The sequence below is a fragment of the Mustela erminea genome, chromosome 2 (assembly GCF_009829155.1).
Source record: "Mustela erminea isolate mMusErm1 chromosome 2, mMusErm1.Pri, whole genome shotgun sequence".
NCBI classification, from domain to species: Eukaryota; Metazoa; Chordata; class Mammalia; order Carnivora; family Mustelidae; genus Mustela; species Mustela erminea.
In genome coordinates, this window is record NC_045615.1 from 43,330,392 (window position 1) to 43,402,480 (window position 72,089).

General features: G+C 37.5%; 1 long non-coding RNA gene across 1 annotated transcript; it reads left to right on the forward strand.

Annotated features, from left to right (window-relative positions):
* The first annotated feature begins 17,017 nt into the window (after window positions 1-17,017).
* Window positions 17,018-36,933, forward strand: LOC116583192. The gene is made up of 3 exons (XR_004282644.1): window positions 17,018-17,028; window positions 20,545-20,549; window positions 36,851-36,933. It is a non-coding gene; the product is annotated as an uncharacterized LOC116583192 (long non-coding RNA).
* Window positions 36,934-72,089: the final 35,156 nt, after the last annotated feature.

Sequence of the window (72,089 nt, forward strand, 5' to 3'; positions counted from 1 at the left end):
AGGTTCTGTAGGAAAGGAGTAGACCGTGGTATGCTGGAAATGGATTTGCTCTAAGTTGTCAACCTCCTCAACAGGGGTGGGGGTGAGGGGCAGAACTGTGGGTCTTCAGACTTTTACTTCTTCTTCAGATCAATTCTAGTTCATCTTGATGTCCTCAAAGTTGACTTCAGTATGTACGTAACTTATGACAGGCTGTCTCTTTGAGAGGTAGGTCTGTGGCTTACTCTTGGAGAGTAACTAGAGCCAACTTCCTCAAAAGAATATTCAGTCATTAACAGAAAATAGCTTTTACTTCCATGATGCACACATATGCTGACACATATCCACATTTATACATGCATTTGTCCTTATACTTAATATCTACACACGTACATGTGCACATATTTCCATGAATTTTAGGAAAGATGTTATATGAATGTTACATTTTAGGAATAATACATCATTATTTGTCATGCTTTTTCTCTGGATGAATAATGCTTTATTTTCCTAATGTGATAATTACAGCTTTAGTTCAGTAATGGGCTGAAGACAGAAGCCAGGTTTCCTTTTAAGACTTAAGTCACATGTTTGATACAAAAAAGAAGTCTTACACTAATACAAAGCAGACTTCTGAGGTAAAGTCTGGTTAGAAAGAAAACCAAGATGGGAAGAAATGGGAAGCTTTCATTTTATCAAGGCACTTTACTATTCTTAAGTATCCTGAGCGACCTAGAGTCATTCTACAATGGTTCAGTCTTCTAATTTTACTACTAATAGTTTCAGTGTCAAATTTAAGACCATAAAGCCCTTATTAAATGACATCAGGGTGAAGACAGGTAAGCCAGCCTAAGTATCTGATTAGTTTCCTGGGGCTGCCATCACAAATTGCCACAGATTATATGGCTTAAAACAACAAAAATTCATTGTCTCTGGAGGATAGAAGAAAAAAATTGAGGTGTCATCAGGGCCACACTCTTCCTGAAGGCTCTATGGGAGAATATGTTCCATGCCTTTCTCTCAGCTTTGGTATTGCCCACAATCTTTGGTGTTCCTTGGCTTATAGACCCGTCATTCCAATCTCAGTCTCAGTCATTACATGGTGCTCACTCTTTGTCTTTTTATGTTTTCTCCTCTTCTTTTAAGGACACCAGTAAGATTGAATTGAGGGCTCTTGCCATTCCAGTATAACCTCATCTTAATTAAATCTTCCAGAAATTATTTTTAAATAAGGTCACAATCTCAGGTTATAAGAAAGGCATAAATTTGGAGGATAATGCCACCTAACCCAGTACAGTACCTAGGAGGGTGTTATGGTCCTTCATTGAAACACTCCTTAATACATCAAGTTAATATATTAACTTGTTGCTATATAGAAGAAAATGGACAAGGTGAGTATTGGCAGGGAGAACAGAGATGGGAAAATAAAAAATGTCCAGAGCAGTGAAGTTCAATGCAGTAGCCACTAGCCCCCTGTAACTATTTAAATTTGAATGAATTAAAATGAAATAAAATTAAAAATTCAGTGTTTCAGTACCACTTGATAGTCACATGTGCGTAATGGATAGTCTATCGGATAGTGCAGAAATAGAACATTTCCAACCTTTCACAAAGCCCTTTTAGACAGTGCTGGTCTAGAACACATCAAGAGTAGAAGCTGTGATAGAGGTTCTCAGGAAAGGTAAAGATGAAAGAGAGTGAAGTGGAGTAATGTTGCAGCAGACAAGGGGAGAAAAAGGAAGCAGAAGGTGAAGGCAAATAATATTATTATATGTCACTATTTCATATTATTATAATATTACTATGGTGCTTTCCAGCACAGGCCAACTACAGGATGTGGCTCTCATCTCTTGACCCCTACATTTTGTCTTGGAGAGAGGAGGTACTCACTAAATAGTTTTTGAACCATTGAAGGAAAAGATGAATACTTCATCCAGGAAGGAATGTCATTCAGACTGGCAGTGCTGCTGACAGAAAGGTAGGATTTCCATGAAGGCTTCTAGGAGACAGTGCTGGGAGTATTAATGAATCTCCACACACTGACCTTCACTTAAAGCCAGAAGACACTTGCTTCTCATGCCTTACTCCTTTACCAACACCATCTGGACTCTGCCTCAAGTTATTGGGTTCCCCAGGAGCATAAACAGCTGCTTTCTTTCTCAAGGAAGCATGGAGTGGCATTGTATTACTTGCGCTCTTTGCACTTGTGCTGGTTCAGCAATTTCCCTGTCGACTGCCATTACAGTGCCCTCATACAAAGCCACCAGCTACTACTGTGCATGTCCAAAGCCCTGTGGCAAATCCCTTCCTGACAACTTTTCCTCTCCCTACAAGATGGGAAGAACAAATTGCAATTGGGTTTGAAAGGGATGGGTAAGGTACCTGGTCTCAGGGGCTTTGAGAGCCTCCTGTTGCCGTGCCCACTGACTGGAGGGCTGACACAGCTCATTTCCCAGGGCTGGATTTACTGTGATCCCCTGTCACAGCTCTGTGATGAGGGAGGAGGAAAGGGAATTTTTATCAGTGCAATGAATCCTTGTCGTAGCTCCTTGAAGTGACCCTCCAAACACACACACACACACACACACACACACACACACGCATGCGCATGCACACACACACAGTCACATGTGTTAATCCATCCCTAACTATTGTTAGCAATATAGACAACAGCTTTTCTATATGTCCCAAAGAAAATTTGGAAGATCTCCACATAAGTTCCCCTATTTATTTCTCTTAGCTCAGTTTTGATTGTTTTAGACACATAGAAGAAGGAATACTTCTATTCAATACCATGACAGAAGCATGTGATAGGATAAGCCAATGAGCATATTCTAAAATAAATAAATCCCTAGAATGTTGCCTTCTGAAAATGTGTTGGGCTGTACTTTTTAAATTATTTGAATCCGAGGGACTGCTATGGAATGATATGGTGGATACACTAAATAATGAGTAGCATTGCATATTTATCGAATAACCTATCTGAATTCCAAAAGGTAACATAAGACTTCTGATTTTCTCTTTTGGATAGTAAAACAAATTAAATCCAAAGCATTCCAAATTACATTGACTAAAAAGAGATTAATGGTTACCTGTTGTCAGAGGTAACAGAGGGGTTAGGATTGACTGCACAGGAGTAGCATGAAGGGTAAAGGAACTGTTCTGTGCCTTGGTTGTGGTAGTGTCTGCATGAGTATATATAGCTACTAAAAATCATCAAACTGTAATACTTAAAATATGAATGATTTTATTATAAGTTAATATCTTAATTAAAAAGTTAATATTGATATTCAAAATTTGAATTGCAGTATCTAGGATGAGTTAAAAAATGAAGACTTTGGAAAACTGATTACCATAGAGGACATTTTAAAAACACCTATAAGTAGATAAGAGTTTTCCTTATGAAGTCTTGTTTAGGTAAATTCAATACCGTATATGGATGGCGGAATTATTAGTCTTTTCTAGGCACTCAGAAATATACTCCTCTTAGGTCCTTTGCAATTAGCTGGGACCTTATAACAGGTTCACTCCAGGGAACTGATAGTAGAATTGACATGCTCACAGCAAAAAGTCCCTGCACGACCCTCTAGCTTTCTTTGTTTCTGCCTCAGCAATACAGGGAGCCACATGTCAAGATGGCAGTGTCACAAGAAGGTGGAGCTGCTCTCAGTCGGGGATACTCTGTGACTACTTAGCATGGAACCCCTGTGCCAAACTGCTTTAGACATGTACACAAGCAAAAACTGAACTTTTGTTGTGTTAAGCTACTGAGGTTGGGGGCTTATTTGTTACTACAGTATAACATAGCTTGGGCTGACTAATACAATATATTGCCATCGTTTCAAAACCCTCAGAGTTTAATGGCCATCGATCCATTGAAATGTTGCCTCACTGGAGAGTATGGATTTTGATAAACACACTATTCCAGTAGGCATGGTTGATAAAAGAGGAACTCAGGTGATGAATTTCTGCTTGGTAATTCACACTGGAGAAGAGAGAGACTGGGCAATAGAAACCTGAATGTTATGAATGAATTCCTATTATATTCTTACTATCTGGGTCCTCTGGGACATGGTGAGATTACCTACTGACAGCTTCATCAGAGACATAATTCACTTGAGAATCCTTGAATTCCAGATTAAAATATAAAACTAAGAGTGCTCCCTTAATAACACAGAATATAATACAGCTGAGAATTTATCTACTGACCTAGGATTCAAGTTGACACCTGATTGTTTATCCTTTCTTTTTTTTTTTTTTTGCACTCTGTGTGTTCTACAAATTGTACATTTACCACTACTTTGTTACCTTTTGTCATTTTACATTATATCTTTAATAGACAGGGTCCAGTTTCTTTTTTAAAAAAATATTTTATTTATTTATTTGACAGAGAGATATCACAAGTAGACAGAAAGCTAGGCAGAGAGAGAGAAAGCAGGGGAAGCGGGCTCCCTGCTGAGAGAGAGCCTGATGCGGGACTCGATCCCAGGACCCTGAGATCATGACCTGAGCCGAAGGCAGAGGCTTAACCCACTGAGCCACCCAGGTGCCCCAGGGTCCAGTTTCTTATTAAGAAAATGAATTCTTGGTCCTGTTGAATCAGCTCCTATTTACTCCAGAATTTCTGTGTCAACTAGTGAAATATCTTTCGTGCTGTTAAAACCTACATTGCTGTCAGAAAATATTCATATGTTTTAAAATAATTTATTTTGAAAGAGGCACTGGACTTGGGGGGAATGTACTAAAGAACCAGTTTGGCAAATTACTCATAGTAGTAACTCTCAGTAGACCCAGTAAAAGAATATATTTATCAGAGGGCCATGGAGAAGTATGTAGTGGATTTCCCTGCAACAGAAGAATGGAAAAGGATAAAAACAGAGGCAATCAAGTAGAGAAAAATACTTTTCTAGTGAGAAGGTAGGTTTATAGGTTCATGATCATAAGGAAACACACTATGTGGCAGTAATCATTCTGTTTTTGTCTCACAAAGAGAAGCAGGACAGGATGGAGGAGAACTTTTTTTTTTTTTCTCTTTCCAAGAATCCCTTTTCTCTATGAGTGAGACACTGAATACTATATGATTAAGAGACCCATGGCAATTAAGACTTCCTCTTGTTGAAAAGTTGAAGCCATTGTCTGGAACAGGAGAAAGCAAGCAGGAAGCAGTGCAGTTGTCTTCCCTTCTACCCCCTCCCCATGACAGGGACCCTGGACACTGCAGTATATGTGCATTTGTTTCTATATTCCTTCTGCTCATGCAGGATCTTGAAATAAGGGATTGAGATGCACTAGAGTTCATAGACTTCTGGGACTCTTGCTTTAACTCGTTCTTCTGGTGTTGCTCCCTATTCAAGAAGTCACCTTGTGCCAAGTCTCACTGAAACATATTTACTATAATCTCTGAGTTAGAGTTTCTCTCTTGGTGCTTTAACATCATATTACTAATACTAAATACCACCTCAGAAAAACAAACTGTAAATACTTATAAATTAGGCTAAAGTTGTATGGATCTTAAGTACAGTATACTCTAGGGTGAGAGTGAATTGTGCTTTGGTTGGGAGAATAAGGAGTGTGGTCATTGTAGCATCTTCCTCAAAGTTGAACCAGAAGGATTTTTTTAAAGATTTTTTAAAAATTTATTTGGGAGGAAGAGAGAGTGAGAAAGAGAGCAAGAGTAGGGAAGGGGGAGCAGCAATGGGAGAGGGAGAAGCAGACACCTGGATGAACAGGGAGCCAGATGTGGGGCTCGATTCTAGGACCTCAGGATCATGACCTGAGCCAAAGGCAGATGCTTAACCGACTGAGCCACCCAGGTGCCCCGGGAATTTGTAATTTGTTAATAAATCTACAATTCGCAGGACAAAGAAAAAAATGAGAAAATTATTAGGGCCTGTGTTGTGAAAAGTAGATAAAGATCTACAGTGTTTGACAGGTAGGAGTGGGAGGAGTGGGGGGGTGTGGGAGAGAATATAAGAAGGCCTCCCTCCAGCACTATAAGAATACAGGCTGCAGAAAACAAAATCGAAAGCTAATTTTCAATATTTTATTGTAATTGGGAAAGAGATCCTGGAAAGCTTCAAGCTAGGAGAAAACAGGTTTGGGATAAATATAAACAATTAACCACCTAGGCTTGAAAAAAAAGAAATCAATGTGTTTAAAGTATACTGTCTTTACCATTTTAGTTAGGTACATTTAGCAAAAGTTATGGAGGGGTGTCTAGGTTTTCCCTGTTGAATTAATTAAACAGAGTGGCCATTAGACTGAGGTGGTTTTAATGCCTTAGCAGCCTATATAACCAAACCAAAACCAAAACCTCCAAATGCTTCAAAGCTAAGAAATTGAAACCTAAGAACAACCCATCACAAATGGCCAGTCATCCTTTCCCAAAGAATGCAGTTTCTTCAATCAAATAATTGCTTTGCTTTGCTTCCACTTCTTCCCTGTAAAAGTCTTATTCCCAGCTCTTATTGGTGGAACACTCCTAACTAGTTTCCGTCTGGTGCTGCCTGATTCAAACTGATTTTTGCTCAAATAAACTCTTCAATTTCTAAAAGCGCTTCAGTTTATATTCTAACAACATAGAGCCTCAGTTCCTTAGTCTGATTTTTCTAAGAAGTCTTAATTTGATCAGCTGAATTCTTCCAACAAGAGCTTCTCCTCACCTCTGTGTTGGGAGAGAGACACTCATTTTCCCTAAATCCATGGAGTGAAGTGAATATTTTGAGTTTAAGGATATTTTGGGAAGGCTTACTTGCAGAGTTTTAGATCTATCGTTTGGGATCAGAAAATCGTGAAACCTCCTTCGGTCCACTAGTTCTCAGGCAGTTTCTTACCCACTTGCAGCTTTTTACCTGTGGCCACAGGTTTTAATACACATTCTTTCCCTGTGACAAGCTGTTCCCACCCTTATTTCAGGTTGACCACAAAATGGGAGAAATCTTTTTCTCTCCTTGTCATACTTCACAGTAAGTATTGTAGACTTTTTCATTTTAGTGTTTGACTTTTAATCACGATGAAGAAATAGACAGACAAACAGGGGCAAAACACAGGATTATGAAAGCTTCTCAAGTCTTTGTAGTGCTTGTTCCTGGTCTGCAGTCCAACCCTTGATTTCTTTGCTGCAATTGCAGAAGCCTCTGGTGTGGGAAACTTGATGGTCTTCTAAATCTGTTCATCTATGTGGAATGTCCATTGGAGCCCTGGCAAGCTGTGGGTTGGTACCACTGTAGAGCCACGTTGGTCCTTTCCAGAACCTGCATCCCACTTTTCCCACCCATTCAGTTCCTGTGCTCTGCTCTGTGACAAAGGCTTTGTGGGGTTGGCTTCTAATGATGTCAGCCATTCTTGCAGCCCTTGTCAGTGCCTCCCTGCCCCTCTGGGGGATTCCCCTAGCTGAGAGCTGATGAAAGCCCTTGTTCTTTTGCATGCCTCTCCTACCTTTAGAAATTATTCTCCTATGTTTCAGATCATACTGCACTGGTCTGGAAAAATATTTTACTAAGATTTCATAGCAACCTTTTCTTTTGCCTGACCACCTGGCCATCACCACAGCATTATTCATTGGCCAGGTAGTGTAAACCAAACATTGGGCTAGGCACTTTACATCAGCTAGAATGTCCTTTTGATTTTGCTTGCTGTAGATCCAGCTGCTCGTTGATAAGGTTGATGGTACTCTTAGTATAAACAGACTTGCCCCATCTTTTATTCCAAACAAACATGTGAGTATCATCTTTGGATTGCCTATGTGATCCTAAAGTCAGTTTTATGGCCTTTGCCCTTGCTTCATATTTTTTCATTTTCATAATGCTAGCAGCTTTGTCCCTTTCCTCACTCAAAGAGCTCGCACATTTTTTTAGACTTTCAATGAGTTTTGGTTCCTAATTCAAGTGAAACCAGTTCATATGGTCCTCAGAGAAATGCCCTGAACCCATTGAATGATTTGGCTCAGTGGTTCTCAAACTTCTTTGTGCATGGGAATAATATGGAGAGTTTTTGTTAAACTGAATGGGTAGAAGTCAGAGAGGGAGAAAAACCATGAGAAACTCTGGACTCCGGGAAACAATCTGAGAGTTCCAGAAGGGAGGGGCTGAGGGAATGGGAATGACTAGGTGATGGGTATTAAGGAGGGCACATGCTGGGATGAGCACTGGATGTTATACAAAACTAATGAAATTTTGGAGACCACAAAAAAAATAAAAGGATGTAAACAAATGAATAACTAATTCCTACCCACACACAAAAAAAGTGCAGATCCTTGGGCTCCACCAGAGTTTTACTATTTTATTAAATATTATTAAATATTATTTATTTTATTATTAAATATATCCGGGGTTAAGCCCAAGAATTTTTTCACCATCATCCCATGTGATTTCCATGTAGGTGGTATGGACTATATTCTTTTTTTTTTTTTTAAGATTTTTTAAAAATTTATTTTCAGCATAACAGTATTCATTATTTTTTCACCACACTCAGTGCTCCATGCAGTCCATGTCCTCTATAATACCCACCATCTGGTACCCCAACCTCCACCTCCCACCTCTTCAAACCCCTCATATTGTTTTTCAGAGTCCATAGTCTCTCATGGTTCACCTCCCCTTCCAATTTCCCCCAACTCCCTTCTCATCTCTAACTCCCCATGTCCTCCATACTATTTGTTTTGCTCCACAAATAAGTGAAATCATATGATAATTGACTCTCTCTGCTTGACTTATTTCACTCAGCATAATCTCTTCCAGTCCCGTCCATGTTGCTACAAAAGTTGGGTATTCATCCTTTCTGATGGAGGCATAACACTCCATAGTGTATATGGACCACATGTTCCTTATCCATTCATCCACTGAAGGGCATCTTGGTTCTTTCCACAGTTTGACGACCGTGGCCATTGCTGCTATAAACATTGGTGTACAGATGGCCCTTCTTTTCACTACATCTATATCTTTGGGGTAAATACTCAGAAGTGCAATTGCAGGGTCATTGCAGGGAAGCTCTATTTTTAATTTCTTGAGGAATCTCCACACTGTTCTCCAAAGAGGCTGCACCAACTTGCATTCCCACCAACAGTGGAAGAGGGTTCCCCTTTCTCCACATCCCCGCCAACACATGTTGTTTTTCCTATCTTGCTAATTTTGGCCATTCTAACTGGTGTAAGGTGATATCTCAATGTGGTTTTAATTTGAATCTCCCTGAGGGCTAGTGATGATGAACATTTTTTCATATGTCTGATAGCCATTTGTATGTCTTCATTGGAGAAGTGTCTGTCCATATCTTCTGCCCATTTTTTGATATGATTGTCTGTTTTGTGTGTGTTGAGTTTGAGGAGTTCTTTATAGATCCTGGATATCAACCTTTCGTCCGTACTGTCATTTGTAAATGTCTTCTCCCATTCCGTGGGTTGCCTCTTTGTTTTGTTGACTGTTTCCTTTGCTGTGCAGAAGCTTTTGATTTTGATGAAGTCCCAAAAGTTTATTTTCGCTTTTGTTTGCCTTTGGAGGCATATCTTGAAAGAGGTTGCTGTGGCTAATATCGAAGAGATTACTGCCTATGTTCTCTAGGATTCTGATGGATTCCTGTCTCACATTGAGGTCTTTTATCCATTTTGAGTTTATCTTTGTGTACGGTGTAAGAGAATGGTCGAGTTTCATTCTTCTACATATAGCTGTCCAGTTTTCCCAGCACCATTTATTGAAGAGACTGTCTTTTTTCCACTGTATATTTTTTCCTGTTTTGTCGAAGATTAATTGACCATAGAGTTGAGGGTCCATATCTGGGCTCTCTACTCTGTTCCACTGGTCTATGTGCCTGTTTTTATGCCAGTACCATGCTGTCTTGGTAAATAGCTTTTTTGTAATAAAGCTTGAAATCAGGTAACATGATGTCCCCAGTTTTATTTTTGTTTTTCAATATTTCCTTAGTGATTCGGGGTCTCTTCTGATTCTATACAAATTTTTGGATTATTTGCTCCAGCTCTTTGAAGAACACCAGTGAAATTTTGATCAGAATGGTATTAAAAGTAGATTGCTCTAGGTAGTATAGACATTTTAACAATGTTTATTCTTCCGATTCAAGAGCATGGAATGGTCTTCCATCTTTTTGTGTTTTCTTCAATTTCTTTCATGAGTGTTCTGTAGTTCCTCAGGTACAGATCCTTTACCTCTTTGGTAGGGTTTATTCCCAGGTATCTTATGGTTCTTGGTGCTATAGTAAATGGAATGAATTCTCTAATTTCCCTTTCTGTATTTTCATTGTTAGTGTATAAGAAAGTCACTGATTTCTGTACATTGACTTTGTATCCTGCCATGTTGGTGAATTGCTGTATGAGTTCTAGTAGTTTTGAGGTGGAGTCTTTTGGGTTTTCCATATAAAGAATCATGTCATCTGTGAAAAGAGAGAGTTTACTTCTTCATTGCCAATTTGGATATCTTTTATTTCTCTTTGTTGTCTGATTGCTGTTGCTAGGACTTCTAATACTATGTTGAATAAGAGTGGTGAAAGTGGGCATCCTTGTCTTGTTCCTGATCTCAATGGGAAGGCTGCAAGCTTTTTCCCATTGAGGATGATATTTGCTGTGGGTCTTTCATAGATAGATTTGATGAAGTTCAGGAATGTTCCCTCTATCCCTATACTTTGAAGCGTTTTAATCAGGTACGGATGCTGAATTTTGTCAAATGCTTTTTCTGCATCAATTGAGAGGACCATGTGGTTCTTCTCTCTTCTCATATTAATTTGTTCTATCACATTGATTGATTTACGAATGTTGAACCATCCTTGTAGCCCAGGGATGAATCCCACCTGGTCATGGTAGATAATCTTTTTAATGTGCTGTTGGATCCTGTTTGCTAGGATCTAGTTGAGAATCTTAGCATCCATACTCGTCAGTGATATTGGTCTGAAATTCTCCTTTTTGGTAGGGTCTTTGCCTGGTTTGGGGATCAGGGTATTGCTGGCTTCATAGAAAGAGTCAGGAAGTTTTCCTTCTGCTTCAGTTTTTTGAAACAGCTTCAGGAGAATAGGTGTTAGTTCTTCTTTGAAAGTTTGGTAGAATTCCCCAGGGAATCCATCAGGTCCTGGGCTCTTGTTTTTTGGGAGGTTTTTGATCACTGCTTCAATCTCGTTACTAGATATCAGTCTATTCAGGTTGTCGATTTCTTTCTGGTTCAATTTTGGGAGTTTATAGTTTTCCAGGAATGCATCCATTTCATCTAGGTTGCTAAGCTTATTGGCATAAAACTGTTGATAATAACTTCTGATGATTGTTTCTACTTCCTTGGTGTTAGTTGTGATCTCTCCCTTTTCATTCATAATTTTATTAATTTGGGCTTTCTCTCTTTTCTTTTGGATTAGTGTTGCCAATGGTTTATTGATCTTATTGATTCTTTCAAAAAACCAGCTTCTAGTTTCATTGATACATTCTACTGTATCTCTGGTTTCTACCTCATTGAGCTCAGCTCTAATCTTGATTATTTCCCTTCTTATGTGTGGAGTTGGTTTGATTTGTTGTTGATTCTCCTGTTCTTTAAGGTGTAGAGACAGCTGCTGTGTTCTGGATTTTTCAATTTTTTTGAGGGAGGCTTGGATTGGCTATGTATTTCCCCCTTAGGATCGCTGTATCCCATAGGTTTTGGACCGAAGTGTATTCATTCTCATTGGTTTCCATGAATTGTTTCAGTTCTTCTTTGATCTCCTTTGATCCAAGCATTCTTAAGCAAGGTGGTCTTTAGCTTCCAGGTGTTTGAGTTCCTTTGGAACTTTTCCTTGTGATTGAGCTCCAGTCTCAAAGCATTGTGATTTGAGAATATGCAGGGAATAATCTCAGTCTTTTGGTTTCAGTTGAGTCCTGATTTGTGACTCAGTATGTGGTCTATTCTGGAGAAGGTTCCATGTGCACTTGAGAAGAATGAGTATTCTGTTGTTTTAGGGTGAAATGTTCTGTATATATCTATGAGGTCCATCTGGTCCAATGTGTCATTCAATGCTCTTGTTTCTTTATTGATTTTCTGTTTCGATGATCTGCCTTTTTCTGAGAGAGGCATGTTAAGATCTCCTACTATTAGTGTATTCATATCAATATGACTCTTTATCTTGATTAACAGTTTTCTTATGTAATTGACTGCTCCCATATTGGGGGCATAGATATTTACAATTCTTAGATCATCTTGTTAGTTAGTCCTTTTAAGGATTATGTAGTGTCCTCCTGTATCTCTGACTACAGTCTTTAGTTTAAAATCTAATTTATCTGATATGAGAATAGCACGCTACCCTGGCCTTCTTTTGAGGACCATTGGCATGAAAAATGCTTCTCCATCCCTTCACTTTCAATCTGGGTGTATCTTTAGGTTCAAAATGGGTCTCTTGTAGACAACATATGGATGGGTCCTGTCGTTTTATCCAATCCGCAACCCTGTGCCGTTTTATGAGCGCATTTAGGCTATTCACATTGAGAGTGATTATTGATAGATACGTTTTTATTGACATCGTGTTACCTTTGAAGTTTTTCTTTTTGTGGATTGTCTCTATATTTCTGTTCAATGTTATTCTTAGGATTTTTTTTCTTTTATAGAACCCCCCTTCATATTTCCTGCAGTGTCGGCTTGGTGGTTGCATAGTCTTTTAAGCTTTGCCGGTCTTGGAAACTCTTTATCTCTCCATCCATTTTGAATGTCAGTCTTGCTGGATAAAGTATTCTTGGCTGCATGTTCTTCTCATTCAGTGCCCTGAATATATCTTGCCAGCCCTTTCTGGCTTGCCAGGTCTCTGTGGACAGGTCTGACGTTATTCTGGTGGGCTTTCCTCTGTAGCAACTTTCAAGAGGTTATACCTACAATTATAATTCCTCAATTTGACTATCAGATGTCGTGATGTTTTTTTGGAATGTATAATCTTGGGTGGAGACCGTTCAGCCTCTAGTACATGAACGCTGGTTCCATTCACAAGATTGGGAAAATTTTCATGAAGAACTTGTTCCACTATATCTTCTAGACTTCTTTCTTTCTCCTCCCCTTCAGGGATTCCAATAATTCTGACATTGGAACATTTGTGGCATCATTTATTTCCCTGATTCTGTTTTCGTGGCTTCTAAGCTGTTTGTTCCAGGCTTCCTCCTGATCCTTTCTCTCTATATGTTTGTCCTCCAGATCACTAATTCTATCTTCTGTCTCAGTTACCCTAGCTTTGAGAGAATTTAGATTAGATTGGAACTCATTGAGGGCATTGTGAACCTCAGCCCTGGTAGCTTTAAGCGCCGCCCTTGCATTGTGAACATCATCTCTCGTCGCTTTCAGCTTGGCCCTAATCAATTCTGTTTAGTCATCCATGGTTTTCTCCAACCTAGCTATTGCCTGAATAATTCTCTTTCCGACATATTGTCTATGTTGTTAGCTGATAACTCTGTTGCAGAAGGTCCATCCTCTGTATTTTTCTTCTGTTGGGCATTCCTCCTCCTAGTCATTTTGGTGAGAGATGACTGAACAGATGTAGCTGAGTGTATTGACCGTGGTGCAGTCAAGGTGCACCCTGGAACACTTCTGAGCAATCAGGACTCCCCACTCAAACGAGAGACAAAAGAAAAGAAGAAGAAAAAAAGAGAGAGAGAGAGAGAGAGAGAGGAAAGAAAGGGAAGATGAAAGAGAAGGTTCAGCCCAAATGGGCCCCGAGGTAAGATTTATGAAGTAGACAAACAAAAACACTGATAAAAGTATATGACAAGAGAAAAAAAAATATATATATGCAAATAAAGGAAGAACCTCGTCAAAAAGAACCCCAAGTGTAAGATTTATATACTATCAGGACAAACACAAAAACACAGAAACACTGGTGGAAGAAAAAGATGGGAGAGTGGTTATAAATTCTCAGTGTGGGCAAGGAAGTTTGTTTTGATTCTTCCTAGATGTATCTTGATATCTTTGTTAAAGGACTCAACTTTCCTAAGATAAAGGGGGATTAAAAATTGGTTTACCTATAGGGGTAGTATTGATTGGGGAAAGGGGATTACTTTGAAGTTTAACTCTATTTGAATATTAGAAAATAAAAATAAAAAGGAATAAACTAGACTAAACTAAACTAAAATTTAAAAAAAAAAGAAATTCAAAAAATAGAATGCAAAAGAAAAACATAGGTGTACGTATCAAAAAATTCAGGTTAGAAGGTAATTATGGAATTTGATGTACTGGACAGTTCACTGTGATGGTAAAGAGGTTAAAAAAATTATCTATATATAAAAAAAAATGAACCAGAATAGTGGGAACGAGTGAAAAATAAAAGTTTTCCTATGAAGTAGTGGTGGTTGTTCTCTTGTCGTCCTTTTTTTTTTTTTTTCTTTCTTGGTTTTTTTTTTTCTGTGGGAGGGGCCTGCCACGTGGGTTGTCAGTCAATGATGCTCCCTGAGTTAAGTCCTCCCACCCCCCTCAAGGGCGTGGGCTCTGAGGAAACTGGTTTTTTCAGGCTTTTGTTCTCTGGCGGTTTTTATGTTTGTTCACTTTTTTTTTTCTCTCACCTTGACCGCTTTTGATGGTTTTTGTAGTTTTAGAGCAAAACAAACTGCACCCTGACCTCCCTTTCAGAGAGAAGCCTCAGTCTGGCTGCAAAGCCCAAATAAGATCTTCCTTGGCCGCTGGCAGAGTAGATTCCAAGTCGTGGTCCCTGCGGACGCAGGATCTTTTGCTCGTACCCAAAGCCACGGCAGTGGTGGCTGTCTGGGCAGCTCCAGACTGCCAGAGCGGTTCCAAGCGGCAATCGCACACTGAGATTTTCCTGCTGGCCCGGGCTGGGAGTACCTGGTCTTTCTGGGTCTAAGAGCGCCCGGCTTGCGCGCACCTCTTTCAGGGGAGGCTATGGGTCACGCGTGGTTCTCAGGCTCTGAGAAGGGGGCGCAGGTCCAAAAGCAACAGGCTGGGCCTTTGTGGACCTCTCTGGGGGGAGAGTTTGGTGCACACGTCTTAGGCTCTGAAACAATGTCACGTATCAAAGGGCACCGGCTGGGCCTTTGTACCTCTCTCAGGGGAGGATGAGGGGCATGCACATCTCAGGCTCTATAGCTGGGCTTGTGCACTCTGCCATCAGGCGTGGCTCCCATCCACTCACAGGAGCCGGGCCCCACACGTTCTCAGGCGTGCTGGAGGCTTAGGGACCAAGACCTGGTTTCTCCGCCGCACTCTCTCTGGCTCAGCGCCAGGGGAGGTTGTCTTGGGACCAGGGACTTAAGCCCTGTCCCTAGCCATCCCAATTCCCACAATTTCCCCCCCACAATCCTTTGCTCTTTTTGAGTGCTTTCAACCAGTCTCCAAGTTAATGCTGGTCCCCAGACGCAGGGCACTCTCGTTCGTATTGGGGGTATTACTTTCCAACCGGTCACCTCTGGTGGCTACCTCCCCCTTTTGTTTATCTTCCGATATCAGTTCCACGTTCCCACTCCGCTTTACCTGCCCACTGGCGTCTCCTGCCCCTGTAGAGATCCAGATGTGTGTAATTCTGAACTCAGGCTGATTTCATGGGTTATCGGAGTTCTTTGGTACGTAATCAGCTCACTTTAGGGTACAGGTTGAAAAGGCACCTCCTCCTACTTCCCTGCCATCTTGTCCCCCCTGGGACTATATTCTTAGGAAATTAATTTGACTTTCTTGGTTCTGGTTCTTACTTCTCTCCACTACCTTGGGCTCTTTAATGATCACTGCTACTGGTGTCCGTATTCAGTTCTTTTAGACATTACATTTATACAAGCCCATGCAGACCTGTACAAACTACTCTAGGCATAATTTCCACCAAAAAATAAAAGATTTTTTCTTCTCCTTCTTGTAGATATTTTTTCCATTTTATTTTTTTTTCTTTTCAGTGTTCCAAAATTTATTGTTTATGCACCATACCCAGTGCTCCATGCAATATGTGCCCTCTATAATACCCACCACCAGGCTCACTGCCCCCCCCCAAACCCTCAGTTTGTTTCTCAGAGTCCACAGTCTCTCATGGTTTATCTCCCCCTCTGATTTCCTCCAACTCACTTCTCCTCTCCATCTCCTCATGTCCTGCCTGTTATTCCTTATATTCCACAAGCAAGTGAAACCATATGATAATTGACTCTCTCTGCTTGACTTATTTCACAGATTTTTTTAGTGCATACTCAAAAAAGTGAGTATGTGGAGTATCTGGAGATGAAATAAATTTTTAAAAAGATTTAAGGTACTATTCAAGTCAGCAAATATTTATTTATATTAAAATATTGAATGTGCACTCATTGAGATCATTTAAGGGCATACATTATGTAATGTACAAACACAAAAAGTACAAAGAATAATATAAAACAGACACATATGAGTTCATACCTCTGTATTAATATTTTACCACATTTAAAAAATCTTTAATGTCTATCTTTTTAAAAATTTTTTATTTATTTATTTAACACAGAGAGAGAGATCAAGTAGGCAGAGCCACAGGCAGAGGGAGAAGCAGACTCTCTGCTGAGCAGGGAGCATGATGTGGGGTTCAATCCCAGGACCCTGAAATCTTGACCTGAGCGAAAGACAGATACTTAACTGACGTAGCCATCCAGGCACCCCTGATATCCATTTTTTAAATCTTTTACCATATATGTTTTATCTTAAAACAATAAAGAGTATTGCTTTCAGCACTTTTAATTTTTACATAAGTGGTATTTACAGTATGTATACATTTGTAGATTTTTAAAAATCTACACTGGTTTTGATATTCATATTGCTCCATGTAAACCAAATTAAGTTGTTTCAACTTCTCTATAGAGTTCTCTTTTATAGATCACAACTTATCTTTACCTTACTGATGATTGTTAGGAACTTTTTTTTTTTAAGCTAAAATGTTGAATCACATAGTTGTGTTAGAATTTCCTTAGATTATAGCAACTTGATGTGACACTGCTGTATTATAAGACCTGTGCATTTGTAATTTAAAAAAATAGTACATTTAAAATTTAGAGCCAAAAGTAATAATTACACTAAACTTTTGTTTATTTTATTAAAAATTTACTTTGAGGGGCACCTGGGTGGCTTAGTAGGTTAAGCCTCTGCCTTTAGCTCAGGTCGTGATCTCAGAGTCCTGGGATTGAGCCCCACATCTGGCTCTCTGCCCAGCAGGGAGCCTGCTTCCCCCTCGCTCTCTGCCTGCCTCTCTGCCTACTTGTGATCTCTCTCTCTCAAATAAATAAATAAAATATTAAAAAAAATTTACTTTGAAACACCTATGCTTTGAAAATTACTACTCCATCTACTTTTCATTCTGTCCAGAACACTCTTTCAGAGAAGTAATCAATGGGTATGCATGATTTTTTTTATTCTATTTTTTTCCTAACATAATTATGTATAAATATTTCATTCATTCAACACAATAAATGCTTAATTAATGATTCCTGTGGGCTAGTCTAGCTCCTGAGAACAGAGACAGCAAAACTGCCCTTCTTAGATCTTTCATTAATGCCACATAATCTCATAAGGTATAATTCTATAATTTAGATAGCAATTAATATTACTAATATCAACATGCCATAATTTACTTATTGAATCCTTCAGGGAATTTTGTTTATTTTAAAAATGTATACATACATAGCATCCATGTCAGAACTAAGGACTGAATTTGACCAAGGTGATATTATCATGAGAAGATTATGTCTGTAATGCTCATATTGACTTAAAATAAGCCATATCTTAGCTATTATCATTAACAGTAGTCCCTGCTCCCCTTTTTCTCCTCATTCAATCTCTGTAACCTAGCCTAGAACTTAGGTTGTTAGAGTCATGACAGATCTGAACTTCGGAGTGGGTTTGAGGATAGGTTCCTTGGCTTGTGAGATACATGAACTTGGAAAATTGTTCAACCTCTTGTATCTCAGTTTTCTCTTCTGTGAAAGGAGGTAATAAAACATTAATAAGACAGTTAATACTTAGAAAACTCTTTAAACAAGATAGTAAGAGTTAACTCTGGTTAAACAATAAAGCTGGTTTTTAAAAGTCTGGTTTCATAAACCAGTTGGACACTTGTTCTTCCAGTCGGTATTCTGGGGGAAGGGCCTGCAGGGAACAACATATGTTGATGAAGATGTGGAGAAAGGGGAACCCTCTTACACTGCTGGTGGGAATGTGAGCTGCTACAGCCTCTCTGGAAAACAATATGGAGGTTCCTCAAGAAGTTCAAAATAGAGCTATTCTATGACTCAGCAATTGTACTACTGGGTATTTGCCCTAAAGATACAAATGTAGTGATATGAAGGGGCACTCCCAATGTTCATAGCAGCAATGTCCATAATAGCCAAACTGTGGAAGGAGCCGGATGTCCTTCAACAGTTGACTGGACAAAGAAGATGTGGTCCATATATACAATGGACAATGGAATATTACTCAGCCATTAGAAAGGATGAACATCTAACATTTACATCGACATGGATAGAACTAGAGGGTATTAGGCTGTGTGAAATAGGTCAGTCAGAAAAAGACAATTATTATATGGTTTCACTCATATGTGGGACATAAGAAATAGGGAAAACTGAATGGGAAGAAATCAGAGAGGGAGACAAACCGTGAGAGTCTCTGGACTCTGGGAAACAGGCTGAGGGTTACAGAAGGGAGCAGGGTAAGGGAGGGGTAGCCAGGTGATGGGTACTAAGGAAGGCAAGTGTTGTGATGAGCACTGGGTGTTATACACAACTAATTAATTATACTATATCAAAAACTAATGATGATATTCTAGCTAACTGAACATTAGTAAAAATTTTTTAAAAAAACCATGTTAGAGCTAAAAAAGAAACCTAATGATGTACTATATGTTGGCTAATTGAATTTAAATTAAAAATAGAGAAGGTGAAAAGATAATAGAAGTCCAGTTTCACTTCCTAAAGCAAGTTACCTGAGAGCTATGTTGGGAGATTGGAAAAAAAAAAAAGGCAGAACAATCTGACTTTGTTTTCTTTGCAGGGAGTCTGGGGTCCATCTATCTGCATCAGGTTCAGAGTCTGGGGCTCACTGGATAGAAGGTGTTCACTATGGTTCCCTCTATCAGATGTCTGCCTGGAGCTATGAGTTCTGGGAATCCTGCCTCACAGACAGGTACTGCATGTGTGTACACACACACACACACACACTACACACAGATGCACAAAGGAGAGTGGGAAAGATGATTAAGTAAGGGAACTAAGCCAAGAAGTTATTGTTAGTGACAACAAATTCATCAGTTTGAGTATTTTACCTAATTGTACAGCAGGTTGTTTCTAAAATGCAAAAATTAATCAGTTAGATCTTTGGGCTGCTCTCACTACATGTGAATACAATGGTCATTTATTCACACACCCCAGCCAAATAATCGGAAGAAAGTATAAAGGAACAACCAATCTTAATAAAACCAGTTTCCAGCTCACTTCTCCTTTTGAAAATGTTTGTTATCACCCACTGGCTTCTTTCCCCCTCTTCTTTCTTCCTCACCCTTTTCTCCTTTTTATTCTTCCATAGCAGAATAACTTCTAGCCATGGGGAAAATGAACTAATATAAAATATGTCTGCATCTCTTTCTCCAAATTGCTGTTTAAGTTCAGTTCAGACATGAATCAAAAAGTGCAGCAGTGAGTTAAGGAGTGCATTCTGTATGCAGTCGGCTCCTATGAAGTCACTGATTAATATAATTAAAAGCCTGAGTTAATTGCATTACTTTCCATTAGCTTTCATTGTATACCTACCTTCCAAGGATCTGACTACCCAGGCCTATGGCGCTCCGGTCCCACGTTTATCCAAGTGAGATGGCTGCTTTCAAAACGAAACCTTTCATCAACCCCCTATTAATTAGCTAAATGCCGCACCGGATTATGCATTCATGCCTGCCAGCCAGGCGGGAGCATCAGGAGAGCAGAGCTCATGGTCCTCTTGGCTCATCCTCCAGCCTGGTCATTGGTATTCCAGGACAAGTCAGCTTACTGTAATTTGAAATTGGTCTGCCGTCCCATTAGGAATCTGCCCGATCAATACCAAGTGAATTAGAGTTTCAGTGATCTGATTAACTCCCCATTATTTTCTACCCTGGCTGATTTAGAATGCATGATGAGACAATATTCCAGTTTCTTTGCTTTATCCCAGTTTAAGTGAAATATAGACATGTAAGGAAGCAGTGCCTGTGCATTTGCTTTGGCTCGGCTGTAATAAAGTCAAACACCGTGAGTATCTCGCTCATCAAGACAGTCTGAAGTGACTGAGGGCTGCCTCCTGTGCACCAAGAAGCTGTGAGTGACAAGGGGCAGTAACAGGTGGGAGCACTCACTGCTCATCTCTCTTCCTTTTGGCTTTGTCTTCTGAATGGACTCCTCTGAGGCATTTAATAGGGTGGTTGACTTATCTGTGAGATGATCAACTTTAGCAGCTTTGTGACTGAAGCCCTGGGTCATGTGGTTGGAAAGCAGACTATAATTCTCTCCCAAAGGCACAAGAGGTTCACAACAATAGAGTAACTCAATGTTGTATTTTGATGACTGAAAACAAGCATTGCAGCCAGTCAGTCCGGCTGGGGCTAAGTGCTGCCTTGGGGGAAAGATTCTTGATGTCCCCAGGGAGTGAATTTGGCTTCCTGTGCAGAAAGACTGTGTTTATGGCCTGACCTGGGGCTTCAGAGAAATCTGAATGGACCTCAGTAAGTCAGTGTGCATCTCCAAGAGGCTCAAAATTCAAACTAGTTGAAAACACAGGATCTGAAATAGCACAAGCCATGGTACCACATCCTTTAAAAATGCAGCTGAGGGGCGCATGGGTGGTTCAGATGGTTAGGTGTCTGCCTTTGGTTCAAGTCATGATCCCAGAGTCCTGGGATCAAGCCCCGACTTGGGGTCCCTGCCCAGTGGGGAGCCTCCTTCTCCTTCTCCCTCTGCCTCTCCCCATTTGTGCTCTCTCACTCTATTAAAAAAATATTAAGAAAGTAAATATAAATAAAAATGCAGTTGTATGACTTCCTCAGATGTTTGAATTTGGTTGGCCAAGCAGTATCTGATGGAAGTTCTCATTATTTCTTTAAGTGTGTGATTTGTAATGGGTTTTTCAGTTGCTTTAATGTTGCACAAACAGTTTAAAAAATAAAAGCAGTATATTTTTCAAATAGAGCTGAAATATTAAAGTGTAGCACAATAGTTTTTCATTGGTGATCCAAAAAAGACTCGGTATAGCTATATATATATATATATATATATATATACACACACACACACACACACACACACATATATATACACACACACAGATATAGATACATATTATATATATGAGTAAATAATAACTCATTAGTATGAGTTATTATTTATATATTAGTATATCATTTTATATTAGTATATCATTCCATTTTCCTCTTAGGATTTACTTAGCAATTAGAATGTTCTGTGTGGATAGGTGAGGACATTTGACTAGAGATGATATAATATGATCTGCTAGCTAGTTATGTAAACACCTGTACTAGAAATAGAAATGTATGAGTGGAGTAACTTGGCATTGACAAATGCTAGTTTGATGAGAGGTTTGGTCAGCCCAAGGTTTGGTGAACTTCATTGCTATTCTCCATTACTGACTAGTACTCAGCTGAACATTTCTGAATATCTTGTGTTTTGTCTCCCAGTTATGGTTTATGAAGCTAATTAAAGTAAAATCATAATGGGGATTTACAAAGAGAAATAAAGTTTGAAACATCACAGATCAAAGCAAATAAATTATTTGTCTTGGGTTCGAATCCTGCCATCCATATACAGGTTAGATTATTTGCCTCTTTAAGCCAAAGATTTTTACACCTATAAAACAGAAGTAACTTCTGTAAATATTATAGGATAGTTTTGTGGATTCAATACAGTAACATATGCGAAGTATTTAGTGTATGACAAACGTTCAAAGCTTGTTAGCTTTCTTTTCTTTTCCCCTGCATGTTTAAAGAATCAGCAAGAACATTTTTCTTGTCATTCTCTGCTTTCAAACGTTCCATTTTAAAATCTTAAATTGAAAAGAAAAAAGAGTTTCAGGATAAATGAGTTTTGTCAGATTTTTTTTTATGCATATGATTTAAACGGAAAATTAGTGGGATATTGCCAGTCCTCTGAAATATCTCAAATTTCTCACCTGGGAAAAATTGAAGTTATATAAAGAAATTATTCAAACTGTATCTGAAAGTGGAATGATGAAAAGCTCTAATTGATTAACACAAAGCCAACTCATCCTCTCCGGTGGAGACAAATGCCTGCCCCAGGGCTCACCGGCTATGGCTCAGAAGGACTGTTTTTGGGTATTTCTGAAGTCCCTGTCTTCTGATTTTATTCTGACAATAGGCCTCATCCCCTCAATGACTTTGATTCTGTATTTCTATTCATAGGTTGAAGTCAATATTCCATTGTGTTTTTGGTCAAATAAAACTCTCAAGCTTTTAGCACATCTACTTCTGTTTGTGTGTATGTGAGATTGATTATTTTGTAACATGTGCTATGTAACATTTATTTTCCTCAAATAGATTTTTTTTGTTGATTGCACCCTATCATCTCAATTTATTAACATCTTTTTGAATATGTATTACATTATGACATAATTATTTTCCTAGCTTAGAGTTCTTCAGTCACTAACAGAACATGGTCCACACTAGCACTAATACTCGTTCTGATTTCAATCTCAAAATTCACATCCTTAGTCATAGGGTTGAATAAACATGTAACTTGTGCCAGTATCTGACCCACATTTCTCTCTACTACTACTGTGCTGCATATCTTCCAGTTGTCCCTCCACACCTTATCCTTGTCCACCCTACTTTGTGTCCTGGAGGCTGGCCTATATGGACCATCTCAATGTCTACCTAGCTCTCTGGCTTTTAATTGGGCTCAGCCCATGGGGTGCTGACTAGAGATAGGAGGGAGGAAGAGGAGTGAAATCATGGAATTTTTTTTCCTAGCTCTTTCTCTGCTGAATTCCCACAGGTTGTGTGCCTCTTTGACCCAAGTTCCTGGTCATAGGGAGACATTATACATCTCATGATTATTGCACATTTTGTGGACTGAGACAAAATGGACAGTTACCTTACATATACAGCTATTATATTAATACCAATTTATGTCTATTACAAATTACTGTTAAAGATTTGCTGACTTGTACATAGTCAATGCATAAAAACATATATAAAATTTTATCATCTTGGAATTGCTATACTTGATGACACCATGCTGTTGCGTTTTAGTGATAGTTTGAATGTTGCTTGAAGCTTGACATATAACCCAAATGTCACAATTAAGTTACTAACTGGTTGGTGAAAATACTCATATGTAGCACTTACATGTTGCTTTTCACCATTAATGTGTATGACAAATAAGAGCTAATCAATAGCACAGCAGTATATTCAGTAATGATCTTTTATTGTTGCTTGGTTCATTTCAGTTCAGAGGCCTTTTACTAGTAAACCCATAAAACTGGTGACAAGTTTCAAGTTAATAGACAAGATTTATTTGAGTATCTCTCTGCATCCTCTTACCTGTGTGGTTTCCCACTGGATGATGAACCCCTAAAGGCAAAGAATGTCTTGTATCTCTGTATCCCTGGTACCAAGTACAGGGCCTGACACCTGGTAGACATTCAAAGAAGTACTTTTATAGTAGGTAAACAAATAGGAAATATAGCAAAACTGTTGAAATGGTCATTAATGATGTTTCTAAAATATACTGCAATAAGTATTGGGAGGCAGGGGGTTACAATGTCAGAAATTTTCTAACTCCCCTTCCATTGAAAAGAAGAGCAATAGTTTAAAACTTTTGAAAGCCATACCAGTGTTTATTGAAAGGTAGAAAAGAGCTTATACTGATGAAATGGACACAGCTCACAATGTTGAGGGAGACCAAAGCCTGTTCCTCTGTGGTCACCGCTCACAACAGTCTTTGCCCCATGCAGCTCTTCCATGTGCACGGGAGTCAGGCTGCCAGAGAAGAAAAGGGAGATAGTTACTGGCAGTGTGCAGAGCTTCCATCATCTTTTCCTTGGTGCCTTGGCCATCAGGGAGAGGGCTGGGTCTTTTTTTTTTTTTTTTTTTTAAAGAGAGATTCTGCAGCTTTCCAAGAAGGCAGGCAGCTCCTGGCAGTGGTAGTGAGTGGCCTTGACAGGTGAGGTCCACCATGTTGGGCATCTATGTTATTACTTGTCAGCACCCAGAGAATAGGAGAAATAGGAGAATATGTTTTGAAATGAATAAAAAGAAGACTGTGGCAAAAACAATGTGGAAAATAAGTAACTGCACAGCTCTATGTAAAAAAAAAAAAAGGGGGGCATCTCAATGTGTTGTGTCAACAAGCACAAAGAAGAGGACTAAAAACAAGAGTCCAAATTAGTGCTGAAGGGGAATCAGATTTAAAAAACAATCGTTGAGGGGCACTTGGGTGGCTCAGTGGGTTAAGCATCTGAGTCTTAGTTTGGCTCAGTCTTGATCTCAGGGTAGCAGGATCAAGCCCCATAACAGGTTCCACACTGAGTGTAGAATATGCTTGAGATTCCCTGCCTCTCTCTCTCTAAAACCCTGCTCACACACATGGTCTTAAATAAATAAATAAAATCTTAAAAATAAAATAAAAACAAAAAAAGCAGTCGATACAATCCAGTCTGATCCTTTCATTTTACAGATGAGGAAATTCTAACCCAAAACAGATAAATGACTAGCTCAAGATCATATAGCCAAGGCTTATTCTACCGTTTTTCTCAATACCATCTTCATTTCCACAGTGCTTTGGACTCATGTATCTATTTAAACTTTCTCAGTAGTTCTAGAATTTAAAACTGAATTATGAAGATTCTTCTCCCAAATATTTAGTGAGAGCCATTTTTTTATTAACTATGGATGATATGCAGATAAAACATTCCTACACTTGACTAGTTCTGGTGATTTATCCAGTCCTAAGGACAGAGGTGAGAATATTTTTGTGATAAATAGCAAAAATGAAGCTTCTTTAGTTCAGATTCTTTTAATTTAGAATTAAATTAGTTTAGAGTTAGAATTAAAATACATTATAAGTAACGTCAATTTGGTTTAAAATAAGTTGCTTAAAAAATCAAAAAAATCTAGTATTAACAATACTTGTCTTCAACTACCAATAGTTTATTCTATTACTATGTTTTCATTTTTATGATATGTTTTAATGTCATAGAGGTCCAAGAAATCTACAATTAGAGCTACGATCAACATGGATTATTATAATAAAATAAAGATGATTTATCAATTTAAAAAAATAACAAATGTAACAAGACTGAAATTGAGGAAGAGGCAGGGCTGGAAGACTTAAGAGACAGAGCAGTCCTTGCTAACAACAAGTAAGAGTAACATGTGATGCTCCTGTCTAAACTAAAACTACTATGTGAAACAGAGAAACACTACAATTGGGGCTGCTGAATCTGTTTTTTCCATTGGCACCAGAGAGGGTTTCAGAGCAATAATGTACTGGAGTGGAAAGGAAAATGGAGCAGAGACAGGATAGTTTAAATGTAGCATATAGCCTTCTGGAAGTTAAGAAGGGACCTCTTCCCCAAAGCTGGAGTAGAACCAGTGGACAGGAGATGGCCACTTAATTGGTGTTACTCAGTAGGAATGGCTGGCCACCTCAAAGGAGTACTAAGCTCAGCAGAGCCTTAACAGAGTTGGAGGGCTATCCCATCTTCTAGCCAAATCCCAGGGAAAAGATAAATGTGTACAGGGCTGGAGTATGGATTGTGAAGAAGTAGTGGCAGGTGAATAGGAGAGAGAATTAAACAAGGTCTGGTATATAGTAGGTGCTCAATTAACAATGAATGAATGAATGGCCTATGAGCCAGAATGAAGGAGTCTGAATATTATCCCAGACCAATGGATACCCCAAAAAGGATGATAATATCAAATCTGCACTTCAGAAAGATTTGCACTGTGGTGAATGGATTTAAGCTTCAGATCAGGAGGCTACTTAGGAAATTTCTGCTGGTGGCCCAGGTAAAGACAGTAGCTACTCAATCTTGGAATTTGGGGTTTTAAGCATTTTATATGAATTAAAGTATTTCATGCAACTACATGGCAGTACTTAGTGCTATGTGTATCAGATAATCTCAGGAGTGCTTTTACCATACTACCTGGCAATATTGTGACGTTAGGGTTTTCGAGAAAGTACAGTAAAAGCGAATTTATCTAATGTAATTAGAACCATTATGAAAAGTTGGATACTGTGGGGCATGGTTAAAACATGACACATGTATAAATTAAATATTTTACCTAACTGAAAACCCTAAGTACACATTCATTTACCAATCTTTCAATCTAGAGCCAGAAGTCTTTTTTCTGAGCATAGATCTTTTCATTGGAGTTATCTATAGTCTTTTGCACACATGACAAACAGTGCATTGCTACTATATCCAAATTCATTTTCATTCACGTAGAGGAGTTATAAGCCATACTGAAGCAATTTGGAAATTTTTACAATTGTGTTTCCAAACTTTTCTTTGCCCACATTAAATTTGATAGCGATATCTCATTAGCTACTTGCCTTGATGGTTTTCTAAAAAAGTCACCTTATTATTTTCTAATGGTGTATGGACACCTTATATCATCTTGCTACACCTTTTATTCAGGTCTGGTTGCAGTGACAGGCATTTTGCAGATGTAAACTTCCAGTATTAGTCTCAGCTATACTGTTTTCCAGAGCTTTCTAATGGCACACATATGAGATGCCATTGTTATGCCTTAGGGAAACTCTGAACACATGGGTGTGGCAGCCTCACACATGTGCAAAGGGAGTTGTGCCCCATGGGAGACCTTTCATAGGGGCAGATGAGTCCATATAGATTCATTTTACATGGCTTCTCAGGGGGTTCCGGGTGAATTCTGCCCTGGGTGCTAACAACAATAACCTACTCAATAACACACCCTTATATTGGTTTTCTGCTTTTTCCGTTTCTTTGTTCTTGGGATCACATTAACCGTCTGCATGCAAAATTCTTATCTGATATCTGACTTTCCAGGATGGGAGTCAAACTAAGACATATGGAAGCAACACCTCTGTTCTTAAACATTATTTTACTAAATATTTAATTTTATTGAGTATTTATAACAAGTGCAATTGGCATAAACAGGTTTGGGAACAAACTCAATTGCCCTTGGTAAATATCCACTGTAATTACTGGGAGGTACAGAGAGGAGCCTACCAGTCTCCAGCAGTCAGCATGCCCTACTTTTTGCATGGGAAATCTGTTTTTACACTAGGGTAGGGGTAGGTGTTGGTGAATCTGATGATGTTGCTAAGTGGAGCCTTCTACAGAATGTTGTTCTCTAATTCATTAGAATTTATAAGATGCCTTAGCTACTTTAGGGCAACAGTGTGAAGAAGATGAAATTTGTCTTCGGTGGTTTTAATCCACTCTTTCCATTCTTTATCTTTCTCAGAAGTACTCTCTGTGTGCTTTACCAACATTTGTTCTCAGGAAATAACCGACATTCATTTACTCTCAGGAATTAAGTACTAATAATGCTTATGTGTGACCATCTCTATACTACCCTCCAACATTCTTAGGAATATGTGCATTTTTAAATAAAAATATTAATTCACTAAACATTGGCATTTAGAGTTTAAATGAACTTGGGGAAGAGGTAAGTTTTGAAATTGGAGGGGGAGAAAAAATAGGGAGAAGGAAACCTTAATGTCCTTAGAAATCACACTATGTAGGTGTTCATTTATACTTATTGAACTTTAAAGATAGTTTTATTCAAGTGGATTCACCTATCAATTATCATTTGCCTTCTAAACAATTTCCTTACATAAATTTCTTATATACCTCATTGGATAAAAACCTCTAGTATCTGCTTCTTTTTCTGTCATCTGGCTCAGAATTGGTTGAAGTAATAAGACTTGATTTGGAAATTTCCAACAAACAGCAAATGCTTGTATCATGAGTATTATGTGCCGGATACTGCTAATTCTCACAAGAAACCTATGAGTACTATTATAATTACCTTATAGCTGGAGAAACCAAGGCACAGAGAAGTTAATATACTTGTCTAAAACCACAGCAAGTAAATGTCATTTGGCCCTATTTTCAATTAAATACAAATATAAATAAAAACATAAATGGAAAGCAAAAATCCTAGGATTGTTGTATTTTAAAATAACTTTAGGGTAATATTTGACGAAGTCCTAGTCCAACCAATGAGCTGTTTTGGGGACTAAATGGGGCATTGGTTTATTCTCCAGATTCCTCTCTAGGGAATAGGACTCAGGACAGCCTACTTGAATGCTTCCCGTAATTACCCTCCAAATGGAAGCACAAAACCTCCAAAGTATAGCCCCGCTACCACCCAAGAATAGCATCTAGAGCAACCCCCCAAGAATGCTTATGCTCTGAGAACCTGTTCTCAGTAAAGCCAGTTCTAAGAGAAATATGCTAATTTGTAATTTTTCAAAAGCCACCTGATCTGCCAGACATAGTTTTCCCTCTGCAGCCTTATTCACGCAATCAGTGGAGCTCACATTTTAGAGATTAGAGTAATTCCAAGACATAAAACTCTGTGATCTTTTCTGTAATTCTGACTTTTACTTTATAGTGATGTTGTCTTCCTCCTCCATCCTTGACAACAGTGCTCAGCTGTATTTATTTTGATGTTTTCTAGTAAATATTCTATGTAGTAGAGATGTAAGCCTATTTTTTTTTCCTCTTAGAAGGACTTTTAGAATCTTAGAAATTCTGTATGACAAGTTTTGACATTGATTTTTATCATAGTATATTCCCTGAGGATTATGAAAGATTCATTTTATAGGAGGATTAACAAACACTGCATTCACAGTGATCTCAAAGGTTGATTTTTCTTTGCTTCATTTAATTCCCTGTTTTTTTTTAAAGTTAGTATAAAAATGTTTGAGGCTTGACTCATTTACAACAACATCTTTGCAACACAGTGTTCCTAGAGCTTTTATTCTATTTCTTATTAAATAAGATAGAGCAGATATAATTGCCATAAATACCATGAATATTAAGCTAGATTTTCAACAACATTAGCAAAAAATTATCTTCACCAACCAAAGTTTCACAATTTATTTATATTTTATAGTTGTTTCTGAGAAACCTTGATAGCATTCTATTAATTAAAACTCACTCTGACATGTGGGTTCTAATAGGAAATAATGAGATTTTATCTCATTTATGCATTTACAGCTTTATTTGTGCTGCCAGTTAACCATTATGCTTGCCCAGTGAAGTTCTATCAACCCACAATGCATCTGGGCTGTCCTCCACTTGGCAGAAATAAACCGTGGGGTGGCAAATGCTTTAAAGTGGTCTTCAGTGAAGTCTTCTCACCTGTCTGTGTCCTGTCTTTAGGAGTTTGGTTTTCTGGTTGTTGGATACTCTGGATTCTTTCTAGCTAAAAATGGGTAATATTTTCAACGCACTTTCAACTTTTCTGTCTCTAGTTTTACAAGTAGACATCATCCTTGTAAACTTTGTTTAGAGACTGATTGTAGGAAAGTTTTGCCTAAACTCCCTAAAGCAATGAGGCATCAGCAGTGTGTGCCTACCGTGTCTACATGATGACATTAAATTGATAAGAAATGACACCATGTCCCATTTACATTGTAACCAATGTAATTGTGTCTTGGTATATGATTTTCTCTATGAATGATAGAGATTATAAAAAATATAAATGGTGCAGTATAACTTAGTTAATAAAAACAGCATTTTGTTAATTTTTTGACTCTATGATGCTCATAAAAACATAAAATTTTCTTCTGATCAGTAAATATTTATTTGGAACTTCTGGCACCAAGGATGGGGTTTTAAAGATCAAAGGAACAGGGACCTTCCCATCAAAGAATTGTCAGTCTAATCATGCTCTGTGACTGCTTCTCATCTCCAGACACTAAGGTTATCTTGTCTCCAGATAATCTTATTTGAAGATGAGACTAGTAAATTTGAGCTAAATGGTTTATTGGCTGCCTGCTGATTAGTGATAGGATTGGTACTAAGCTATTTTGAGAATTATAGACAATATTTGGTTTAGAGGAAAGTTCTGCAAACTGGTTGTTATTATTGGCCTATAGATATTTTATTTAGCATTCACAGTGGGTATTTTGGTTTGTTTATTTATTTGCCTGAAAATATCTTTATTTGCCTTCACCTTTTTTGAGGAATTTGGGAAATTCCCCAAAATTTGGGAAGGTTGAGGACATTTTTTTCTCACTCCCTTCTTTTGGGACCCCAGCCCATACATACCTGTGCTAAACCTTATGCCTTTTTCCACTGGTCCTAAGCTCAGTTTCTGCAACTTTGGGAAATCTTTCAACCCATTACTGATCTGATCCCACTTCTGGAGTTCTGCTTCTAAGCACCAGTGAAGGATGAAGGCCTCAAAAGGACTTTCCTTGGCATTCCTATCTTGTCTCTAGTCTCAGTGGTTTGGCCCTTTGCACTTGGGAAAGGCCTCAAGGTCTCCAGCAACCTCCCTTACTTCTCTTATTCTACCCCACCCTTCATTGTACTACTTGAATGCCCTTGCTGAAGACACAGCTGGTGGGATGAGTGCAGATTTGTTCTGTGGCTGTCCTTGGAAATCTAATCCATATTCTTTAACTGCATACAACTATTAAGAGTTGGTGAAAAGTTTAACTTATTTTTCCTTCCTGTTGTCTATGGCAGATAGTTCCTTTTCCTGATACTATTAGGGAAGAAAATAGCTGTGCATCATCTCCTTTGTCCTAGGAAGGGCACACTACCTCATTTAGGTCTCTTAGTGTTCTCAACTCTTCAAGCGTTAAAACAGTAATAACAACAACAACAGCAACAACAAAACTATGATTTTGTAGCTTAGCCATCTTGTTCTAATTATTAAGGGTAGGGATAAGGGTGTCTTGTGAATTTCTAATGTCCTAACCAGAAGCAAAAGTCTTCTCCAGTGTTCAAAAAATTGAGGTTAGCTACTTCCCAACACTAAAATGTTGAAAGATTTCCATAACAATCTTATTTCTGGTTTCTCTTGATAAGAGAAGCTTTCGCAAGAAAGAGAAAGCCTACATTTTCTAGTAACTATAGCTAGAGATGAGTAATAGCTGCTCCACTTATATGAAGGAGATATGGCATTTATCTATTCCTTTAAGGAGGATACTTCATCATAATATACAGAAGCAGGTCAAGAAGCAGGAAGATACACAGTAGTAGAAATACTCCTTTGTTTGGGTTCATGTAGCATTTTAAGTCAGGCCATTTAACGAGCTCTTAGTGTGGTTTCTCAATGTGACAATATTTCTCTTGATCTTTTTCAAGTACAATGAATTCCTCACTCCTTCTGTGGGTTCATTAGTGTTAAGATCTATTTACGGAGGCAGACTATCCCTTTCAAAGTAATTATCCTTCATTGAGTGAAAAGATTTGTTGAAATGTGTTATTTCCCCAGAGCATATGAGATTTTCTGACAGATTTTTCTTTCTTACTTTTGTTTAAATGTGTGTGTTTGTGTGTGTGTGTGTGTGTGTGTATAAGTGTGTGAGTTTCTTATCAATATGGACTGTGATTGAGACTTTGTTTTCATCATTTGTAGGAGATGGAATAAGAGTACAAAAAAAAGTAGTAAAATATATATTTAATAAATTACCAGCAAAATACTCAAAACTTAATCACTATACTCATTGATAAAGAAATTGTACTGTTTAAAAACATTCACTTGCGCTATGTATCAAGGTCTACTCTACAAAGAAACAAAATCACAAACTTCTTGCATTTTCCTTCATTCCTTGATTTCTTCTGATAGTCATCTGCTACTTGCCAGGAACCTTGCTAGGCACTGAGGATGCAATTCAAAGCCAGACAGACCTGGTTTTTACACTCATGAGTTGGGAATGCTAAATAAGTAATTACCCAAATTGTGTGAGGCCCTATAATGTATAGTGGACTGTACAAGCATATTACCTGGGTCTCACCATTACTTCCCTAGAAAATAGTATCCTAAGTGTAAAACTGGGAAATATGTACAGAGGATTAGTCCGATCATTAGTGTTTAAAGCCGGAGAAATCATGAATAAGCATGGAGGTTTAAACTTCCTAGGCCTTTAGATTTATAAAGCCATATGCTAAGGGTCAGTGAAATCCATTAGAGCAGAACAACCTAGAGGTCAAGGTTGTGTTCTCAACCTCAGGTAACTCTAGATTATCCACAATTTCTAATTAGAGACTGCTGTTTCCTAGGCACGTTATCCATTAGGTCAGCCCTCCTACAACCCGGTCCAGGATTCACAAAGTCTACAGACATTTGACTTTTGTTTATTAAAGTTATAGGTATGATGGGAGAACATCTAGAAATTAATGATAATTTATTTCATATCTAATTGGCAAGGCTTTGAAATGATTTTTTTTTCTTGCTCTTTCCAAAGAACATAGCTTTGGATTTCCTTTCCAAATCTATCACACATTCTTTTAGATATTCTTAGTGGTAGAACATCTTTCCTTGTGCAGGAAAGATTTACTTCTTGAAATAGGCCAAACATTTAAATCCGGATCAGTTGAATAAGACAGGGTACTACTGTTTGAGGGATGTATTTGTTGTTGTTCCAAAGCAGTTATAATTATAGTCAGGAGGGTGTGTCTGTGGTCAACCAGCTCTGGAGATAACTTTTAAAAAGTAGCTCCAGAAATCATGAATCGTTCTCTAAGTTTGTTGAAGAAAACAATTACTTGAATATAAGTTTTTTATATATTTGCAAAAATATATGCCTTACTAGAGGGAATTATAAGAAGGCAACAAAAATAAAGTTCCAAAAAATATGCATTGTCTAATAGTTTATTTGGTAGCACAATGCTCATTATGCACATGCAGAAGCTTATAAAATAAATGAACTGCATTTCTGCGTAGATTTTTGTATTTCTGGTGTTAAAATAGCTTATCTAGACATGTTGCTTTCAGATTGAGAATGTGCTTTGATTTAATTCTAAAATATATAATATTTTCTTAAGGCACTTATGGCTAGCAGTTTTGAAATTTTATATGTAAAATGCATTTTTATTAAAAAATGTCAGTTACATACAAAATTTTGGAAATCAAACAGGGCACTGGTGAATTATAGATGAGCATTCAACTAATCTTAAATAGTTATCTTAGGCTGAATTAATATTTGATTCATTATGATAAAACAAAATGGCATTGGCCTTGGAGCTAGAGAAATATAAGTTTGAATCCTACTTTACCAAAAGCTAACTCTCTCATGGCCTCAATTTTTTGTTTTTGTTTTTTAATATATAATGCCCATCTTAGGATGCCTGGGTGGCTCAGCTGGCTGAGCATTGGACTCAATTTCGACTCAGGTCATGATCTCAGGGTCATGAGATTGAATCGTGCATTGAGTCTGCTTAAGATGCTCTCTCTTCCTCTGACCCTCCCCACTGTAACTTCCCATCCCTGTTCATGCTTACTCTCTCCCTAAAAAAACAAACAAACAAATAAATAAAAATAATAATGTCCATCTTATTTGGCTAATGTGTGTAATGTGCCTGGCATCTAATGGGCTCAACAAATGGTGGTTATTATTAAGAGATGATATGGAAAAACAGCAGTTACATTTTACATACTCGTAATTTCCTTATAATTAAGAAAACATTTGTTAAGACTTACTAAATGAAATTTTAAAGACAACCGTAACTTGCTTTCTTTACACCAATGCCGACAGAGGTGCTGGTGCACAAAGGATACTCCCAGTAGTTTTGGAATCCATTGGGTTTCCAAATCATAGCATATGAGACTGTCTGATATCCCAAGTGGCAGTTGCTAGTCACTATAAAGAAAAAAAAAAAATTAGTTTTCTTGGATAAGGTATATCCAGCACTTTCCTTTGAGCTAAGATGGGGCTAAAACTAGAGCTTGGTAAGGAAAGTTCTAATTTTTGTTATATGCTGTGTATATGTGGGAACTTTAAGATTTTCCTAATGTTTGACTTCTGAATCAGCAGCACTAATGCTGGGCACCAGGACCATAGTGTGATGACTTTGCTTTTGTAATGAATCCATGTGTGAAAGCTCAATGTTTAAATTCGCCTTTTTTGTTGGTGGTGCTAAAGAGATTACCATCCCTGAATAGAATCTCAAGAAAGTTCTTGGGCCCCGTTTTAATAAGAAAAGCTCTGGTTTCTCTTTCCGAAGGAAAGGGCTTTTTATTATATGAGAAAAATAGCATTGCATTCCAGTAGAGGAAACGGGCAATCACCTTTTGATCCCTAATGTGGGTCCCCAAGTTTGTAAATTTAATAAAAAGATAAAAAATGTGGCAGTGTTTTTATCTGAAGCAATAAACTCTGATTAAATCTTGCCAGTTTGATGCTAGCGGTCTTTCTGGGTAGCGTGAAGGTGAGTGAGAGCTTGGACAAGATAATAGCGACAGACAAATGTGAAAGAATATGAAGCTTTAAAGAGCCTTTCAGAACACTAAAGAGTTTAGGAAATTAAAATAATCAGTATGGGTTTTCATGCTCCTGAGTAGTCTTAACTGCCTCGTTCATTCACTTCTCTGTCATTGAGTAAATCTATCTCTTCCATTGTAATGACTTTCTTAGTCTGTAATGATTATCTTTCATGTTCCTTTTTATTAATATTTAAAAGTAAAGATGGGCCAGAAAGTAATATGTGTATTATCTGTTGAGTCTAACAGGGTGCCAATCAGCTAAGCATCGTTGCTCTTACAACTAATGAGATGAGTTTGGGAAAGGTAGGATATAGAACATATAAAAATTCATTTTTGTCATTATATTGAGCAGAGGCTATAGCATATAGGAATAAACAATAATAACTATGAGGTGTTATAAATGTTTGGCTGTGCAGACACACCTTTGAAATATCAATGCCTAACAGTGATCCTAGAAATCAGAAACATTGGATGGAATGCTTTATATAATAGGTATTTGGTATAATTCAATTTAGTTATGCATGCTTATACATACATACAGAGTATGGTAGGGTCTTTAATTAAAATAAATCACAATTAATGTTGAAATTAAGTTTTGTTTATGTCAACCCTGTTTGCTAGTTTTTATCTATCACATATGTATGAGGATAAAATCTTGATAAGGGAAATGAGGGTTTTCCATATAGAAAGGAGGCAGTGAATGCCATACTGGTCTTGCCTTAATCACTTGTTCTGGTTAATGGTAATAGTAATTAGGAAATTCCAGTATTAACTAGTTTATGATTTTAGCTATAACATATTTTTATTTAGATGCTAAGTTGAGCTGGCTTCTTTTAAGGTTTCATAGTTGTAGTTATACTAAAACATATTAGTCTGGCCTAGCTTTCAAAAGTGTACCCTCTGTTAGATAAAGGGTGCCATAATGGCTTCTGGAATGATCTATTATTTTTGGCATATAAAAAGAAGTTATAATGCTGTTCTTTAAAATTTATGTTTCATAATAAAATGAATAATTCATTCACTCATCCACTGACAAGCAGAATACTTAAATTAATGTCTCAAAGTAAAAAATCAGCACCAAACCAAAAAGCTAGGGTTGGAGGTAGGGAAAGAAGACTGGCTATTAGGATATAATACATTTTCAAAAGATAACCATAATATAAAATGAGTCTGAAAGTCATTTATAAAGAACAGGATATTAAAAGCTATAAGAAAAAAAAAAAGACCATTTATCTATTTGTGTACTATTTTGAAGACTTGAGCCAAATGTTTCATCAGTGATTTGGGAGCCTTCCAATAAATTGGGCAGGGTTGATGTGTGCTGGGGGAAGGGGGTGGGCAGCAATCTCTTTTTCCTTCGAGCTTGGTTTATTTAAACCTTCATTCATTAATTCAACAAATGCCTATTGAGCAGCTGATATGTATAAGACAAGATGCCAGGCACTATAATATATATTCAAAGATATCTAAGCCATGGAGTTTAGGATTTACAAATGAAGAGGACATACCTAGGTGAACTTAAGAAATGATTAATTTTAAAAATAATTTTTTAAAAATAATAAAATGAAATTTATTAATGACTAAGGATAGATAAATAAATCTTATTCATTATCTCTTTTTTACATGCATGACAATGCATTGTCATCATCATCATTATCATCACCTTGTTACCAACAATAATAATAGCCAAAATGTGTATCCCTAGGCACTATTCTGTGTGTTTTATGTGTATTTACATGTACATAATAATCTATGGAGTAAGTGCTATTATTATATCCATTTAACAGATAAAGAAACTGAGGAACAATTATGTAACCAACTAGGGTCACACAGGTAGTAAAGACAGTCAGACTTACCCCCAGAACCCAAGCTTTTTGCTGTTAGAAATGACATAAATGCAGGCATTGCTATCCATTGGAATTAAGTTGGCATGATTCCCTGATAACATCTAGTGGATGTTAGAATTGTGAGGATGTTTTCAATTTGCTTTCCCAGTTTTTTCAATGTTGTCAGTAGCAATATCCATATAGTTAGCAGCAAGTCAAAGAGCTCAGATCTTGGTAATAAAAAAGAAAACAATATGAGTATGACAGGATTACTTTTGTTTACATGTGAACATTGACCTTTACAAAGAACTGTTATTTTCTAAAACTAATGTTTATCAAGGTCAGTCTAGAGAGCTATAAATCAACAGAGATGGTTTCTGGATTGGTTAGATTATATTCATAATAGAAGACTTTGGATGGGGGCTCTGTGAGCCTGGCCATATCACTTTTCTGGACCTCATGTTTTCCCTGTACAAAATGAGGGAATTGGATCAGAGCATCTCCTGGGTCTATTTTAAATCTTCTGCTCTGAGGGTTTATATCTCTCTGGACCAATTAGGCTCATGAAGGTCTGGATTTAATTAAAAAAAAAAAAAAAAGATTTTGTGGGGTGCCTGAGCGTCTCAGTCAGTTAAGGATCTGCCTCTTGATTTCAGCTCAGGTCATGATCCATGGGTAAGGAGATCAAGCCCTAGGTCAGGCTCTCCAGTCAGCAGGGAATCTACTTGAGATTCTCTCCCTATTACCTTTTCCCAGATCTCTCTCTTTCTCTCAAATAAATTAAATCTTTAAGAAAAAAAGATTTTATTGAGGGAAATTGCAAAATTCCCTCTTCCCAGCTTTGTATAAGCAATTACCTTTGTTCCAATAATGCCTATCTCTGGCTAAGTCAACTAGCTTGCATTGTATATATAAATATACCACATGATACTTCTTGCCAATTTAAAATAGTTGTTTCTCTTTAGAAATAGGTGTCATTTTGTTTAGTCAAGAAGTTAATTGTCATATTTAAACACTTGTTTATTATTTCCCATCTGCTGGCTGTGACATAAAGTAAGTTTTTAAAGAGAAAATGTCTAAGTTCCAAAAAGAAAATATTTTCTTACCATTTGGGGTAAGAATAGAAAATTGAAGTAGCAAAGTGTAAATTTTTAAAGGCTCCTTTTTTTTTTTTTTTAACAGTAGTAAATGGTCAGTATCCATTTCTTCTAAATGTAAAGCCTTAGGACAGCCTACTGGTGTTTGGTGGACCTCACTTCTGTTTTGTAGAGCAGGAGGGGAGTTCTTTAGGTCTAGGTCCTTTATAATTAATTCCCATACTACTTCAGTTCACAGGAAAGGAGAATGAGCTCAAACTGACTGTTAGTCTCATTGGTCATATGTTTGCATTTCAGCAAATGCATTGCTTACTTGACAGAGAGTGATACAAAGTTCTACTTTGACATATGCCTATCTGTATTCTCCTATCCCAATTTTCCTTTTACCACACAACTTTTTAGGCAGCTGAAATAAGAAGAGAACCCTACAGGGACACCTGGGTGGCTCAGTCGGTTAAGTGTCTGCCTTCAGCTCAGGGTCATGATCCCAGGGTCCTGGGATCAAGTTTCCCATCAGAACTTACTCAGAGGGGAGTATGCTTCTCCCTCTTCCTGTCGCTCTCCTTGCTTGTTCTATCTCTGACAAATAAATAAAATCTTTAATAAAAACAAAAGAAAAAAGAAGAGAACTCTACATTAACACTCCACTTAAGAAGGTAAATCTGGGGGTGCCTAGGTGGCTCAGTGGGTTAAAGCCTCTGCTTTCAGCTCGGATCATGATCCCAGGGTCCTGGGATTGAGCCCCGCATTGGGCTCTCTGCTCAGCAGGGAGCTTGCTTCCTCCTCTCTCTGCCTGCCTCTCTGCCTACTTGTGATCTCTGTCTGTCAAATAAATAAATAAAATATTAAAAAAAAAAGAAGGTAAATCTGTCCAAGGAAGAGTATGTCTATCTATGGAGGAAACTCAATGTATTATCCTTTTTTCTTTTCTTTTCCTTTTTTTTTTTTTAAACAAATTGAAGGTTTCTTTTTTTCCTTTTCTTTTGTAATTTTAATTTTTTTCAGTGTTCCAAGATTCATTGTTTATGCAACACACTATGCAATATGTGCCCTCCTTAATACCCTCCACCAGACTCACCAAACCCTCTACCCCCCTCCCCTCCAAAACCCTCAGTTTGTTTCTCACAGTCCACAGTCTCTCACAGTTCATCTCCCCCTCCAATTTCCCCCAACTCACTTCTCCTCTCCAACTCCCAGTGTCCTCCATGTTATTCCTTATGCTCCACAAGTAAGTGAAACCATATGATAATTAAATGTCTCTGCTTGACTTATTTCACTCAGCATAATCTCCTCCATTCCCATGATGTTGATACAAAAGTTGGGTATTCATCCTTTCTGATGGAGGCATAATACTCCATAGTGTATAAGGACCACATCTTCTTTATCCATTCATCCATTGAAGGGCATCTTGGTTCTTTCCACAGCTTAGCGACTGTGGCCATTGCTGCTATAAACATTGGGGTACAGATGACCCTTCTTTTCACTACATCTGTGTCTTTGGGGTAAATACCCAGTAGTGCAATTGCAGGGTCATAGTGTAGCTCTATTTTTAATTTCTTAAGGAATCTCCACACTGTTTTCCAAATGTCAACATATTTGAGAGGCTGGCCGAGGAGAAGAGCAAGGCCAAGGCAGCAGAAGCTGCAGGAGACCATCCTGCTGACGCAGAGATGAAGGAGAAGCAGAAGAATGAAGTGGCGGGGAGACAGCCTCAGGTGGAGACAGAAGCATAGCCTCTGCCCAGCCCTCCTCCCGTGGCTGCCTGCCTCCCTTGCTCCCTCCCCTCCTCCACCCTGTTAGTTTTGTAAAAACTGAAAAATTTTGAGTGAATTAGACCTTTATTTTTCTACCTGGTTAGATGGTGGCTTTGGGGGAAGGGGGAAAGGAGTAGGCTGGGGGATTGTTTTAGGTGGTGTCACCCCCTCATCCCTTCCCCCATCCTCCATTACATGTGAACAAATGTCCATCCACACGAACACTCATCAGAATGTTAATTTATTTTGCTGCTTCTGTTCGCTGTGTCTATTTTTCAAATGGTAGAAGGGAGTGAGTGGTAGGGATGCTACGTGGGCTTTGATGTGAAACCAGGGTGGAGAGGAGACTCCCGGGCAGCCATTTCCTCATGCTTCCCTCCTGCCGATCCGTTCCCAAACACAAGGCCTCCGTGTGGGTGCTAGGGGCATGGGAAAAACCACTGCTATGCCCGTTACTGCTCTCTGTTCCCATCCTCACCCTTAATGGTATAGCTGAGCTGTCTTCTGGTGTCCTGATGACCACCCCCTGTTCCCCCCAACCAGTATTTCCCTTTGGATCAGTTTCCCTTCTCAGCCAGGTCATGTCCCCAAACCCCTCAGCCTCTTCTCTGCACGTTGCTGAAGATCCAGGCTTACCTCAAGTTCTGTGCTTGAGCAATAAAGTGGAACTCAAACCTGGGGGGAAAAAAAAAGCCAACTTTTCCAAAGTGGCTGCACCAACTTGCATTCCCACCAACAGTGTAAGAGGGTTCCCCTTTCTCCACATCTTCTCCAATACTTGTTGTTTACTGTCTTGTTAATTTTGGCCATTCTAACTGCTGTAGGGTGGCATCTCAATGTAGTTTTGATTTGAATCTCCCTGATAGCCAATGATGATTTTTTCATGTGTCTGTTAGCTATTTGTATGTCTTCTTTGGAGAAGTGTCTATTCATGTCTTCTGCCCATTTTTTGACATGTTTATCTGTTTTGTGTGTGTTGAGTTTGAGGAGTTCTTTATAGACCTTGGCTGTTAGCTCTTTCTCTGTAGTGTCATTTTTAATATATTCTCCCATTCTGTGGGTTGCCTCTTTGTTTTGTTGATGGTTTCTTTTGCTATGCAGAAGCTTTTGATCTTGACGAAGTCCCAAAAGTTCATTTTCGCTTTTGTTTCCTTTGCCTTTGAAAACATGTCTTGAAAGAGGTTGCTGTGTCGAAGAGGTTACTGACTATGTTCATTCTCCTCTAGGATTTTGATAGATTCCTGCCTCACATTGAGCTCTTTTATCCATTTCAAGTTTATCTTTGTTTATGGTCTTAGAGAATGGTTTCATTCTTCTATACAAAGCTGTCCAATTTTCCCAGCACCATTTATTGAAGAGACTGTCTTTTTTCCACTGTATATTTTTTACTGCTTTGTCAAATATTATTTGGCCATAGAGTTGCAGGTCCATATCTGGGCTCTCTACTCTGTTCCACTGATCTATATGTTTGTTTTTGCTGTCTTGGTGATCACAGCTTTAGAGTAAAGTTTGAAATCAGGTAATGTGATGTTACCAGCTCTGTTTTCTTTTTCAACATTTCCTTAGCAGTTCAGGGTCTCTTCTGGTTCCACACAAATTTTAAGATTGTTTGTTCCAGCTCTTTTTTTTTTTAATTTTTTATTTTTTATAAACACATAATATATTTTTATCCCCAAGGGTACAGGTCTGTGAATCGCCAGGTTTACACACTTCACAGCATTCACCATAGCACATATTCTCCCCAGTGTCCATAACCCCATCCCCCTTCTCCCAAACCCCCTCCCCCCAGCAACCCTCAGTTTGTTTTGTGAGTTTAAGAGTCACTTATGGTTTGTCTCCCTCCCAATCCCATCTTGTTTCATTCATTCTTCTCCTACCCCCTTTACCCCCCATGTTGCATCTCCACTTCCTCATATCAGGGAGATCATATGATAGTTGTCTTTCTCCGCTTGACTTCTTTCGCTCAGCATGATACCCTCTAGTTCCATCTCTTTGAAAAATGTTGGTGGAAGTTTGATTGGGATGGCATTGAAAGTATAGATTGCTCTAGGCAGTATAGACATTTTAACAATGTTTATTCTTCTGATCCATGAGCATGGAATGCTTTTCCATCTTTTTGTGTCTTCTTCAATCAAATTGAAGGTTTCTAATTTACATTCAAAAAAAGTTTTGATTCACTAAAAACAAAGAATAAAAATTATGACATCAATAGAATATAATGTCATTTCTGTTTTTTGGAAGATGAATACACATAGATACACATAGACATTTTTTTCTATTGAGATATAATTTACAAATAATAAAGTGCACAAACCATAAGAGGACAGTCTTGCATCTATATCTGTGTATAACCATCACCAAATTTCCAGAAGATTTCCAGCCCCTCACAGCCCCTACTGCCACTCCCATCCCCAAAGTTACCATTATTTTGTCTTTTATCACCATATATTAATTTTGTTTGTTTTTGAGCTTCATATAAGTATAATCACACAATAACATACTCTTGTGTGAGGCTTTTTTTCTGCTTAACATTATTTCAGTGAGAATTTAAGTCATGTTGAAGCAAGAAAGAATATCCAATAGAAAAAGGACAGTCTCTTCAATAAATGGTGTTGGGAAAATTGGACAGCCACAGGTAGAAGAATGAAATTGGACCATTTCCTTGCACCATATACAAAGATAAACTCAAAATGGATGAAAGACCTAAATGTGAAACAGGAATTCATCAAAATCTAGAGAACACAGGCAGCAACCTCTTTGACCTTGGCTGAAGCAAATTCTTGCTAGACATATCTCCAAAGGAAAGAGAAACAAAAGTAAAAATGAACTATCAGGACTTCATAAAGATAAAAAGCTTCTAGTCAACAAAATTAAAAGGCAACCACAGAATGGGAGAAGATATTTGCAAATGACATATCCGATAAAGAGCTAGTATCCATGATCTATAACGAACTTATCAAACACAACACCTAAAAAACAAATAATCCAGTCAGAAATGGGCAGAAGACATGAACAGACATTTCTCCAAAGAAGATATACAAATGGCCAATGGACACATGAAACAGTGCTCAACATCACTCATCACGAGGGAAATACAAATCAAAACCACAGATACGACCTCGCACCAGTCAGAATGGCTAAAATTAACAAGATAGGAAACAACAAATGTTGGTGAAGATCCAGAGAAAGGGGAACCCTTTTACAGTGTTGGTGGGAATGCAAGCTGTGTAGCCACATTGAAAAACAGTATAGAGGTTCTACCCTATAACCCAGCAATTGCACTACTGGGTATTTACACCAAAGATCCAAATGTAGTGATCTGAAGGGGCACCCCAATGTTCATAGCACCAATGTCCACAATAGCGAAACTGGAAAGACCCCAGATGTTCAACAGATGAATGGATAAAGAAAATGCCATATATATATATATATATATATATATATATATCAGCCACCAGAAAGGATGAATACTTGCCATTTACACTGATGTGATTGGAACTAGAAGTATTGTGCTGAGCAAAATAAGTCAATCAGAGAAAGACAATTATATAGTTTCAGTCATATGTGGGATATAAGAAATAGTGTAGAGGATCATAGGGGAAGGGAGGAAAAACTGGGAAGTCATCAGAGAGGGAAAACATGTGACTCTTAACTATAGGAAACAAACTAAGGGTTGCTGGGGGGAAGTTGGAAGGGAGGATGGGGTAATTAGATGATGAGCATTAAGGAGGGCTCATGATGTGATAAGCACTGGGTGTTATATGCCACTGATAATGATAAATTATTGAACACTGCATCTGAAACTAATGATGTACCGTATGTTGGCTAATTGACATTAAAAATAACAACAAAAATTTTAGTTATGTTGTATATGGAACTTTAGTGTTCTTTTTCACTGCTATGACTTATTTCATTGTATAACTATAGTAACAATTTATTGCTGATAGAAATTTGAGGTGTTTCTAGGTTTTAGCTAATATAAATAATACTGCTATGAAAATTGTTATGAGTGTTTTTGGAGTACATAGCACTGGGAGTGGGATTGCAGTCATGAGATAAAACCATGTTTAGATTTAGTAGATGGGCCAAAAGTTTTCCAAAGGGGCAACTCTAGCTTATATTTCTACCAACAATACGTGAGAATTCCACATTGTCACTAACATTTGATATTACAGGACTAGGTTTTTTCACTTTTCACCATTTTGGATAGTGTATGATTGTATTTCATTCAGGTTTTAATTTGCATTTCTTCAGCTGGCTAAGCAAGTTGAGCTTCTTTTTATGTTTATTGGTCATACACTTCACTTTTATGAAGTGCCTGATTAGGTCTTTTCCCTGTTTTAAAAAAAAATGTAGGTTGTCTGTGTTTTCTAATTGACTGGTAGCTCTTTTTATTCTAAATATGAGTCATTTGTTGGATATATGTATTGAGATTATTTTTTCCAGTTTGTAGCATAACTTTTCATGTTTTAAATAGTGTCATTCAGAGAATAGAAATTTTAAATTTCATATAGAGCAATTTGTTTATCTTTTTCTTATGGCTAACTCTTTGTCTTTTCCAATTTAATTAAGAAATATTTACCTACATCAAGATTGAATATGTACTCCTATGTTTTCTTCCAGAAGTTTATTATATATCTTTCATGTAGGTTTTTGCTCCATATTAAATTAATTTTTGTTCATGGTGTACGACAGAGGTCAATGTTCATTTTTTTTTGGCCCCAATTTATTTAAAAGACTGTCCTGTCCCCCCTGGATCACAGTGATATTTTTATTATAAATCAGGTGACTGTAGCTAGGTGGATGTCTTTCTTGGCTCTCCCTCCCGTCTCTTTGGTTACCTTATCTATTCTTGGGCTTAAAGCTCACTGTCTTAGTTATTTTTGCTTTATAGTAAGTCATGCACTCTGGGAGCCAGTCATACAGCTTGGTGTTCGTCATCTTCTATGTTTTCTTGATTATTTGAGACTCCATATATTTCTGTAAATAGATATTTGCAGGTGTTACTTTTGAAAGCTTTTAAAAGAGATTTTGGAGAATTAATAAGAAGTATTCCAAAGCAAGAGACCTCTTCTCAAACTGGTTGTGATTGGAAGATATCTGGTGAGTGAATGGATTCTTGAGACCTCAATTTCCATCAGAACAGGACTAAAAACTACCTATCAAGCTCCTTGGATGCTGTATGGCTAAAACACAAATGACCATAAATCTGTAAATTGAATTTAGTACTAATGAATTAGGGTCATTAACTTAGGGATGGAAGGAACCTGGAGGATTATCTAGTTCAAGCCCTTTATAACAAATGAAAAAAGTTAGGTGATTTTCCAACATCTGCCTCTCAGATTCATAAGCCAGCCAGTTTTCTTTCTGCTAAAGCTTGCCATCTTTTAATCAAGCCTAGAGTACTTCAGGAAGCACTTGTCTCCATACATATATCTCTTGCATCTACTAGAGGAAAAGGATGTGTGATCTTAAGAATGTTAAACTTCAATAAAGGGGAAAACAGTTTATATGAACTGTTCCTTTGTGATGTAGAGAGATACTTAATTAACTAGAACATCATTGAAAATTGGAGCGTAAATCTTTTAAAAATTAACCCAAGTCCCCATGAATTATGCTTCCCCTGATTGTGCAGTCCAAAAGATTTTAAATCAGCAAGACACATCTTGATCTGAGAACAATGTTAGTGTTTGCACACTCTGCATTCCCATTTGCTTCAAGAAAAGACTACTCCTCCTTCATTCCATTGGCAACAGCCAGATTTTGGAGGCTGAACATTAACAATGTACAATTAAGAAGCATTTCAGTTAATAATGAACTTGAACATATGAGGTACATCGTTGAGAGTGTATCTCCCCCATCCCCAGCACTCTCCCTGAAACACTATTTGTTTCTCTTTTCTTTTATTTCATTTTAATCACTCTTCTGAGACATTGTTGGGGTTGACACTTCGTCAGGTGTCCAGCTGAAAAATGGTTATTGTATCCTGCTAAGGCAGGGACAGAAGAACAGCAGCCAGCACTGGCTGCAGATGTGCGAAGTGGTAACTCTGGGAAGCGATGATAATTAAAGAGCATATGGTCAGTAATAAATCTGTACAATAGTGCTAGCTCATATTAATTGAGAGATTAAGAATAATAGCACATCCTTATGAATAGTGTGTTAAATCTCAAGTTACATTTCCTAGGCTCAGTGTAAATTTGGTGGTTTTTCTTATTTGATGTAACATATGAAGTGTGAGAAGAATTATGATATAATTTGTGTACATATACCCTGATCAAAATGGCTGAGAAGGGCCTGACAAAACATCAACATCTGGAGGTACAGATGTCACTCCCATGAAGCTGAAGACTGCCGTGGAGCAGGAGCATATGATAGTGAGACAAGCAGGGCTCACAAGTGCCAAGTTTCACATGATTTTGATAGAAATGTGGTATGAGTGCTTAGCATCTTGATTGATAGTTTTAGGTGAAGAAAAGTATCCCTTAAGCCCCTGCCTACATTTTGTCTTGTATTTGCTCTTTATTTTTACTCTTTCATAGTGCCAACTTTTATCAGAGAAGGTATTGAGTTTCTGAGCTTGGAAGATAAAGTTCATACTTTTGAAGTGGGGAAAGCTATGTTGGACAAGGTGACTCATATCCATGTTTTCCTCTGGCCTGAAATGGTGTTATCAGCAAAGAGGGCAGAGGTGCTGAGTTCCTTATTCATTTGCATGTACTCAGTATCTATATATTAATATTCCCAAAACAGCTACCAAGAACCAGTGTGTGTGTGTGTGTGTGTGTGTGTGTGTGTATGGATATCCTAACATATTAATAATGTTATCTCTGTTTGCTGGAATTATTCAGAGATTTTTTTCTATTTTAATTATCTAAATTTCATTAATGATTAAGATTAAATGGTGTTTTTCAGAAGAAAATATTGAATGGACCACCAGGGTTCCAGTTCTAATTCATCAGTCTTTAACTGACCCAGTGGCTTCCTTTTGGTTCTATTAAGGTTAAAGAATAACTGCCTTATCTATCTGCCTAACTATCCTCAAATCAAAATAAATTAAGACATAATTATTCTTATCAGTTAAAATGGATGAGTGCAGAATATTTGAGCCTGGCAGTTGTTATGAACCTGAATGAGCAAAAACATTTGGAACCATGGGGTAAAGGATATAAATGTATAAGATAAAGTGGTGCCTGTTGCAAAATTCTAGGGGCCAGGCTTTGGAAATTCCTGAAAGATTCTTCCTATAGAAGAAGAAATATCATCTTGCTATCAAATTAGTAAACTCTTTCTTTAATGAATCAATATTCCACTGGCTGAAGATTTTTGGGAATAGTATTTAGAATTTGTATCTCTTGTCTTCACTGGAATAGTCAAAGCTGATATTAAGAGTATGGAAAGAACCTAGATGTCCATCAACAGATGAATGGATCAAGAAGATGTGGTATATATACACAATGGAATAATACGCAGCCATCAAAAGAAATGAAATCTTGCCATTTGCGACAACGTGGATGGAACTAGAGCGTATCATGCTTAGCGAAATAAGTCAAGTGGAGAAAGGCAACTATCATATGATCTTCCTGATATGAGGAAGTGGTGATGCAACATGGGGGCTTAAGTGGGTAGGAGAAGAATCAATGAAACAAGATGGAATTGGGAGGAAGACAAACCATAAGTGACTCTTAATCTCACAAAACAAACTGAGGGTTGCTGGGGGGAGGGGGGTTGGGAGAAGGGGGTGGGATTATGGACATTGGGAGGGTATGTGCTTTGGTGAGTGCTGTGAAGTGTGTAAACCTGGTGATTCACAGACCTGTACCCCTGGGGATAAAAATATATGTTTATAAAAAATAAAAAATTTAAAAAAAAAAAAAGGAGTAATGGCTTACCCCTGTGTTCTGGGGATGAAAACTTTCTGTCACTTCCCATGATCTCTTTTTTTTTTTTTAAGAATTTATTTATTTACTTGACAGAGATCACAAATAGGCAGAGAGGCTGGCAGAGAGAGAGACAGTGGAGGAAGCAGGCTCCCTGCTGAGCAGAGAGCCCGATGTGGGGCTTAATCCCAGCTGAAGACAGAGGCTTTAACCCACTGAGCCACGCAGGTGTCCCCTCATGATCTCTGTATAAGATCAAAGTATAGGTGCCCTCTTAGAAAATATAAATTCATGCATAAAATAAGTGAATGGTTTATTTATTCATTTGTTGGATGTAATGTTGAATTGGGAATTCAATGAATAACAATAACGAAGTAACTAGGGATGCCTGGGTGGCTCAGTCAGTTAAGCTTCTGCTTTCAGTTCAGGCCATGATCCCAGGGTCCTGGAATCAAGACCCACATCAGGTTTCTTGTTCAGTGGGAAGACTGCTTCTTCCCCTGCCTGCCACTCCCCCTGATTGTGCTCACTCTCTCTCTCTGTCTCTCTGTTTAAAAAAAAAAAATTAAGATAAAAACAATAGCAAAGTAATTAAAGTAATACTGAGTTTCTCTTTTAGAGCGACAGAGGATGATTATGTTGCCATGAACTCTGGAGTTGAATAGTAACCTCAGCTGATAAGTCACTCATTTTTCACCCTATGTCATTCTGTTCTTCTCTGGCCTCTTCCTAGCCATACTGTGTGATGAAGAGCTACACTCTCAGACTTCCTGTTCTGCCAGGGCCTAAGGAAGCAGCTCCTGATGCTGTGGGAAGCACAGAAGCTGGAGATGCTAGGTTTTACTTTCGTCTACTAGGGGCTTTTTTTTTTCTTGCAGGCTTCTAATGAGCAACTTTATATTTTATACCAGCAGTTCTACATCACAGGCTAAAGAAGAGTTAATGGCTCAAAAGATTTGACATGAGGGTCACGTGTAGCCTCAAGTAAAGCTTAAATATTGTCCTGGAAAATTTCTTTAGCATGGAAATACCAGGGAACATTTTTTGTTACTTCTGAAACAAACAGAAAGAGGAGACATGGGGCACCTGGGTGCTTCAGCTGGTTAAGTGTCTGCCTTCGGCTCAGGTCATGGTCCCATTGTCCTGAGATCCAGTACCACATCGGGCTCCCTGCTCAGTGGGGAGCCTGCTTCTCCCTCTGCCCCACCCCCTGCTCGTGCTCTCTCACTCTCTCTCCCTCTCTCTCTCTCTGTCAAATAAATAAATAAAATGTTTTAAAAATATATTAAAATGAAAACAAAGAGAAGGAGATAAGACAGAGAAGTGGATGTAGGCCAACAGTTGTACATAATAGGTTGCACATTCAATTCTCTTCTTGGTGCTAGAAAGAGTGCACACATATACCTATGTGTCTACACACATATGCACCCACAATTATATGTGTTGCACACATAGTAGTAGAACTAAGATGTGGTTCTGATTTTTGAAACTACAAATCCTTATTCACTGTAGAGTAAAAATCACAAGAGAGCTGTGTCTTTTATTTGTCTTAATCTGGATCCTTTTCTTTATTAGTCCTAGTTCCATGTTCACATCCAGTAAGTAATTTTGGAAAAAGTCTCTTTGCTCAGAATAAAAAGTTAATGGTCTTAGGCACCTGTATTTTCACAGTGCCATATTTTTTGTTCCCATTTGCTACTATATCAATCTATGTATTTAGAAGACCTTCCTTAATTAAAATTCTTTTTTTTAAAGGATTTTATTTATTTGACAGACAGAGAGGGATCACAAGTAGGCAGAGAGGCAGGCAGAGAGAGAGGGAGAAACAGGCTCCCCACCAAACAGAGATCCCGATGTGGGGCTTGATCCCAGGACCCTGAGATCATGACCTGAGCTGAAGGCAGAGGTTTAACCTGCTGAGCCAACCAGGCGCCCCCTTAATTAAAATTCTAATCCAATGCATGACTTGCAAAAAATCCTACTGAGGTGTTATGAAACATCTCTATTGCAGCAATGAGAAAGTTTCCTTTGTTGATTTGTGTTTATCCTAGCACTGATGCTTTGGTCTTGAGTTTTAAAGAAATCCCACTCTTGGCATACTGTTGCCTAGAAAAGTCTATCTCTATTTCTTAGTATTCAAGGCTATGGCTATTTTAAGTACTAAATTATCAGATGTCACCTGTAGCATTATTTACTATGTTTAGATGATGTTATTAGTGCTTTCTTGGGATTTTGTTGCATAAATCAAAAATAGTTTCTGATATAGCCTGCCAGCCATGTGCAGAAAATTTCCTTTTTTGGCAAATGTAAAAATAATACCTTATTTTGTGGATATACAAATCTAATATTTGGGAAAATTGAATACTCCTAAAATGTTGATTAATTTGATTATTTTTTTTTAGGAGAAACTGCAATAAACAGTATATAATGTTGCCTGAAGCATACCCACATGTGTACACACACACAAATCTCCAGGAGTTATGTCCAAATGATAAAAGTAGAGAACCCCCAAGGATAGCAGAGTCCACAATTAATTCTGCAAGGTAAGAAACCAAAGAACTAGACTGCTATTGTACAAGGTAGTTTCATTGTCCGCTTTGCACAGGAAGGAGCAGTCATCTATATATTACACTCCCCCTGCTCCCCAACCCTACCTCTACCCCCAGAATCAAAAAAATCCACCAGAGCTGAATTCTTCAGGAACTGACCCAAGACACAAAGGAGGAGGGGCATTCTTTACTTTGGAAGCAGAGAGACAAATCTCTCTCCTTCAGAAACTAAGTTGAAACATCCTGTGGAGTTGGGAGCTGAAGTTGCCATTTTGGAGCACATAAAAGAGAAGTTAGAAAAATAAGTCTGCAGAATAAGGAGAAACAAAGTGACAGGAGGACAGGCATTGTTTGGCTCCTGAAGAAAATAGGAGGGAAGAATATTAGTCAAATGTCTTGGCTGATTTCCAAATCAAGGTCCCTGGAGACCCTGTTCCATTATTTTCAATGTGGCATTGTCTCTTAGGTTTACTTCTTTTGCATGTGAAGAAGTGGAGAGGGATGAAGTCTGAGAAATCTTGTAGCTTAACACCTGATTTTGCAGTTTAGCAAAATAGAAGTTTATTAAGGTTAAAAATAAAACTTTTTCAAGATAACATAGTGATATAACTATCACATCTCTTCTTGATTATAATTCTTCTCATAGACATGGGATAGTCCAATTTACTATCAATATCAATAACCATATAACTTGCAAAGTCATGAATATTAGTAATATTTTCACTTCAAAGGATTGAAAGTATTTTCTCTATAGGCTTTCAGGGAAAAAAATTGCTTTTCTGATGGATAGTCTGAAACATTCACTCACTATGAAAAAATATAGCCTTCCATGATCTTTCCCAAGTTATATTTCTAGACCAGTTTGCACTATTCATATTTGTAGACTCTATGCTCTAGTCATACTGTTCCCTGAAGATGCCTATTTTTAATCTTTAAAAATTAAAAAATTATAAAATAATATTTATTTTTATAGATGCACTTGAGGCATCTTTCTTTTTCCTTCTTCACTCTGGCTGGTATAAGTTCCTGGGTAGGTTTAAAAAATACAATGCCCAGCTCTCAGAGGTTTTTTTTTTTTTTTTCCAGCATAACAGTATTCATTATTTTTGCACCACACCCAGTGCTCCATGCAATCCGTGCCCTCTCTAATACCCACCACCTAGTTCCCCCAACCTCCCACCCCCTGCTGCTTCAAAACCCTCAGATTGTTTTTCAGAGTCCATAGTCTCTCATGGTTCACCTCCCCTTCCAATTTCCCCCAACTCCCTTCTCTCTAACTCCCCTTGTCCTCCATGCTATTTGTTATCCTCCACAAATAAGTGAAACTATATGATAATTGACTCTTTCTGCTTGACTTATTTCACTCAGATTTAACTGGTCTATGTTATGGTATCATAACTGAAATATAATTAATGTACAAGAAAATTCATCCATTTATTACATAGTCTGAAATTGTGCTAACTGTATGCAGTTGTGTAACTACCAGCACAATCAAAGTTTAGAACACTTCCATCTCCTTAAGTTTCCTTGTGCTCATTTATGGTTAATCCCCTCCCCCTCCACTTGACCGCAGGCAATCACTGATTTACTTTCTATTACTATAGTTTTGCCTTTTCTAGTACTAGAATTCATAGAATTCATAGAAAATATGAATTCTATGCATATAAATAGAATCATAAAGTATATAGTCATTTAGGTTTGACTTTTTCTAGTGAGCACATATTTATGTTTTTGTGACTCAACCATATTGTCCCTTTTTATGGCTGAGTAGAATTCCATGGTATGGGATAAGCCACAGTTTGATTCTCTTTTTACCAGTTGATGGAAGGTTGAGCTGTTTCCAGTTATTTGGTTATTATGAACAATTTTTCCATGGATATTTGCATACAAGTCTTTGTATGGATATGTATTTTCATTTTTTCAGGATGGGATTGGATTGTTGGATCATGTAAGTATGTGTTTACTTTTGTAGATACTGCCATATTACTTGTCCAAGTGGCTGTACATTTATATTCCTACCAGCAATGTGTGAGAGGTCCAGCTGTTTCACATGCTCACCAACATTTAGGGATTTGGGACTTTTTAACTTTAGCCATTCAAGTGAATATATAGTGAGCTCTCTGTCAACAGTATTTTTAATCAATATTAATTCAAGCATGAGTATTCTAAGAAACATTCTCAGATGATTTTAGTATCTGCCTAGGATGACTCTCCTACAAGGACTTTTCATGACAATTCTCAATATTTGAATTTTATGCATTCTTCAGGCCTCAACTTAAATCCCTACTTTTCCATGAAAACTTTTCTCATTCAAGACAGGAGTAATTTCTTCTTTCCTGAAACCCCCTGTCAGTATTACTTAGCACTTATTATGTTGCTATAATAGTTATTTATGTATGTGGTTATCATATTTACTAGACTTTAAGATCTTTTAGGTCAAAGACTTTATTTTTTTATTTTATCTTTCCAGGCCTTATGAATACTTGTTAATGAGTTATGAATATTTGCAACAGTTACTTCATATTTTGTGTAACAGAGTGACTGTATTAAGACCACAGACTCTGGAAAAACAAAACTGGAGGTATTACAATTCCAGATTTCAAGTTATATTACAAAGCAGTAGTAATCATGACAGTATGGTACTGGCACAAATATATACACATAGATCAATGGAATCTAATAGAAAACCCAGAAATAAACCCACAATTATATGGTCAATTAATCTTCAACAAAGGAGACATGAATATACAGTGGGAGAAAGACAGTATATTCAACAAATGGTGTTGGAAAAACCAACATGCAAAGGAATGAAACCATAGAACCTTCTCACACCATACACAAAAATAAACTGAAAGTGGATGAAAGACCTACATGTGGGACCTGAGACCATAAAAATCCTTGAAGAGAGCACAGGCAATAATTTCTCTGACATTGGCTGTAGCAACATTTTTCTGGATATTTCTTTTGAGACAAAAGAAAAAAGTAAAAATAAACTATTGCGACTTCATCAAAATAAAAAGTTTCTATATCACAAAGAAAACAATGAAAAAACTAAAAAACAACTTACTGAATAGGAGAAGGTATTTACAAATGGCATATCTGCTAAAGGGTTAATGTCCAATACATATAAAGAACTTATGCAACTCCACACACACACAAAAACCCTCTCCAAATCAGCCAATTAAAAATGGGCAGAAGACATGAACAGACATTTTTCCAAAGAAGGCATAAAGATGGCCAACAGACACATGAAAAGATGTTCAACAACATTCATCATCAGGCAATTGCAAGTCAAAACTAAAATGAAATATGACCTCACACCTGTGAGAATGGCTAAAACACACACACACACACACACACACACACACACACACGAAACAACATGTTGGCAAGGATGTGGAGGAAAAGGCACCCTCTCACACTATTGGTGGGAATCCAAACTGATGCAGCTATTTTGGAAAATAGTATGGAGGCTCTTCAGAAAGTTAAAAATAGAACTACCCTAATATCCAGTACTCACACTACTGGGTATTTACCCCCAAAATACAAAAACATTAATTCAAAAGGATACATGCACCCTTATGTTATTGCAACATTATTTATATTAGCCTAAGTGTCTATTGGTAGATGGATGAATAAAGATGTGATATACGTATACAGTGGAATATTATTCAGCCATAGAAAGAATGAAATCATGCATTTGCAATAACCTGGATAGAGCTAGAGAGTATAATGCTAAGCAAAATAAGTCAGCCAGAGAAAGGCAAATACCACACTGATATATGGAAGTTAAGAAACAAAACAAGTGAGCAAAGGAAAAAAAAAAGACAGAAAAATCAAGAAGCAGACTCTTAACAAACTGATGATTACTAGAGGAGAGGTTGGAGGGGGGGATGGGTGCCATAGGTGATGGGGACTAAAGAGTACACCTATCATAATGAAAAAATAAAATCATCTTTGGAAGAATGTATGGATGTAAATAAATAAAAATTGCTATAGAAAAAAATAATAAACTGGCTCATTGTCACACTCAGTAAAGAAAAAAGAAGAAAGAAAGAGAAAGAAAGAAAAGAAAGAAAGAAAAAAGGTATAAAATGTATAAAAGGTATCCAAATTGGAAAAGGAAAAAAAAAATAAAGAACCCTGGAGCTGGACTGTCTACCATCCAATACTGATTTTGTGTCTTAAAACCCTGTTATCTTAGGCAAGTTAATTAATTTCTCTGTATCTCAGTTTTATTATATGAAAATGGGGCTATAAATGGTATCTATCTCAAAAGGACAGTCTGATAATTAAATGAATTAATGATCATAAAACATTTAGGACTGTGCCTAACACATGGTAAGCAGTATGCAAGTATTAGGTATTTTAGAGTGTGTATGTGTATGTCTGCTCTATGATGTATGGGAGTGAAAAAAGCAGAGATATTATAAAGAGAGGGGAGCATGAGAGAAGAGACAGAGAACTAGGATTCTCCCCCAAAAGCTGGCTTTGGGAAAATTAAAAATCAAATATTCTTTTAATCCTCCTCAATCCAGGTCCCTAGATGGGTTTTGCCATCAGCTGAGTGCTTTCCTCCCCAAGGTCAAGCACTGTGACATTTACTTTATGTCTGATTGTGAAGATTTTCCCCCTTCAGTCTGTCTCTTGCTGTTTCATCAAGAGCCAGTTCTGATTTCTAGCCAGTTGATCCAGCTTTCAGTTTAGCCAGTTTAGGGAGTGGACTGGCTACTTGCTGTCTACAAGTAGTGATCTGGGTTTCCTCATGGCTAGAAGCATCTTTTTTTGCCATGACCCAGTTAATAATGTCTACTTGGTATGGAAAGACTTTTACTGAGAATGATTCGGTTGCCAATACATATTTTTGTGGTCAGTTGGTTTAAAGTTGTTATGTTCTATGTCTTCTCCCCTTTTCCAGTCACTGACCCCTTGTATCATGGAAAGTGGAAGTCCAGCCATTGGAATAATCACAGTGATGGGCATTTCTTGGATTGTTACAAAATATCAAGCATTGCACTAAACGTAGTATGTAGGTTATCACACCTGATCCTCTTCACTTTGCAAAGAAGAAATAATGGCCCTCCCCAAATTATGAATGAGGAATCTGAGGCTCAGAAAGGCTAACTGACTTGTCTGATGTCACAGTGCCAGTAAGAGTCTAAATCATATTCATTTTCTCATTCACCCACTGATCATTAGAGTACTGGTACCTCATTCCCTAGATTCACATCTACCAGAGGGAACACTGGTTTTTCAAAGAAGCTCTTAAATGTGTAACCTGTAAGGATACAGGTTTTCCTTTCCAGCATCTCCATCTTTTTGAAAAATGTTTTGCTTTAGGTCTTTTCTACGAACTTACTTGCCCAACAATGAAACCAGAATACCTATAAATACAAAGAAATCAGAATCAGAAAACAGACTGATGATGTGCCCTAGATTCCACTCAACAGCACCACCTTGAAACAACTTCCCCTGTCCATACCAGTGCTCTGGCTTCCTGTATTGTGTTGGATCAAAGAAAGCAGGTATGTTCAACTTCAGAGAGGTGATGAAGACGATGGTGTAGATTTAAACTCCCAACTCATAAACAGATTTTGTGATCCTGACCCTAGACTGGCATTCCCAGAAATGATCTTTTTGGGTGGGCATTCCACAGGATTTTTCTGCCTCTTTTATTTTCTTTTTCTTTTTCTTTTTTTTTTTTCAGTCCCCAAACACTTTCAGGGACTGCACAGTGATTACTCTCCCTCTACCAACTGGTCAGATATTAATGCTGAGACGTGTTTCAATATCTTAAACGTGGAATCAGTGTTATTTTTAGTCAGAGCAGTTACTGGAAATTTCACCAGTTTTGCTTCTCAGGAATTTAGCTAGGAATTTTTTTATTTGTTTCGCCTGTCTTCCACATGACAATGTATCTTTTATTCCATGATAGGGTGTAGAGTGGTGTTTGTGCATTCCAGGATATACCTTTCAAAAGAGCTGATTAGGATGATTTCTAATTGAAATAAATAAAATATTTCACCAAATCCTGGAAACAACAGCCTGCTTATACTCAGATTGTATTCATGCTCTGGGAGGAAAAGAAACACTGGGATTATTTGAAGTTTTGCTATTGGGGGGAAAGAGAGCAGCTTTGAGTGAGGAGACATCTTTCTTCAAATGTTTTATCTCTGGGGCCTGCCAAGGTTGGGAGGATTCCTTTCTTCAAATACTGAATATTTTGCACTCACCCTATGGTCTACCAGATGTTCCCTGGCTCCTACTGGCTGGACCAGTATCTGCTGTTCTTGTTGCTCTTAGAGGTCTGATTGGGAGCCCTCTGCAAGATTAGAATATGGTGCTAATGAAGCCTGAGCCACAAGCTTGTTCCAGGTGTGAGCCAGTCAGCTTTGCACAGAGAAAAGATTTGTCTTTAAGCTTCAGTTTTCACCTAGCCCCTGACAGCCATTCTACCAATGGGTCCAGAAAGGAACCAGGTGAGTGAGCATATGTTGATGAATGAGAGATTCATTTCACTCTAGGAAAATAAAAACACAGGATTTATGCCACCAAAGGTTATAGCAGCATCTTTATAAGTGTAGGCCACTGGGTGGGAGGCAGGCACTTTGAATCAAAACGTAAAGCTACACAAAAGTACCTGTTATGGACACAAAGGAGGCTCATACTCATGCTGTTCAGAAGGAAAACGAAGAATTTAATTAACATTTATTTATTGAGTGTGTAATATGGCCAATTCCTTTTCCGGTTGCTGAGTGGGGTACTCAGATTAAGTCTCTGTCCTCAAAAAAGTTAATGCTGGTAGAAAACAGAAATGAGTTAGGTAGACAGATAACTACAACACAGAAAACATGAGTCATGAAATGTGTAAAGAAAATTCCCTAGGAATTTGGGGAAGGAGAGATGACAATTACAGAATACACCCGTCGTTTCCCCAGTATTCATTCCCCTCTGTTTTCCTTCCTAAGAGATCTATGATTTTTTAATTTGGTATCCACGATTCTCCACACAATCGTGGGTTCCAGGGAAACTGACTTCTTGTCTAGCTCCAGAGTATTTAAGCTAATTAGTCTAAGTCAACCATGGGAATCCTATTCTCTCTTTTGCATTGTTCAGGAAGGATTATGCACCCAACTGTGGCCAATAGTGATTGTTGAGGGTAGGGGCTTCTGGGAAGCATTTCCTTACCCTCTAGCTAGAAGGAGAGTGGATCCCTCTTCTCCCTTTGCATGTTGCCATGACCAGGTGTAATGCTTGGTACTGTTGCAGTCAACTTAGCATCAGATTGAGGAAAAGGCTAAGCCATGGAGGAACATAGAGTAGGAACTTCAACAGATTTGAGTCAAGTTTTCTGTTATTTGAAAGTGAATTTTATGCAAATCACATTCATTTGGTGGGGGGTGAGAAAAAATTTATGAGAAAACATACATTCAAGATGAGCACTGAGGAACAGACAGAATTTTGAATACTGGAGTACAGAGAGTAAAATATTTTAGGTGACGGGGTAGTGATGGTAAGGTAGGAATAATTTAGGTTAAGAAAAAATTTTTTAAAAAGACACAGAGATTTTAAGGTTCAAAGTATGTTCATCCAGACTGGAACCTGATCTTTTCATGCATGCTTCAATTCATTCTATTAAGATATAGACCATTTATAGGAAAGATATTGTTAAAAATAAATTATAAAAAGGAACATAACCAGATGGATGGGAGATAAAAAATACAAGTTATAATAAATAAGTTCAATATACACACAAGGAGATTGAGGAGAAGGGAAATGGACACAGATGGGAAAGTTCTAAAATTATACAGTAACTAGATTTTAATATGACCATCAAATTCTTAGTGACCAAAATGAAAAAGAAAACTGGTTAGTTACATAGGTCTCATTTCATATTTTGAGAAAATGTGCTAGTTTTTCAAGAGAATTTACTTATGTGAGTATTTGTATGTAGAACAATGGAAAATATAAAGGATGATGTTCTCATCAAATTCTCTACAGGGAATTCATCACTGGTTCTGATGTTCTTTTCAACTAACCACAAGTCAAGTATTAAGTGAGTCTTGAGAAGAGAGGCAGAAAAGTTTAGTTAAGTTAAGCCATATCTTGAAGAAGTTTGGATGACAGGGTAAGAGTGCTACAATTCATTTCATTGTCAATGAGCAAATGTGGAGTCTGAGGATCAAATCAGAACAATTATAGCTGATCTCCTGTAGAGTTTAATCTATTAGTGATCTGTGAATAACATGAAAGGGAGATAACCATGGAGACAGAGAGGAAAAGAAACAAACTAATATAATTTTGAGTAGTTACAAGATCCTAGGCATTACTTATGGTAGTTTAAATAAATGTGACATCACATTTTAAAAAACCTATTGATGATCATATGAGTTTTCTCCTTCACTTTGTACATGTGATGAAGTATGTTGATGAATTTTCACAAATCAACTTTTGTTCCTAGAAGAAACTTAGCGTATTAACTTAAAAAAAAGTCACTTGATAGGTATTTAAGGAGGGCATGGATTGCATGGAACACTGCATGTTATATAACAATGAATCGTGGAACACTACATCAAAAACTAATGATGTACTATATGGTAACTAACATAACATAACATAATAAAAAAAGTCACCTGGATCAATTTGCTAATTCATACTTGCTTAGGATCTATGATTTTGAGAAATATTTGCCTTGTAGTTTACTTGTAGTATCTTTATAAAACTCAATACCAGAAAAGTGAATAATACAAATAAAAATGGGCAGAAGACATGAATAGATATTTTTCCAAAGACTTACAGATGGCCACATTAAAAAGACACATGAAAAGATGCTCAACATGGTTCATCATCCTGGAAATACAAATCAAAACTACAATGAGATATCACCTCACATCTGTCAGAATGGCTAAAAGTCAATGATGTAAGAAAACAGGTGTTGGCAAGGATATGGAGAAAGGGGAACTCTCTTGCACTGTTGGTGGGAATGCAAACTGGTGTAGCCACTCTGGAAAACAGTATGGAGTTTCCTCAAAAAGTTAAATATAGAACTACCCTATGATCCAGCAATTGCACTATTAGGTATTCATCCAAAGAATACAAAAGTATTAATTCAAAAGTGTCCATGTACCTTGATGTTTATAGAAGCATTATCTACCATTGCCAAATTATGGCAATAGCCCAAATATCCATCGACTGATAATTAGATAAAGAAGATGCGGTAAATGCATACAAAGAAATATTACTCAACCATAAACTAGAATGGAATCTTGTCATTCGCAATTTGCCATTTGCAATAATATCCTCTGGGAACTAAGCAAAATAGGTTAGTCAGAGAGAAACAAATGCTATATGATTTCACTCATTTGTGGAATTTAAGAAACAAAACAAACAGAGGGGAAAGTAGAGAGAAAGAGGCAAACCAAAAAAGAGACTCTTAACAATGAAGAACAAACTGATAGTTACCAGAGGGAAGGTCGATGAAGGCATGGGTGAAATAGGTGATGGGGATTAAGGAGTACACTTGTCATGATGAGCACTGGGTGATGTATGGAATTGTTGAGTCACTAAATTGTACAACTAAAACTAATATTACAGTGTATGTTAACTGGAATTTAAAGAAAAACTTAAAAAAATCCTTGATATCTTTTAATGTTAGATTTATGATGGCTTCATAAAATGAAGTATTTCCCTTTTTTTTTAATCCTTTGGAAAAGTTTGTTAAGATAGATACTATTTCTTACCTAAATGGTAAGAAGACTTCTCTGCTAGCCATCTGAGCTTAAAGATTTCTTTATGAAAAGGCTTAAAATTATATATATCTGTGTATGTGTGTGTGTGTATTTAGATTGTATATTTGTTTTTGTGTCAACTCTGGTAAGGTGTATTTTTCAAGATTTTATCCATTTCATTGAAATTATTAAGTGTTGGCATACATATGTTTTTAATATCCTTTTAATTTGCTTTACTTTCTGTAAGGTATATAATGATGCCTCTTATTTCATATATCATATGGATAGTTTTTATCTTCTTTTTCCTTCATCAGTCTTCTTGAGATTCATCAATTTTATTTATCTTTCATACATTTATTTTCCAAAAGGCTAATTTTTGGCTTGTTGATTTTCTCTATTGCAAATATGTTTTTATTTAGTTAAATTCTGCTGTTATCTTTATTATTTCCTTCCTTCTATTTCCTTCATGCATAATTTGCTGCATTTAATTTTTTCAGACTCATATTTAGATCATTCAATTTCGCCTTTTCTAATAAGTATAAATAAGGCTATGGTATAAGATGTCCTCTATATGCTATTGTGGCTATGCCCACAAGTTTTTTTTTTTTTTTTAAAGATTTTATTTATTTATTTGACAGAGAGAGATCACAAGTAGGCAGAGAGGCAGGCAGAGAGAGAGAGAGGAGGAAGCAGGCTCCCCGCTGAGCAGAGAGCCTGATGCGGGACTCGATCCCAGGACCCTGAGATCATGACCTGAGCCGAAGGCAGCGGCTTAACCCACTGAGCCACCCAGGCGCCCTGCCCACAAGTTTTAATATATATTTTTTATTAGTTAAAAATATTTTCTAATTTCCATTTTAATTTCTTCTTTGACCCACCAGTTACTTGTATGTATCTGGTTTGATTTCCAAATATTTGGGGCTTTTTAAATATATATATAATATATACATATTATATATATTATTATATATACATATATTTTTTACTGTGTTATGTTAGTCACCATACAATACACCATTAGATTAGTTTTTGATACATCAAAAACATTTGGGTTTTTATGTTATTCTTTTATTAATGATGTCTGCCCCAGTTTTGTTGTATTTTTTTTTAAAGATTTTATTCATTTATTTGACAGAGAGAGATCACAAGTAGGCAGAGAGGCAGGCAGAGAGAGAGGAAGGGAAGCTGACTCCCTGCTGAGCAGAGAGCCCGATGCGGGACTCGATTCCAGGCCCCTGAGATCATGACCTGAGCCCAAGGCAGCGACTTAACACACTGAGCCACCCAGGCGCCCCCAGTTTTGTTGTATTAAAAGTGTATATTCTGAATATTTAAAAGTCTTTGAAATATATTGAAGTCTACTTCATGGTGAACCACATGATTGAACTCCATAAACATATTCTATGTAAGTTTGTATTTGTTGGATGCAGGGCTCTTATACAGTTAGTTCAGGTTTGTTAATCTTGTCCAATTTTATACATCCTTACCATTTTTTGTCTGCTATGCTATCAGTTCCTGAGAAGTATTCTCTAGTATCCCAATATAGTTAGGTAATATTTAATTACATATGTAAAGATAATGTGGTTATATTATATATAATTAATATTTAACACTGATATTTTTTTACTATAATTCCATTTTTTAGAATGAAACTTAGAGCAAGCAGTGGAAAGATTAAGTTTTTGTCATTGTGCATTTTCCTTTTAGGCCTGTGCAGTCTTCCTTAAAAATACAAATTTCAAGCAAAATTTTGGTGAGGCTAGAGCTACACTTTCTAGTAGAATAAGGTTTTTGTGAACTCTAGCCTAGAAGTATAATTTTGCAGACAACCGTCAGAAAGCTTTTGGAGTTTCTGAAGTGGCCATTTCCCAGGCATAGAGGTAAAAACATCATGGAGAAGGCCCATGTTTCTGGAAAGGCAGCAGAAAAGCCTGACCTGCTGGGGGAGGGGGGCAATCCTTAGGTTTTCAAGTATGAATGGAACTAGAGGAACAGTCTTGGCTCCTAAGGCGATCTTCTTTCCCCTTTACCCTATAACACAGCCTCTCCTGACAAGGTTTGGGCTCTGTTACTATGCAGCTAAGTCTGAGCTCAGTTGACTTTCAAAATACTGTGTTCATTTTTTTTTTTTTTTTTTTTAACAGAACTGAAGAAACACAGCAGGTTCTCCTACAATCAGCTTCTGGCCCCTTGTCATATGGAATAGCTCTCCATCAGTGGCCGGCAGGGAGCCAAAACTTGCAAGGAGGGGCAAGCCATAAAATAAAAATCACATTTTCAAAATTTCTCTTCCCTGCTACCCTGGGTCATATTTGATTAATGGACTGCATTTATTTTAAAGGTGTGATTGCACACACGTTACCTATACTGTGCCACTGTGCACTTGGCAGAGAGAAAGCTTGTTATGAATTCTGAACCAGAGCAAGATGTTAGCACATCATTAATATGCATAGGTGCAGATATCTGTCTGTTGTTTTATAATGCTATTTCATTTATATAGTGCAGGCACTTGATGGATATAAGAGACTCCATTCCCAGCTAGGGAGATTCCTAAATAAAACTAGCAAGTTACTGCAGAAGTAATCAGACAGAGTAAAGGAGTTTAGGTTCTTGAGTCTCCATGTGAGGCCAGTTCTTGAGTTTCATTTCAAATGCCTCTCCATGTGGACTAGCTTAACTTATTCCTTTCTTCTCTCACTGACAGCAAATACACCTGTTTTTACCTTTCTTTTCTTGTTTTTTCCTCCCTTAATTCTGTTTAATCTGAAAATGCAGTTTGCTGTTGTTTTGATTCTACCAGCTTGAAAGCAGCCTCAAGAAAATAAAACCTCCTGGGCTGTAGGACCAAGCTGCTTGTACACATTGGTGTGTATAGTGATGGGCCACCCTATGGGGATGAGGGAGGAGTGGCCTATGACGAGACTCAGTGGACTGTCAGGAAGAAATGGGACATATGTAGTCATATTTATTTTCTTGACATTGTCATTTCCTACTCCTAACTATCTTGAAGAGGAAAAGCTCAACTCATTAAGACAGTATGCAGAACATTCAAGGCCCTCACCCATCTCTAGCTGCAATCATGCACCATCACTCCTGCACCTTTATTCCAAACATATAGAGCTCCTTGCTGCTTTCCAAAGCACTATTTTGCCCTATGCTGTTTCCCTTCTCTTTGCCATCACACATTTTCCTCCTTCAGTCTGCAACATATTTCCTCTTCTCTGCTTGGTGATTCCATCCATATCACTGCAAATGGCAAGATTCCATTCTTTTTGATTGCTGAGTAATACACACACACACACACACACACACACACACACACACCCCACATCTTCTTTATTTATCCGTTCATCAGTCAATGGATATTTGGGCTATTTCCATAATTTCAAAATGGTAAACAATGCTGCTATAAACATCAAGGTACATGTACCCCCTTGAATTAGTATTTCTGTATTCTTTGGTTAAATACCTGATAGTGCAATTGCTGAGTCATAGGGTAGTTCTATTTTGAACTGTTTTAGGAAACTGTTTTCCAGGGTGGCCACACCAGTTTGCAATCCCACCAACAGTACTAGAGGTTTCTCCTTTCTCCTCATCCTTGCCAACCCCTATTCTTTCTTATGGTGTCTATTTTAGCCATTCTGACAGATGTGAGGTGATAGCTCATTGTAGTTTTGATTTGTATTTCCCTGGTGATGAGTGATGTTGAGTATCTTTTCATGTGTCTTTTCATGTAGCCATGTGCATGTCTTTGGAAAAATGTCTATTCATGTTTTCTGCCCATTTTTTAATTTGAGCATTCATATTTTGGGTGTTGAGTCACAAAAAAAATCTTCCCAGGGATTTACTCTTCTGTGGAATCTATCATGAATCCCCATGTGGAGTTGTCCTCTATCTTTTTCATGTTTCTGTTGTACTTTGATATAATATCTATTAAAACACCACTTACACTGAAAAAAAAATACATCAGGAAATTTGGTCTTAAGACGTTGTGTGACTTCTTAAACTTTTGTAGCTTCTCCATGCCTATAACTTATTAATCTACCTTTCTAATAATAAATAAGATCAAACCCCTTTAAAACTCACATCATAAAATAAATTCCTTATATGTCTCTAGTTTTACTAGACTGTGGTTGCCTGTGAGGGAAAGGCTGTGTTTATTGTCCTTATATCTCCAGTGCCCTAACAGATCCTTGAAATGATAGGTTCTAAATAAGTATATATTGTGTGTGTACCCTGGCTATGGGAAGATAACATATTAAAAAATACCGTACTGTGTATTTGAAATAATGGGAGATTCCATCTGAATAGAGAAATCTGTCAATGTCACCTGCAAGTTAGCACTGTTAGTTCCTCCCTTTCCTCAAGGCAGGTGGGAAAGGCTTTTCTGGGAATGATTGTGATAATTCTGCTGAGGTAAATGGTCTTAAACTGGAGTCCCTGGCCAGGCATTGCATACCTGAAGTCTCACTAGTTACACTGAGCTTTAAAATGTGTTTATTTGGCCTATCCTGTTTAGAAAAATTAATTAGTTATCAGCATTAGAAGATCTGGAGATTTCCCATAAAGATCTGAATTCCAATCTTCTCTGAAAGCAAAAGGACTAACAGCGGTGCCACATTGTCACTATGGCAAAAATTAGATGACATATGTTGTCTATGTGCCTCAGACCTACACCCCTCATTTCAACTGGCTATTCCACTATGTTAAATGTCATATAGGCATAGAGATTGTGTCCTGAACGCGCCTGATCTCGTCTGATCTCGGAAGCTAAGCAGGGTCGGGCCTGGTTAGTACTTGGATGGGAGGCATAGAGATTGTGTGGAGTTTTAGTCTGTGTGAACTTATAAGCATTTCTGAAAGAACAGTGCCCCTATATCTCATCATAATTCCAAAGAGGGGTGTGAACCTAAGTAGGCTAAAATTAAGTAAATGTATTTGGATAAAACTGCACATAAGAGAATGCCATTGAGCCAAGAGAAGAGTATAAGATAAAATAGACATAAAAAAGTCATACATGAACTAGATTCATCATTTGTCAGTGACTCTGAGTGATTGGGTGGGAAATGCAGTGGGTTTTGGATAGGGAATAGAGTTTTGTTATTGTCACATGGCTAATATAACTGAACATACACACACCAGACCCTGCAAATACTCCTGCTAATGAGAAAAAGTATAGCAAACACTGGAAATCCCACTCCAGTGATTTTAAATATTCTCAGTGAATACCTGAATAAGTGAAGATGACTAAGATTAGGATGATCCATAGAATAATTACATAATTTAAGTTTACTGTGGCTAAAAAACCCAAATCACATATGAATCTGGAACTCCCATTTTCCTGAATTTGATCTTGGTTTCTTAATGGCAATCTCCTGCTATTAACTGAGTACAATTTAATTCCATTCATCCTGTTTGTTTTATTATTATTAAGGACAGCCTTTTAAATATGAGCCTGGAATTGGCTTACTGTGTTTTATTGTTACTTTTTAGTTTAACAGGAGAATCCCTCTTTATTTTTCATCTCCAAACATTTTAAGGAGTAAAACCTATTATTAATTTGGAATCTACTTGATCTACATAGTTTTGATTTAAGTTACAAAATGCAGGAAAGACACATTTTATTCTTTGTTTTCTGAGAGATCCACTTATTAGAGATTTTGGTAAGTAAATGTCTATTATTGAATTGAAGCATAGTAATGATTTAGTTAGAGATTTAAAACTTGCTTTATTCTCTACCTATAGGTAGACAAATCCTAAGTAATAGAGATGAAAAGTAAATTCTATTTGAAAGAAAGGATAATTGAAAGCATTTTTCAGTAACTTGTCTCATTGTTAGAAAATCTTTACTGCTATAAAATTCCTACTTATAAGAAGGCAGGAATCACTTCATGACAAAGATAAAGTTCATTTTCCTATCCATTTATAAATAATGTATATGATCCTGTCATTATGTCATTTGTTAGTTGAACAGAAGTAAGAATATAGCTAGGCATTCCATAAGTTAAGGAAAAATTACTTTGGGAACAAATTCAAAGGCTTAAGTATACAATGGAAGATGTCCACAAGTAGTTTTATCAGCAATATTTCACTTAATTTCAAACACTTAGAGCAAATAAAAAAATCAAAAGATATTTATTTATTGTTGGTTTGGAGTTACATAAAATAACAGCATGACTGGGATATGATATGGATTGAGTTTTCTTGGAGGTATATAATCTAGTTTTATGGTGAACTTGGTAATGGAAGCTGTCAAGTGACAATGAAATGGTCTATTAATTCTTACTAAAGTTACCATGCTTATCTCAGAAGATGGCGTGATACTATATGCTATATAATAAATATTCCTTGGGGATTTATAGTGAAATAAGCCAAGCAGAGAAAGATAATTATTACATGGTTTCACCCATATGTAGAACGTAAGGAATAGTGTGGAGGACCACAGGGGAAGGGAGGGAAAACTGAATGGGAAGAAATCAGAGAGGGAGACAAACTATGAGAGACTCTGGACTTCAGGAACCAATCTGAGGGTTACGGGGGCCGTGGGGGCACGGGTTAAACGGGTGGTGGGTAGTAAAGAGGGTATCTGTTGTTATGAGCACTGGATGCTATACACAACTAATTAATTGTTGAGCACTACATCAAAATCAAATGATGTACTGTATGTTGGCTAAGTGACCATAATAATAATTATAGCAAAAGAGATTAGTATTAGATGTTGGAAAAAGTTGCTACTCTAACACTCTTCCCAATGAAATTGTTATTAAATTGAAGCATATTCTGCCACCAAAATTTTTAACAGATCTTTCCCTTAAAATATTGACTGAAGAATGGCAAGTGATTTGCAGTGGCCAGACATAGGTTCTGTTGTCCCGTGGTGGCACCTCAGATATTGCCCTCCACAGGCCACCTGATGGAACCTCTGATAATTCTGTGGCAGTATCAACTCTTGTTCATGCAAGCCGCTTAATATATTTCATCAAATCTAAGACTTCATCAATTATAAGTCACACGAATATTTTATGTTCCATTAAGAAATAAAATATGCTGCCAATTAGACTAAGATCCACTATTGCCTGTAAGACATTTCTGATTTCAATCAGAGATGTTAAGATGTGAAAAGAAAATATGTCTTGGAATGATGAGGAAAGGTATTCATGATAGTCTTTGAGCTCTCTACTACAAGGGCCTCTCACTAACCCACCAGAGTCCTACAGTTTTGGAAAATGGTAATATGGCCACGTCTATTTAGAATAACTGGTGATGCTAAGTGTGCTTTTTTGTGTGTTAACTGTTAACATGGAAAAAATAACCTGTCAGTTATTTAAAGATATATTTTTCAGTCTGAAATATTTTCCAGAAAAGTGCTCATTACAGTTAGGTTTATGAGGGGGTCACCTGGGTGGCTCAGTGGGTTAAGCCTCTGCCTTCAGCTCAGGTTGTGATCCCAGGGTCCTGGAATCGAGCCCCACATCCGGCTCTCTGCTCAGCGGGGAGCCTACTTCCTCCCCTCTCTCTGTCTGCCCCTCTGCCTACTTGTGATATCTCTCCCTCTGTCAAATAAATAAATAAAATTAAAAAAAAAAGTTAGGTTTATGTGATAGGATGCTTTGACCAGTAGAACTTTTCTCCATCTGTTGTTGGTTTAGACCTGATATGCCCTCAGAGCCCTTAGACACTTGCATATAACTATGTCCCCATGGTTGTACAAGAAGCTATGTAGGCATGTTGCATTTCTGAATGATGCAAAATATTGTACTAAAAGTATTGCATACATACCCACATGCATACACATAGAGCGCTATCTACTGTCTAGCTGGGAAGTCTTACTTATGTGCCAGGCATTGTTTATGCATTTTATAGGCATTTGATTTTAATCTCACAATATTCATAACAACCTGTGAGGTAGATACTACTAGTGTGTCTACTTTACAATTAAACCAAGGATTAAGAAATAATTGCTTGTTCATGCTATGCAACTAGAAACTGGTGAAATCAAGATTGCAGCCCAATTTTGTCACAATTCAAAGATAGTTTTCCTTTTTAAGCACTGTCCCAGACATATCACATTCTTTTTTTTTTTTACATTCTTCTTTCTTTCTTTTTTCTTTTTTTTAATTTCTTCTCAGCGTAACAGTATTCATTGTTTTTGCACCACACCTAGTGCTCCATGCAATCCATGCCCTCTCTAATACCCCCCACCTGGTACCCCAACCTAGTCTCTCATGGTTCACCTCCCCTTCCAATTTCCCTCAACTCCCTTTTCCTTTCCATCTCCCCTTGTCCTCCATGCTATTTGTTATGGTTTCACTTATTTGTGGAACATAACGTTCTTGTTTCCTTTTAAGATTTTTATTTCTTTTTTGACAGACAAAAATCACAAGTAGGCAGAGCAGCAGGCAGTGAGAGAGGAGACAGCAGGCTCCCTGCTGAGCAGAGAGCCCAATGTGGGGCTCTATCCCAGAACCCTGAGATCATGACCTGAGCCGAAGGCAGAGGCTTAACCCACTGAGCCACCCAGGAGCCCTTATGTTCTTATTTTTTATACCTATTTTACTACATTGTGGTTTTTTTTTTTTTTTTTTAATTGCGTTTTACTCCGATTTGTTCCAAGTAAGCCTTCTGGAAGTGCACCTCCCCTCCTACACACAAACATACATCCTACACCAAATTATTTAGAAATAAAGGAGAGGAAAGAGGGAGAAGAGGAGATGAGCATTTTCATGCTACCAAATGTTTTTAACAATATACTAGAAATCGGGTTTTAGGTTTGATTTTTCTGCTCTTCTTTTTGTGTTGGTTAATTAAATTGGATGCTTCAGTATATTATAAAATGAATGATTCTTTCTAATGTTTAGATAAGCAGGTGTTCTATCCCACTATCTGTTCTTTTTCTCTTTTGAATTAAATAAATGGTTTTCTTTGGAAGGAAGCAGGATGCAAACTTAGACCTATTGCTATTGATCTTTTGGTGTTTTCGTAAGGTCTTCATTTTATAGAGTGTGCCATCAGAGATGCAGAAATCTACCTGACATCCAATGGGTAGTATTGGATGTGAGGAAAAAGAATGCTACTAAGTGATATAGTTTGTGAAATATCAGGGTACAGAATTTGGATGATTCCAGGCCCAAAAAGTTAATGACAATATGCTCATCCTTTTAATGGAAACATTACTAGGAGGCTCCTGGCTACATCATCCATCATACTGCAGAAGACTGCTGACTTATGCTTTGTGACGGACCAGTGAGAAAAATATACAAACTCATACACCAATGTTGCAAATCAATTCTGCCGCAAAGTGGAAATAACTCTTGTACCAATAAGCAGTAAGATCTACGGAGGAAAAATCCTTTTCTGTATTTCCAACTTGCAGATAGAAAGAGAAACCATCAATCATGCTGGAGAGCTTCCATTTCAGGGCCGTTGTTCTTAAAGACAAACCAGATGAAATCAGACAAGACCAGAATATGCAAAGGCCTTTGGATTTTTCCAGTCTTGGTGCAGGAAGGAAACAAGGAGAAGCAAGTCATTCTCTCTTTTTCTTCTACATGTGAAACTTGGGAGTCCAGCAAAGCCATATACATAGGCTCTGTTTATTGTCAAAATGACTAATTAATCACTCCACAAATGGCTATTAATCATACATTAATGAGATAATCTCCTAGCTATGGCAAATAGCAGTTCTGTGGTGATCCTTTCTCCTTGGTACCCGGAGCAAGCCAAAAGCATGCAGAACTCAATTAATCTTGGAGCAGCATGGGGTGTTTGAAACTGCTCACAGTGTGAAAAGAAGCAAATAGCAAAGACATTTAAACTGTCCATATTTCACTTTGTAAATTCAGAAGCACTTAATCATCCCCTACACATTCTTTTGTTCCCTTTCTCCCTCTGTCATGTTATAACTGTGTTTTAAGCCTCCCCTATTTCTTTTCCCAAACTTGCACACTGAAGTACAGACCAAAAAGATCGGGGCTTCTAATAAATTGATTCTCAGTCCTCTTGGATAAACAGACAGTTAGAAACAATATGCATACAGATATGATATTCCAATAAAAGCAATGCCTACACCTAGGTGCATAAATTAGCAATTGAATGCCATCACTTCCTAAGCAACATCTATGTAAGACTTCCATTTCCATTTCCAGATTTCTGGCTGACCCAGGGCGGGTAAGCCATGAAATGTGACTCAGTTAAATTCTCCACAAACGAAGGCCTCCAATTTTTATGACTGAATGCTTTAGTTCATTCAACAGACATCTACTGAGTATTTACCCTGTTCAGGCACTAAGGGCACAAATATGAGCCAGTTTTATTTCTTCCCCTTGCAGGCCTTACAATACAGTGATAGAAATGAACTGCTGTTTGCCTAAGGGAGTAAAGGAAGCAGGAAGAGGCAGTGCGAGGCCTGACCACACAAAAAAGCATGATGTGTTAGGTGATGGTGAGTAATAAGGGAAGGCTGGATACTGGCTGTCTGGTGAGGAGGCTGAACACATGTACAGATTAGTATTGGAAAGGAGGCGGCAGCCAGATTGTGATGGCTGTTATCTACCATGCTAAATGTATTGGGCAGTGACTACAAGTTTTTGCTCAGGGAACTGACATGATTTGGGTCAGGACTTTGAGCCCAAGGCCGCACCTGAAAAAAAAAAAAACAAAAAACTTCTGTCCTGGGATGGGTCTGAGTAGATTTTGCACATGGGAGGGATATGAATAACTGCCCCCATGAGGGTTGATTGCAATGAATTTATTTCATTAGCAGCCCCAATTATTCACCCCTCCCCGGATCCACGCCCTCTTCACCATGACATTTTGCAGTGTCTCCCTCTGTAGGCAGGGCTCCTTCCTGCTGGGTATGGTCACATAATTTATTGGCATGTGGTCATTTCTGGCTCATTCTAAAAGTTTCAAATCCAATCATCTCCTTCCTTTTGCCCACTCAAGCTGAATTTGGATATCAGAGTGTGGTCAGCTACCCAAGCTGCAGTGGGATCTGGAGGAAAGAGGAATGTGCTCTGGGCTGTCAGTAATGGAGGATGCAGAGGGGAAATAGATACCTCAAGTCTGGTTCCAATTCTCCATCAGCAATGGCTGTCATTCATTCTTCTTTTTAATAGTCTAAGACAAATATATTTTGCTACTGCAAAAAAAAAAAAAAAAAGATATTCTTCTCAAGATCACTTAGTCTCAAGAATACTGAAGTTTACATGTTATTTCTTCCAAAATAAAAACCTTGGCCATCTTATACTAATTAGCAATTTGTTTCTTTCCTGGGCCTGGTTTACATTTACAAATTCTCTCATTTTAATGGAAAAATTTTCCTGTGAACCATATGGGACGAATGTAACCAATTAAACGCAGTTTTTCTGATTCTTAAAAAATGTCCTACTTAGTTGTGGAGGCGTGTTGGGTGGGGAGTATCAGTGCATCTCTTAGCCCTTCCTTATTTTCCCCTCCCTCCATTTATACTTTAAATGCAAAGGAAACACATAGAAAGGGCTTTTCCATATTGTTTTGTAAAAAAACTAACTTTAAAAGGTATAGTTTGTGTACAATAAAATGCACTCTTTTTAAATGGTCATTTGATGAGTTTTGACAAATGACTCATCCATATAACCACCATCACAATCACTATATAGAATACTTCCATCATCAGAAAATTCCCCTGTGCCCCATCCCATGCAATCTCAAGCCCCAAACCCTGGCTCCAGGCACCCACTCATCTGCTACCAGTGCAGATTAGATTTATATTTTCTAGCATCTCATTAAATGGAAGCCTATAATACAAATACTTGCATCTGATATTCTTTTCATTCAAAATGATTTTGAGATATTTTGTAAGTCCATTTTTTGTAATTGCTGCTTAGTATTCATTTTTTATATATACAATAATTTGTTCATTCACTTGTCCATGGATATGTAGGCTGTTTGGAGCTATTGTGAATATAGCTCCTATGGATATTTATATGCAGGTCTTTGTGTGAATATATGTTTTCATTTTACTTGAGTAAACAAGAAAGAGTAGAATTGCTGGGTCATATGGTAAGTGTAAGTCTAACTTTATGAGAAACTGCCCAGTTGTCTAAAAAATGGCCATACAGCTTTACATTCTTATCAGCAGTGTGTGAGGATTTGTTTCTCTACATCCCTGCAAACATTTGGTATTTCCAATCTGTTTAATGTTAGCTATTCTTGAAGCTGTGTACTGGGATCTCATTGCATCTGAAATTCCCTAATGACTAATGAATGTATTTTTATGCACTTATTTGCAATTTGTATATCATCTTGGTGAAATGTCTGCTAAAATATTTTCTTATTTTAAAAAGTCAGGTTGTTTGTTTTATTGTTCTTATTTTAACAGGCCTTTGCATATTCTGGATATGAGAAAATTTCCCTTATCAACTACATGTTTTGCTAATATTATTTCATGGTCTGTGGCTTGTTTATAATCTATTAATGGTGTCTTTTTGAAAGAAAAGTTTATTTTTTATGAAATCCAGTTGATTAATTTTTCTTATAGTTTGTCTCTTGTATCAAATCTTTAACCCCAAATCATACATATGTTTTCTTATTTTTTCTAGAAATTTTATAGTTTCATACTTAACATTTAGGTTTATGATTCATTTTGAATGAGCTTTTGTATATGGTATAAGGTGTGAGTCAAAAATCATACTTTTTTTTATCTGACTATCCAAGTGTTTCAGCACCATTTGTTGGAAAGAATGTCTTTTTTGTTTTGTTTTGTTTTTAAGGAGTATCCTCTTTCTGATCTAATTACATTGAGGTCTTTGTTAAAAATCCACCTATTAATCATATACATGTGTGGGTTCAATTCTGGACTCCCTATTCCATTTCATTAATTTTTTTAATCTGTTCTTACCCCAATGCTATTATTTTAGAGTGTGTCTTAA